Source organism: Panthera tigris, chromosome D1, assembly GCF_018350195.1.
Source record: "Panthera tigris isolate Pti1 chromosome D1, P.tigris_Pti1_mat1.1, whole genome shotgun sequence".
NCBI classification, from domain to species: domain Eukaryota; kingdom Metazoa; phylum Chordata; class Mammalia; order Carnivora; family Felidae; genus Panthera; species Panthera tigris.
In genome coordinates, this window is record NC_056669.1 from 21,461,948 (window position 1) to 21,532,584 (window position 70,637).

The following is a 70,637-nucleotide window of genomic DNA, read 5'->3' on the forward strand; positions in this document are numbered from 1 at the left end:
ATTTATTTCTGAGAGACAGAGACAGAACACAAGTGAGGGAGGGCAGAGAGAGAATGAGACACATAATCCAAAGCAGGCTCCACGCTCTGAGCTGTCAGAACCAAGCCCGATGTGGAGCTCATACTCACAAACTGTGAGATCATGACCTGAGCCGAAGTCAGACACTTAACCGACTCAGCCACCCAGGCACCCCAAGGCATTCAATTATAATTTTAAAGCAATTATGTAAGATGTGAACAAAATATCTTCCATTAATTTGCATTTGTAATGCAGAGCTTTTTATATATATATACTATTTCCAGTCATATATCCCCCTTCTCAAAGTGCTTTTTCCCCACTTGTAAAGGAAATAGAGTTGTCTAGGTAATTCTCAGTGTTGTCATTAGCAACAAGTCTGCGCTTCTGATAAAACTGGTCACCTGATAAAACTACTGGTAAGATTTTAACATCAAGAAATTTGTGGATCATGTATATGTTAGCTAGAAGATAACAGGAATAAAACTTAGATTTTTGTTGCCCACAGTTTTCTATATAATTGAAAAGGTGTTCTCCTCAAGAGACAAAAACAAACACTGCCTCATAGCAACATTCTGTTTTATACCCAACTTCGATTCCTGGTATTGAAATATTTAAAGTGGATTTTCTGTTTCTTATCATTTTAGGAGAGTCATATTCAATGGATGGGGATATGTTAGATAGCTTTTAAATCTGTTGTCATTATCTAAGTGAAATTTATCTCTTTTTAAAAAATTAAAACACAGTTCAAAATTCTTGCTGTTATTAGTGACGAAAAAGTTATCTCACTGCCAGTAATTTAAAATATAAGGTTTATGATAATGCAGACTTCCTTATCTTCAATATCACAACAAGCACAATATTATTACTATTGCTGATCAAGTGAGTTAAAGTCTTTTAATGTTCTATGAGAAAACAGGTTATAAAACAACATATACTCTACTTGCTAGAAGGGATGCTACCTGATTCATGAATCATTTAATAAAGCCAATTAGATCTTTTAAAAAATGTATGGTATGCTAACTTTGAGTTTAAAAATGCATGTATATTTATACCTATGTATATAAATGCATACATGCATAAAAAAGATCTGGTAGAATACACATTACAATTTTAGATTCTTGGTAGTTGGAATATAATTATTTTTGCCTGTCTGTATGTTTACTTTCTTACAATGCAAATATATTTTGTAATTTAAAAAGAGATTCTGGTAATATAGCAATAATACCCCTTCTTGGCCTTAATGTATTAAATTAAGTTTACTTAAATATAAAAGTAAAGTGAAGTGCCACAGAAAGACAGCATGGCATGGTGGAGGACAACAGACAGATGGTCACAAATCCTGGGTTCTAGGCCAGTTCTACTTTCTACCATTGTATAACCTTGGGTAAATTGTGCAACTTCTTGAGTATCAGTTTCCTAGAGGAGGGATTGGCAAACGTTTCCAGAAAGGACCAGATAGTGTAGATATTAGGCTGTGCAGTGCATAGGATCTCTGTTGCCACTGCTCTGCTGTGCCACTTGAACAGGAAGACAGCATCAACAAGGCATAGAGGAATGGGTGTGGCTTTGTTCCAATGAAACTTTCCAACAAATACAGTCAGTGGGCTGGATCTGGCTGAACTTGCGGACCCTTGTCCTGGCGAACAGATAATATAATGTAGCATCCCTCTTTTCTTTTCCTGTGTTCTCCTCATATTAAGAAATGAAGAGTGAACCCCAATACTGTGAGGCCAAAATATTGCCTAGAGCCATAGCTTCACAGACCTATAAGACGACAAAGCAGAGGAGAAGGAAAAGCACAGATTTAGAGAGAGCAGAATGCATTTTTAATTTCAAGTCGCCACTAGTAAGTTCTGTGAACTTTGAGGAAGTCTTAAAATCTCAGCCCTTCAGTTCCCTATTACTAAAGTGGGAATAATAATTCCTGTTCTAAATACATTCCCAATCCTCCTAAGGATTTTTAGGAATAGTATCTGAGACTAGTCTCTGAAAGAAATGTGTACACAATAAAAGGTTTACAAAAATGTCAGTAACTATTTGAGAAGGAAATTAAATTAGCAAGGATATAATTTTTTTTCAGCTTAGAAATGCATGTCAGAGATAAAATGTCTATAAATATCATACCCTAGATACATTCTGGGTCATGCCTCTTGGATAGCACGTTCATTATTTGTGTATTTCATCTTTATGAAGACAATAGGGCCATGGTTTGATATTATAATCTGATGCTTTAATGAATACTAAGAGATATTAACCACCTATTATAGGCAATGCTACAATGCTAGGGACTGTGCACTGTGAGGCACATATTATTATTATTCCCAGTCTACAGACAAGAATGCTTACAAGTAACACGGTCACATAACTTGCTTAAGATCACATGGTCAAAGTCAGAGTTGGTATTTAACCCAGTCCTGTCTGACTTCTGAGTCTACACCTTTAACTACCACATGAAATGTCAAATATAACATTTTAACATTCAGGGCACCTGGGTGGCTCAGTCTGTTGAGCGTAAGACTCTTGATTTCGGGCTCTGGTCATGACCCCAGGGTCGTGGGATGGAGCCCCACGTTGAGCCCCGCCTCAGGCTCTGTGCAGAGCATGGAGCCTGCTTGAGATTCTCTATCTCTTTCTCTCTCTCTCTCTCTCTCCCCCATCTCTCTTCCCCCCCCAACATGCTCTCTCTCTTTCTCTCCCTCTCTACCCCTCTCCACCATTCACGCTTTCTCTTTCTCTCAAAATAATATATATATGAACACAGTTGTGCTTCTTGACATAAAAATATGATCTGTATTAAGACCACCAATAAAAAATATGTAAGAGAACACAGTACTTTAATCAGTTTTTATCTTTAAAAATAATGCACGCATATAGTTTAAAATCCAAAAGCTACTCAAAGGTTAATAATAAAAACTAACACTTATTGCCCCAAGCATCCCTGAGCCCAGCTCTGCTGTCCAGAGGAAACAGTTTTCAAATCTTGTATCTGTTTCCTTGGGTATTTACTTGTGTGTTTGTTTATTATGCTTGCAGTGCTCTTTGAGGATTTCATGATATTTTAGACATTATTAATAGTCTATAATAGGACCTAACTCAATAGTTATTGATAAGTATTTGTTGAATGCATAACTTCTATTTAGATGCAGATTTGTCTTACGCTCCCCCACCCCAATTCCTTTCCATATTCTCCCAGTTATAATACAATTATTTATTCTCAGTGCTTAATGTCAACAGTATTAGAACTCTGGCAGTGCAGACTTTATTATCATGCAGAATGAACCATCACTGCAGAACCAAATATTGTACTTTTCATTGTTCCTTTATTTGTACTACTTGTAATTTTTTCCGGAATTGTAATCATTGACCAATTCTAGGTATCTCTCCTTTGTATTTTCAGATGCTCCAGGGGCACCTGGGTGGCTCAGTCAGTTAAGTGTCCGACTTCAGCTCAGGTCATGATCTCAAGGTTCGTGAGTTCAAGCCCTACGTCGGGCTGTGTGCTGACAGCTCAGAGGCTGGAGCCTGCTTCAGCTTCTGTGTCTCCCTCTCTCTCTGCCCCTCCCCCACTCATGCTCTGCCTTGCTCTCTTCAAAAATAAATAAACATTTAAAAAAATGTATATTTTCAGATGCTCCGTAGTATCTGTCAAGTACTCCTTAATATAATTTTCCAAATGTCCAAATATTTGAGACAGTCTACCAATTTCATTTCTCCCCTGGAGGCCTTTATCCTCTGTCCTTTCTGGACTCACTCCCCAGACCTGACGTATGGCTGTCAACCTAGAGTTTCCTTTGCTTCTCTCCTGTGTCTGGTCCCCTGTATCTTAGAGACAGTACTATCTTATCTTCTAGTATTTTCACTGAGAGTCCAATAATAGTATCCTCATCTAATTTCTGCTCCTTTATAGGCTGTGTGATTCCATCTCTCTGTCTCTTGCCTATTTTCAAAGACCAGCTTTAGTTTCACTGATTTCTTTTTACTGTTTATCCGTTTCCTTATTGCATTGAATTCCATGCTTATCTACATGATTTTCTTCATTCTGAATCATTTTAGTAGTTTATTAAGGTGGGAGCATAGATTACTGATGTTAGAATTCCCTTTTGTTCTAAAATAATCATTTAATGCCAAGTTTCCTTATTAACATTTTTTTGGCAGAATTTAAAAATTTTGATTACTGTGTCTTCATGTTCATTCAGTTCACATGTAACTTAGTGTGTGACTTCTTTTTGGCTTGTGTGTTATTTAGAAGTGGGCTTTTTAATTTTTAAATATTCAAAGATTTTCCAGATATCTTACTGTAGATTATTTATAGTTTGTATTTGTTGTGGTGAAGGGTACATACTCATTATGATTTCAACCTTTTAAAGGTATGATGGTTTGTTTTATTCCCCAGAATAGTTTTTATCTCAAAATATGCACCTAAAAGATTAGATATTCTGCTACTTCTTGGTGGAGTGTTCTAAAAATGTCAATTTGTGGATATTTCCTATGTCCTTATTAATTTTTCTACTACTTTTATCAATTAATGAAAGAGGAATATTGCAGTCTCCAACTAATAGTGGACTTGTCTATTTTTCCTTTCAGTTCTGTCAGTTTTGGTTCATGTATTTTGAAACTATTAATACACGAATTTATTTAGGATTATTATGAATTGATTCCTTTATCATTGTGAAATGTTCCTCCTTATTTTTACTAACAATCCTTCCTTTGAAATCTACTTTGCTTAATGCTGATATAGTCACTCCAACTTCCTTTTGATCGATGTTTTCACAGTACATCTTTTCCCATCCTTCTAGTTTTAGCTGTTTTTGTCTTTATATTTTAAGTGGATTTCTTGGGAAAGCATACAATTGAGTAATGCCTTTTATCCAATCTGACAATCTCTGCATTTTAATTGGTATATTTAAACCATTAACATTTAATGCAATTATCAATCACTAGGTTAGGTTTTTTTTCTTATGTTTTATTTATTTTTGAGACAGAGAGAGACAGAGCATGAGCAGGGGAGGGGCACAGAGAGAGCAAGACACAGAATCTGAAGCAGGCTTCAGACTCTGAGCTGTCAGCACAGAGCCCAATGCGAGGCTCAAACTCACGAACCGTGAGATCATGACCTGAGCCGAAGTCGGATGGATGTTCAACCGACTGAGCCACCCAGGCGCCCCTCACTAGGTTGAGTTTAAATCTTTCATCCTTGCTATACGTTTTCTACTTCTTTCAGTTGTCATTTATTCCATTTGTTTTTCTTCTTGCCTTCTTTTGGAATAATTGAAGTTTTGTTGATGATTTGATTTTATCTCCACTATTGGCTTATTAGCTATAGCTCTTTTTTTATTATTTAGTTTTTGTCCTAGATTTTACAATATTTGGGCACTCTGGTGGCTCAGTTGGTTAAGCGTCCAACTCTTAATTTTGACTCAGGTCATGATCTCACAGTTGTGAGATCAAGCCCCACATCAGACTCTGTGCTGAGCATGGAGCCTGATGGAGATTCTCCCTCTCCCTTTGCCCCCGCCCCCCCACATTCAATGTCTTACTATCTCACTCGAAAGAAAGAAAGAAAGAAAGAAAGAAAGAAAGAAAGAAAGAAAGAAAGAAAGAAAGAGAGAGAAACATTTTCAAAATACAATATTTATCCTTTCTGGATTTTCCCCACCTGGAGAATAGAATGGAAAATTCCTACAGGAGATAAGCTGGTACAATCATTGGCTCATGCTGTTTATTTCCCTCCTTTCAGGAATCAATTTAGTGCTCCCTGTTGTCAGCTATCTGGAAAATATGGTTTCATATCCCTTGTCTGGTTTTCTAATTGTTTATGGTGAAACACAAAGTAGAAGTTCTTCCTTCATGTATGGAAATACAAGTCCACTTGCTAACTTTTAACTATTCGTTATGACCATGTTGTGAAATTCTTCAGATTTAAAACATAGATAAATAGACAGATATACAAATAGATATCTTCTTCAATCACATAGAACTTTTTTTTTACTCACCCATAAGTTGAAATCATAAAAACTAAGGATTAGAGTTGTTTTAAGATCATTTCATCTATTGATCAATCTTGTTTAGAACTTGGGAAATTTTAGCCAGTGTGAGGCAAGTGATTTTCCAGGGGCTTACACTTACCACTTGATAATTACTCAACAGAGCCAACCAAATTACTTCTGGCAAACAAGTTATCAGAAGAAGAATACTATCTTCTCTTATAAATTATGTTTTCCTCTGCTTTTTCTTATTGGATATAAAGGAGAAATGAAGAAAACTCATCACAAGATGATGCAACACCCCATGACAGGAGTTGCTTCTCCAGACCAGCTTTAAACTGCCATTTTGACTTGGAAGGAATACCAAGATTCCTTCCAAGAAACCTCTTGGGCATCTACATATAATTACCATCAGCTAAAAATTTTCTCAGCATTAATCATAGGTTGACTCTAAAAACAAACAATAAGTAGTAATTTGGAAATCAACAACATAGAAATAGAAACATGGTGAAGCAATAAGACACATTATTTTAGAGGATACACGAAGTGGCCAAGGATGGGCTGACCACCAAGGATAAAGGATTTAGGGCTATGCAAAACGGGGGAGAAGGGAAAGTGTCTGTCTTACACACAAATTGTTTTGCTCTCTACCGTTAAGAGTCCCAAATTATTCTAGTTCCAATAAACACAAAACTTTAAAAAAAACTTTTTTTTTTACTTTCTTTAGTTGAACTTTGCTGCCTTCCCAGAAACGTAGAGCTCAATGATAAAAAATGCATTCTGATCAATAAATCAGAACTAGTATAGGTAGGAACCTGACATCATTATTTTTTAAAGCTCCCAAAGTGATTATTGTGTGTAACCAGAACTAAGTACCCTAAGACCTCAAGTTCAATGACAAATTAGGACAAATTCCAGCTGCTTAACAAAAATCTACACTTATACAGCAACTAAATATTTGGAAAATATTTCCACATGTATTCTATTATTTTTTAAACTACAGGAATTGATAAAATAACTCCATTTATTTCTCAAATGTGGAGATTGAATTTCATCACTCAGTAATTGGTAGAGCTTTATCATCTCATATTACCTGGATTTGAGATAAATTAGCAACATGTTTTCATTTTATGGGTAATATTTTGTGATCTCATCAATGACAAGCAAAATTCTCTTTCTGGGGCAAAACTCACCTCAAAACCCATAAATAAAACATACTTGTAATTATTACCACGGTACTTGAGGAACATAAAAGTGGTAAAATCTCTAGGGGTAACCCCTTTTTTGCCATTTTCGTGTCCTCTAAACCATGGCAAAATCGTTTGAATCCTAGAAAACATTGAGTAAGGAGACAACCCAGAAAGCGTTAAGACTCAGGATGGATGCTGGTGACTAGCCTCATCAGAAAAACTCATGTATAGCCTTTCATGGGCTCTTCTCTCCCATCCCCACAGGGCTCCCAATCACAGGGGAATGGCTGCCGCAAATCACTCTACAGTGACCGAGTTTATTCTCAGGGGATTGACAAATCGGCCAGAGCTCCAGCTCCCCCTCTTCCTCCTCTTCCTTGGGATCTACTTGGTCACCATCATAGGGAACCTGGGCATGTTCACGCTGATTTGTCTGAATGCTCAGCTTCACACCCCCATGTACTACTTCCTCAGCAATCTGTCCCTTGTGGATCTCTGCTACTCCTCTGTCATTACCCCGAAAATGCTGGTGAACTTTGTGTCAGAGAAGAACATCATCTCCTACGCGGGGTGCATGTCACAGCTCTACTTCTTCCTTGTGTTTGTCATTGGTGAGTGTTACATGTTGACAGTGATGGCCTATGACCGCTATGTCGCCATCTGCAGCCCGTTGCTCTACCATGTCATCATGTCTCCTCAAGTGTGTTCCCTGCTGGTGTCTGTGGTCTATGCCACGGGATTTATTGGTGCAACAATAGAGACTGGCCTGATGTTAAAACTGTCCTACTGTGAGCTCCTCATCAGCCATTACTTCTGTGACATCCTCCCTCTCATAAAGCTCTCCTGCTCTAGCACCTATCATATTGAGATGACAGTGTTCTTTCTGGCTGGATTCAACATCATAGTCACCAGCTTAACAGTCCTTGTTTCCTACGTCTTCATCCTCTCCAGCATCCTCCACATCAGCACCACACAGGGGAGGTCCAAAGCCTTCAGCACTTGCAGCTCTCACCTTGCAGCTGTGGGAATGTTCTATGGATCTACAGCGTTCATGTACTTAAAACCCTCCACGGCCAGTTCTGTGGCCAAGGAGAATGTGGCCTCCGTGTTCTACACCACGGTGATCCCCATGCTGAACCCCCTGATCTACAGCTTGAGGAATAAGGAGGTAAAGGCTGCCGTGCAGAAAACGCTGAGGAGAAACTTCTTCAGATGCAAATGTCATCATTCTTCCTCAGGTTGAAAATTGGGAGAAGTGTAGGGGAGAAGCCCTCCAAAAATGTAAACACATGTGAAGGGAGAACCACCACTTCTCAACATGATTCATTGGATTTATTCACTGATTTTTTTCCTCCTTCCTTTCTCCCTCTCACATCTCTCATATCCTACTCTGCTTGAATATGATTTCAAGTTCATATTTTCTTCCATTTGGGATCATTTAAAAAAATTTTGTTTATCCTTCACCCTCTGGTAAACCTGTTCTTTATCTTGATTACAATATAACATAAATTTAAAACTTTCAGCAATGAATTTAAGAGAGAGCTGTTCATTGATTTATCACCTTCTATAGAAAAAAATATTACCCAAACTAATAGTAATTTGCACTTGGAAGCACATAAGACAAATGGAGATGAATTTGAAAGTCATCAAGAAATAGCAAATAACCTCTTTTTGACCAGATTGTTCCCTCTATTCTCTCTCTCATTATGTGGGTTACCACTTACTTATTCCTGCCAAGATTGCTTACATGGTCCCTTCACTCAGTTACTGCCATCATCATATCGTCATCACATCTAACATTTATGGAATGCTAGCCAATCTACTAAGTGTTTTACTTAATTATCACATTTTCTCAGATGAAGAAACTGATGTAAAGAGGTTAAGTAACTCTCTCCAGATCACAGACCTGATACAATTAACACTGAGATTCAAACCCACGACTCATTATCCCCTCTCTCTTGGCTGACAGTCTCCTTACACAATGTTTTGATATTAGCATAATTAAAACCTTTCCATTTCAAAATTCTGGAAAATAACTTCCCCTCCTTCAAGTATCATCACACAGCTCCCAAGTAGCCAAGGAATATTATACATTCCTGTAGTCCTTTCTCCTCCAGAAATACCTGACATTTCACATCACCTGCCAATTTCACTCAGTAAATCCTGTTGCCATGGAGCAAAATGTCTTCCCCCATTTTTTAAATAAATTGTTGAGAGAGAAACAGAGCGCAAGCGGGGGAGGGGCAGGGAGAGAAAGAGACATAGAATCCAAAGCAGGCTCCAGGCTCTAAGCTGTCAGCACAGAGCCCTACATGGGGCTCGAACCCATGAATGGTAAGATCATGACCTGAGCCAAAGTTGGACGTTGAATCTACTGAGCCACCGAGGCGCCCCATCTTCCCCCACTTCATTGAAGTTATCAGTGATTCATGTTAAAGAATTGGTAACATTAAGCAATTAGTTTGACATGGCAAAAGATTTATGGACATTCTGTTTTTAAATTTTTTTTATTGAAGTATAAATAACGTTCAATGTTAAATTTCAGGTGCACAACATACTGATTCAACAATTCTATACATTACTCAGTGATCACCATGATTGTCTTTATAATTATTTTAGGCAAAAATTATACCAGTCTTTTGTCATTTTTAATTATTTTTGTGCAAGACCTCATCTATCCTTCAGACATAGAAAAATGTAAAATTCTAAGTTTCTCAAACAGAAAGGGATCTTAATACAAGAAAGTAAATGCTCACAGGTTTTTTTCCCTATTTTTAATAGACTTTATTTTTTAGAGCAGTTTTAGGTGCACAGCAGAGCTGAGCAGATGGTACAGAAATTTTCCATATACTGTCTGCTCCACACACATACATAGCCTCCTTCCTTAACAACATCCCCTATGAAAGTGATACATTTTTTACAACTGATGAACCTACATTGACACATCATTACCACCCAAAGTCCCTAGTTTACATTATGGTTCACTCTAGGTGTTGTCATTTTATGAGTTTGGACAAATGTATAATGACATGTATCCATTATATGTATGACCATTACAGTCTTATACAGAGCAGATTCTCTGCCCTAAAACCCTCTGTGTTCCACTTGTCCATCCCTCCTTCTCCTAGAAGCCCTGAAACCATTAATCTACTCTCTCCATAGTTCTGTCTCTTCCAGATTGTCATAGGGTTGGCTTCTTTCAACTATTAATATGCATTTAAAGTTCTTTCATGCTTTTTTTTTTAAGTAGGCTTCATGCCCAGTGCAGAGCCCAATGCGGGGTCTGAACCCATGACTCTGAGATAAGAGCTGAGCTGAGTCAAGAGTTGGATGCTTAACTGACTGAGCCACCCAGGTGCCCTTCTTCCATGTCTTTTCATGATTTGATAGCTCATTTCTTTTAGCACTGAATAATAATCCACTGTGCGGATGTACCATAGCTTATTCATCCATTCACACACTGAAGGACATTTTAGTTGCTTCCATGTGTTGGAAGTTATGAACATAACTCCTTTGGGGAAGTACCAAGGAGCACAGTTGCTGGATTGTATGATAGGAATACGTTTACTTTTGTAAGAAACCACCACACTGTGGCTGAACCATTTTCCATTCTTACCAACAATGAATTAAGATTTCCTATTCTTCACCAGCACATGCTGTTTGTTGTCACTGTTTATTATTTTGGTTATAGGTGTGTAGTTGTATCTCATTGTTGTTTTAGTAGCATTTCCCTGATGACATATGATGTATGATATATATTTTATATGCTTATTTGCCATTCGTATATCTTCTTTGGTGAAGTGTCTGGTAAGGTCTTTGGTCCATTTTCTAATCAGATGATTTCTTTCCTTTTTTTTGTTTTTTGTTTTTTGTTTTTCCTTTTTTCTTTTTTTTCCTTTTTTAATAAAAAACATATTTGACATGTAACTTTGAGTAAACTTAAGGTGTATAACATGTTATTTTGATACATCGATGTATTATAATATGTACTATGATTGCCACTGTAGGGATAATTAGCACCACCATCATGTTACATAATTATCATTTCTGTTTAACTTCTGAAATCATTGAGTTCTAGTCTCTTGGCATTTTGATGGTTGTAATACAATGTGGATGTCAGTATCCACTAGACCTAGTGCACAGGTCTCTAGGGCTTATTTACTTCACATCACAAGTTTGTACCCTTAACATCTGTCCTATCATCCCACTCCCATCCCTCAGTAATCACATTTTACTATCTGTAGTTTGGAGTCTTTCTTAGATTCCATCTATAAATTAGATCATATGGTATTTATCTTTCTAATTTATCTTACTATGGATAATGCCCTCAAGGTCCATCCAAAGTTTGTATATTTTGGATAACAGTCCTTTATGAGATACATCTTTTGCAAATATTTTCTTATAGACTGGGGCTTGTCTTTTCACTCTCTTGACAGTGTCTTTCTACAGAGTAGAAAATTTAAATTTACTTAAATTTACTTATTTAAACTTAATTTTAATGAATTCCAGCTTTATCTATTCTTTCTTTCATACATTGTTCTTTTGATATTATACCTAAAAAGTTATTGCCACACCTAAGATCATGTATTTATTTTCCTATGTTATCCTTTAGGAGTTTTATAGTTTTGCATTTTACATTTAGGTTTCTGATCCATTTTGAGTTATTTTTGCATGCAATGTAAGTTCTACTTCATTTTTTGGCAGGTTGATGTCCAGCATCACTTTTTGATAAGACTATCTTTGCTCAAGGATTTGTGTGTGTGTGTGTGTGTGTGTGTGTGTGTGTGTGTGCGTGTGTGTGTGTGTGGTTTTTTTTACCACTTTATCAAAGATCAGTTGACTACAATTATCTGGGTTTATTTCTGGGATCTCTATTGTGTTCCATTGATTTGTCTATTTTTCTGCCAGGATCATACTGTATTAATTACTATAGCTTTATACTAAGTCACAACATGATCAGTTCTCAACTTTCAAGTCAGGCCTACTTCCTCTGTTCTGAGTAGGTCTTTTGCCTCTCCATATAAATTTTAGAATTAGTTTATCAGTAAAATAATATTGTTTGCACAAAATAACCTGCTGCAATTTTGATTGGGATTGCATTGGATCTGTAGATCAAGTCCAGAAAAACAGAAATCTTGACAATATTGAGTCTTCTTGTCCATGAACATGGATTATCTCTTCATTTATTTAGTTCTGCTTTGATTAATTTAATCAGAGTTTTGTATATTCCTCGTATAGATCTCACTTTTAGAAGTGCAAAAGTAAATATCATTGTGTTTTTCATCTCAAATTCTACTTGGTCTATGCTCATATAGAGGAAAGCAATTAACTTTTAAATGTTAACCTTATATCCTTCCACCTTGCCATAATTACTTAGTTCCAGGAGTTTTTTGGTTGATTCTTTCAGATTTTCTGTGTAGGCAATTATGTCATCTATGATTAAAGACACTTTTGTTTCTTCCTTCTCAAACTGCATAACTTTTTTTTATGTTTTACTGCATTAGCTAGGACTACCATTACTACCCTGAAAAGCACTCATAACGGGGACATCCTTGCCTTGTTTCTTATGTTAGTAGCAGAGATTTGACTTTCTTACCATCAAGTATGATAATACCTGTGGGTTTTGTGTACATGTTCTTTTTCAAGTACAGGAAGTTTTTTTTCTAGGGGAATAGAGAATAAATCTACTCTCAGTTTACTGAGCGGTTTTTTGTTTATTTTTTGGGAATGGGTGTTGGATCTTGTCAAGTGCTTTTTCTGCACCTGTTGATAGGATCAAGTGATTCTTATTCTTCAGTCTGCTTATGGATGAAATACTTTAACTGACTTTTGAACGTTGACATCTTTGCATAACTGGGATAAATCCCACCTAGTCATAGTGTATAATTCTTTACATATATTGTTGGATTCTATGGTTAATATTTCATTGAAACTTTTTTGTATCTATGTTCATGAGAGATATTGGTCTGTAGTACTGTTTTGTTTTGTTTTCTTGCACAGTCTTTGTCTGGTTTTAGTATTGGAGTAATGATGGCCTCACAAAATGCCGCTATCTTATAAAATAAATTGTAGAGATTTGGTATAATTTTTCCTTAAATATTTCATTGAGTTCATAGGTTGTCCAGAGTGGGCTGGAGTTGGGTATTTCCACTTCTCCACAGGAAGCTGGTGCCAGCTAGCGCTTTCCCCCGTGAGGACTGCCAAAAAAAGCCTAATAATTGCCTATGGTCAGGCTTGAAAGATCACACATAGACTTTGGCCTGGAGCAAGTTTCCTCAACTTCCAGAACCTGGGTCCATCCTTCCAACAGCAGACCACACTGTTGGTATGTTCACTTCCAGGGGTGGTCAGGCCGGAGCTGTATGCAAGGGATGTGGATGACCATTGGGCATGTGAAATATAGGTGTTTATACCTGCGCATGTGTAGGTGCCTCACATTGTATAGTAAGTGAGAATGAGAGGGAGAGGGGGTAAGCTGTGGTCCATGGGCAGACACCTGGGAAACCAGGGTGGCCCTCCCTGTGCTACCACCTTTTGGCATGGAACCTTATAGATTCTCAGGATTCTAAACTTGAATCTGGCCTTCCAGTGTTATGAAAGGTAAGTTTGTCAAGGTAAGAGGTAGAAACGTGTTTTATTTAACACTTTATTAGGGCTAAATTTGTTTACTTTTTATTGTGGCAAAAAGCATGTAACAAAAAATTTACCATCTTAACTGTTTTTAAGTGTTTAACTATTTCAGGAGTGTTAAGTATATTTGCATTGTGAAACAGATTTCTGGACTTTTTCAACTTGCAGATCTGAAACTCTATATCCATTAAATAACAATTCCACTTTTCTTCTTCCTTGCAACCCCTGGTAACTATGATTTTACTTTATGTTTCTATGAATTTGACTACTTTAGATTTTTATTTAAGTGGAATCATACATTATTTGTCTTTTTGCAACAGACTTCTTTCACTTAGCATAATATCCTCAAGGTTCATCCATTTTGTAGCATGTGATAGTATATCTTTGCTTTTTAGGGAGGAATAATATTCCTATGTATGTACATACCACATTTTGTTTCCTCATGCATTGTCAATGGACATTTGGCTTGCGTCCATCTCTTGGCTATAGTGAATTAGTGCTGCAAATATCTCTTTAAGATCCTACTTTCAACTCTTTTAGAATAGAAATCCCAAATGGGATTGCTAGCTCATATGGTAGCTCTATTTTTAATTTTTTGAAGAACCTCCATACTATTTTCCGTAGCAGTCTCACCATTTTACTAACTCACCAATAATGCACAACGGTTGCCATTTTCAATATCCTTACCAACACTTGTTTTCTGTTTTCTTTCATAGTTGCCATCCTAATGGGTATGAAGTGATAGTTCATCATGGTTTTGACTTGCATTTCTGATAATTAGTGATATTGAGCATCTTTTCATTTGCTTGCAGGCCACTTATATATCATCTTTGGAGAAATATCTATTCAAGTCTTTCTTAGTCCATTTGAGCGCCTATCACACAATACCACGGATTGGGTGTCTTATAAACAACAGAAATTTATTTCTTACAATACTGGAGGCTGGAAAATCCAAGATGAAATCACTAGGAGATTTGGTGTCTGGTGGGAGCCTGCTTCCTTGTTTACAGATAGCCAACATCTCACTATAACCTCACATAGTGGAAGGGGCAAAGGAGCTCTCTGGGGTCTCTGGAGTCTCTAAGAGCAGTAATCCCATTTATGAGAGTTTCCTCATGACCTAATCACTCCCCCAAAGCTCCACCTCCAAAGATAATCACACTGGATTAGGTTTTAACACATGAATTTGGGGGACACACAAACATTCAGTCCACAGAAAAGTCTTTTGCCCATTTTTTAATCAGGTTATTTGTTTTTATTGTTGTTGAGTTGTAGGCATTCTGCATATATTCTGAGACACTGCCTGCTTATCAGATATCTAATTTGCAAATATTTTCTCCCATTCTATAGTTTGTTTTTTGACTCTATTGATTGTGTCCTTTGATTCAAACAATTTGCAAGTTTGACATAGTCCCATTTGTCTATTTTTTGCTTTCATGGCCTCTTTACTCCCACATCCAGAGATATTGATTGTGTCGCCTAGGTGAAATGCATAACAATGCCTGTGTCATAAATGGATGCTGGATAATGGGCATTTCTATTCCCTATCCACCTCCCTTTGTTTCTCTCAAGAAACCCAAGCCACACAAACATAAATAAACATAAATTGATGATAGATGAGGATGATGATAGATAGATAGATATCATTTATCTATATTTTTTATATTTAAGATAGATATTTTAGATTGTAACTTAGAAATTACACAACCCATGTTAAAAAGAACATGGGTCATGTGGAAATTGAGATTTTTTTATTCTCTTTCCTGTCTGTCCTGTTTGTTACTACACTTCCCAAGGATGATTCTTAATCTACCCACTGCCTCTTTCTTCAACCACAAATGGGGAGAAGTTTTACTTCTCTGTCCCTTTCTGGACGATGACAGTGGAAAATCAGAAGCTCTCCTTCAAGACCCACTCCCTTCCTGCCACATCATTCCTCTGGCCCATCTCTGTTTCAGAAATTCAGGCAGAAACCCGTCTAAAAGTGTCAGCTGTCCTAGAAAGGAGGCCATACACACTCACTGATGCCAAAATGCAAGGGCAGCAGAGACAGCCCACTGTTAGTCTGCCTGGGAGTCCAGGGGAACCTTTGAGAGGAAGGAGTTTTTCCCTTAATGTTTAGTTGTTAAATTTGAGAGAGAGCACAAACACGAGTGCAGGAAAGGGGACAGAGAGAGAGAGAGAATCCCGAGCAGGATCCATGTTATCAGCGAGAGCACAAGTGGGGCGCATTCCCATCAACATGAGATCATGACCTGAGCCGAAATCAAGAATCAGATGCTTAACTGACTGAACCACCCAAATGCCCCAGTAAGGAGCTTTTAGACCAGGAAACAGAACTGGAACATTTAGCTGACCTAGGGCAAACAGCAAAGTGCTAGCTCCTGTCATGCTCTGTACAATTATGGCCCAGCAGTTTCCAACCATGAAAGCAGATTTGTGAGAGAAGGACAGATGAAAAACTCAGGAAAGTAGATAAAGAGATAAAGAAATGGCTTCTAAAGACTTCAAGATAAATGCTCCTCAAGCTTTTCCTACTCTCTGTTCTAATTCATGACTACCTGAACACTATATTCCTGTCTCAGCACCTGTTTCTCCAAATCCCATGCCCAGAAGGCTGTTTCCTGTAGGAACTCCTTGCCCACTGTAATTACCATGAGTATGGCTACAAACATGGCACCTCTTTGGCTTCTCCATTAGAGCTGACATAGGCTACTTCACTGAACAAACTGAGAGGGCAACTGCCACATAACAGCCTGTTTCCCAATGATTTTTTCTCTGTTTTTTTTTTTTTTTTTTTTTTTGTATATACAATCAACCCTCAAGTAGCAAGTGATCTTTAGTTGTCCTCATGTATTTAAGAAACAGTAACAAGTGGACTGAACAATCATCGGACCAGACTTGTCAACTAGTGGACTTCACTTTAGAGAAAGGGCAAACTGTGTGGGCCACTTTATTTGGTGCCAGCCATTCAACAGGATTCATAATTCATTATTCTTAGGTTCATTTCATCAGACAAGAGCCCAACAGTCCCCTAATCTCAGGGGGTCAAGTTGGACGTCCATAATAAGGCTGGCTGGAAACATTCTTAGACTCCAGCAATAGAAACAGTCTGTAGATCCCACCATTGAGTACATAGTCCTAAACGTCATCCTCCTTTTTTCAGTACAGAGCCATGCCCACCCTATCCTGAAGGTCTTGTTGGCCCCACTCCAGATTTCTCTGGTTCAAACTCTCTAAAGTCAACCCCTTTTCTTCTGACGGGTTGATTAGGGGAAGAAGAATTGCAAAATTTCAATATCTAAACAGAATGGTGAAAGGAATCAGTTAAGCTTTAAAGAAATTTTTCCACATTTATTATAAATTGAAACCTACTTAATACCTTAATATCTAATTGAGCCTCAGTTATCTCAGTTGTTAATAATATTCCTTACTTTGGCCTTGAGGGATTGAGAAATTCATGAAATGGGTTCTTTTCTGTACTTAATATGGGTAAAATAAAAAATCAGTACCATGGCACATGAGATAATTTTCTTATATAATCGAGGCAAAAATGAAAAGGAGAAATAACAATAATCTTGTAGCCTAGCTCTATGTTTCAAGATTGCAATGTATTATGCAAATTATATTTGTAAAGGCATATGAGGCAGGTATTGTTTGCATTGTGCAAATAAATACACAGAAGTTTACAAAGATGAACATACTTTGACCAAACCTGCATGGTTAGTAGCAGGTAGGAAAGTGATGCACACACATATTTAAACTGACTCAAAAAATCATGTTCTCTTTAATGTTAAATTATAACAATGACTAGAAATTTGTGGTCACAAATCTAGATGAGGTCCAGGTTAAAATGAAAATTGACTGTCAGAGAAATACAAATCTTGCAGCAGCAGCATGCAGTGAAAACCATATAGGCTCTGTAATCAGGCTGACTTTCATCCAAACTCTGATGTTTTCATTTACTGCAAAAACAAGGAGACGCTCCACTGGGTTCTTCTGAGAGTGAAAGACTTGCCAGTGCGAATCACCGCAGGGATAAATGGATCCTAAAAAACAGCCTGTAAGAAGAGGGATATACATGGGGAAAAGGAGAGCATCTGGCTTTTCTTTCTCAGTCTAACCTTTGAGAGGTAGACAAGCCCAAATGTGATCTTGGACAGTGAGGGTAAAGGATGGCATTTTAAATGGAGGTTTTATTAATATTTATTAATATTTAGGTTAGCCAACAGGTCAGGGAATGACTGACTTTGAAAAGATAACTTGTGAGAAAATATTTGTAAAAGATAAATCTGATAAAGGACTGTTATCCAAACACAAACTCTTAAAGCTACACAGTAAGAAAAAGAACTACCTTATTTAAAAATGGGCCGAAGACCTGAACAGACACCTCACCAAAGAAGATATAGAGATTGCAAATAAGCATATGAAAAGATGCCCCACATCATATGTCATCAGGGAAATGCAAGTTAAAACACTGAGATACTACTACATACCTATTAGAGTGACCTAAATCAAGAACACTGACAATAGCACATGGTGGGTTAGATGTAGAGTAAAAGGAACTCTTATTCATTGCTAGTGGGAATGGAAAATGGTGTAGACACTTTGGAAGAAGTTTAGCAGTTTCTCACAAAACTAAACATACGTTTACCATACAATCCAGCGATTGTGCTCCTTGGTGCTTAACCAAAGGAGCTGAAAAACCTACAGATGGATGTTCATTGCAGCTGTATTCATAATTGCCAAAACTTAGAGGCAACCAAGATGTCCTTCAGTTTGTGAATGGATGAATACGCTGTGGTACATCCAGACAGTGGAATATTTCAGTGCTAAAAAGTAATGAGCTATCAAATCATGAAAAGACATGGAACATGGGGCACCTGGGTGGCTCAGTCAGTTAAGCGTCTGACTAGCTCAGGTCATGATCTCACAGTTCGTGAGTTCAAGCCCTGCATCGGGCTCTTTACTGCCAGCGTGGATCCTCTGTCTCACTATCTTCCCCTCACCCGCTCATTCTCTGTCTCTCTGTCTCTCTCTCTCCTCTCAAAATTAAATAAACTTTAGGGGCTCCTGGGTGGCTCAGTCGGTTAAGCATCAGACTTCAGCTCAGGTCATGATCTCATGGCTCATTAGTTCAAGCTGCATTTGGACTCTGTGCACACAACCCAGAGCCTGGAGCCTGCTTCAGATTCTGTGTCTCTCTCTCTCTCTGCCCTCCCCTGATTGCTCTCTCTCTCTCTCTCTCTCTCTCTCAAAAATAAGTAAACATTTAAAAAATGTTTTCAAATAAATAAACTTTAAAAAAAAGACTTGGAAGAAACTAAATGCATAATACTAAGTAAAAGAAGCCAACTCTATGACAACCTGGAAAAGGCAAAACTATACATACAGTAGAGAGATTAATGGTTGTCAGAGCCTCTGGTGGAGAGAGGGATTGACAAGTGAAACACAGGATTTTTAGGGCAGAGAAACTATTCTGTGTGACACTATAATGGTTATACATGTAACAGATACATGTCATTATACATTTGTCCAAACCCATCAAATGACAACTCTCTTGTAACCTATGGACTTCGGGTGATGATGATGTATAACTGTATGTTCATCAATTATATCAAATGTACAACTCTAATGGAGAATGCTGTTAATGGGAGAGGCTGTACATGTGGGAAGTTAAGAGACATGTGGGAAATCTCTGTACTTCTGCTCAATTTGCTGTGAGCCTAAAACTGCTCTAAAGAAAACTGTCTTTTAAAAAAAAAGGCAGTGTTTTATATTCATCATTCCCAAGAGAAGGGAGCATGCCACATACCATTGGGGCCACACAGGAAAGCACCAGGATTGGTCATGAAGCAGAAAGACTGGGGGAAATTAGACAAAAGATTTTCTATTTTCTACAAGAAGGAATGGGCAAGGCAGAGAAAGCAGGTTTAGGGTTGGCTAGTTTAAATAATTTCAGCTGATTCTGGGGCATAGGAGCTCTGGGATGGATACAGTAGATGGGTAGTATCCCAGAGTTTTGTAGCTTGATAAAGGCAGTTACAGAAGTATGGGTCCTGAATTGGGCCACACTTATGAGCTGAGGGAGTTAATCACCACCCAATGTACCTTCAAGAAATATTAAAAGTTTTTCAAGCTTATGAAAGGACACAAATTGATAACATGAAAATATACGAGGTATTTGTAAAGGTAAGCTGTAATCAAATTCAGAGTACTATAATCTGGTGGTATCTTAACCACTTAATTACAGTATAAAGTACAAAAGGATTAAAATAGCTATACCTACAATAATTTGTTAATGGATACACAATATATAAAAAGGTAAATTATGACATCAGAATATAAAAGGGGAAGAATAAAATGGTAGAGTTTCTGTATGCAATTAACGTTATATTGCTATCAGTGGAAAATAGACTGCTATCTCTATAAGTTGTTTTATGTACCAAGTTCAGTAAGTTTTTAACCGCCTAAGCTCTTAAAAAAAAGTAATATTAAAGACAATAAAGTATCAGAGAAAATGTTCAGAGACAACCATAAAACAATGAATAATATGGCAACAAATACATATCTATCAATAATTACTTTGAATGTAAATGGACTAAATGCTCCAATCAAAAAATGTAGGGTAATAGAATGGATTAAAAAAAGAAAAAAAAAAAAAACAAGACTCATCTATATGCTGTCTACAAAAGACACATTTTAAACCTAAAGACACCTGCAGATTGAAAGTCAGAGGATGGAGAAACATTTATCATGCAAATAGATGTCAAAAGAAAGCTAGAGTAGCAATATATTGGGCAAAACAGACTTGAAAACAAAGACTGTAGCAAGAAACAAAGAAGGACACTACATAATAATAATAATAATAATACGGGGAACAATCTAACAAAATATATAACAATTGTAAATATTCATGTACCCAACACAGAAGTACCTAAATACATAAAATGGTTAGTAATAATCATAAAGGAACTAACTGATAATAATACAATAACAATAGGGGACTTTAACACCATACTTGCATCAGTGGACAGATCAACTAAACAGACATCAAACAAGGAAGCAATGCCTTTGCATGACACACTGGACCAGATGGATTTAACACATATATTCAAAACATTCCATCCTAAAACAGCAGAATACACATTCTGTTCAAGTGAACATGGGACATTCTCCAGAGTAGATCACATATTAGTCCACAAAACAAGCTTCAACAATTCAAGAAGATTGAAATTGTATCATGCACCTTTTCTGACAACAACACTATGAAACTAGAAGTTCGCCAGAAGAAGAAACCTAGAAAGACCACAAATACATGAAGGTTAAATAACAAGCTACTAAACAATGAATGGTTCAACCAGGAAATCTAAGAAGAAATTAAAAAGTACATAGAAACAAGTAAAAATGAGAACACGATGGTTCAAAACTTCTGGGAAGCAAGAAAAAGCTCAAATAAACAACCTAACCTTGCACCTAAAGGAGGTAAAAAAAAAAAAAAAAAAAAGGAAACAAAACCTAAAACCAGCAGAAAGAAGGAAATAATAAAGAATAGAGCAGAAATAAATGACACAGATACTAAAAAATATAATAGAATAGATCAATGAAACCAGGAGCTGTTTCTTTGAAAAGATCAACAAAATTGATAAACAATTGATAAACCTCTAGCCAGGCTTATCAAGAAAAAAAGAGAAAGGATTCAAGTAAATAAAACCACAAACTAGAGGGGAGAGGTAACACGAGAAATGCAAACCATCATAAGAGAATGTAATGAAAAACTGCATGCTAACAGATTGGACAAGCTAGAAAACATGGATAAATTCCTAGAAATGTATCTACCAAAGCTCAAACAATAGGAAATAGAAAATTTGAACTGACCCATAACCAGCAAAGAAATTGAATCAATAATCAAAAACCTCCCAAAAAACAAGTCCAGGACCAGATGGCTTCACAGGAGAATTCTACCAAACATTTAAAGAAGAGTTAAGGCGGCGTAGGAGGACGCTGGGCTCACCACGTCCTGCTGATCGCTTAGATTTCACCCACATCTGCCTAAATAACCCAGAAAACTGCCAGAAGACTAGCAGAATAGACTCTCTGGAACCAAGCGTAAACAAGAGGCCCACGGAAGAGGGTAGGAAAGGGGGAGAGGCAGTGCATGCTACACGGACTGGTGGGAGGGAGCCAGGGCAGTGGAGGGACGGTCCGCCTGGCAAGGCAGGGCCCCTGAGTCTGGCTTGCAAAAGCGGAGGGGCTGGACTGTGTGAGTTCTGACAGCCAGTGGGACTTAACATCTGGAATGTTATAAGTCAACAGCTCTCCTCTCGGAGAGTGGGGAGGGCAAGAGGACACTGGGAGGGAGAGTTGTTGAACTCCAGAAGACAGAGCTCAGCTCAGCAGGGAACAAAGCCACTGGCAAACACCATTTCCTCTCCCATCCCCCAGCCAAAATTCCAAAGGGAACCAGTTCCTCTCACCGAACTTGCTTGCACCGTGCAAACACCCAATGCTGTGCTTCTGTGGATCTATCCCTCCGATGGGTCTGCCTCCCTCCCGGTGCTGCAGAACCCCTCCCACAGGGGCCACCTATGGCAAAGTGAGCTAAGCCCAGCCCTCCTGCCCTGTGCACCTTGCAGATCCACCCCAGCTAATATGCCAGATCCCATCAAAGCAGCACCACAAGCCTGGCAGTGTGCAAGTAGCCCAGACAGGGGCAACACCACTCCACAGTGAGTTCTGCCCCTGGGAGAGGAGAAGATAAGGTACACACCAGTCTGACTGTGGCCCTAGCGGTGGGCTAGGGGCAGACATAGGGTCTGACTGCAGCCCTGCCCACCAACACAAGTTACTCAGGACAGTACAGGAGAAGTGCCCTGCAGTTGGGAGCTACCGCAGGGACTACCCAAAATGATGAAACGGAAGAATTCTCCTCAAGGGAAACTCCAGGAAATAGCGACAGCTAACAAATTAATCAAAAACGATTTAAGCAATATAACTGAACAAGAATTTACACTTGATCTTAGCCAAAAGGCCGAGAAGCGATTATAACTGAACAAGAATTTAGAATAATAGTCATAAAATTAATCACTGAGCTTGAAAAAAGTATAGGGGACAGCAGAGAATCTATTGCTACACAGATCAAGGGACTAAGAAATAGTCATGAGGACCTTAAAAAAATGCTATAAATGAGGTACGAAATAAAATAGAGGCGAGCACAGCTCAGATTGAAGAGGCAGGAGAGAATAGGTGAATTAGAAGATAAAATTATGGAAAAAGAGGAAGCTGAGAAAAAGGGAGATAAAAAAAAGCCAGGAGTATGAGGGGAGAATTAGAAAACTAAGTGATGCAATCAAACGGAACAATATCCATATAATAGGAATTCCAGAAGAGGAAAAGAGAGAGAAAGGGGCTGAAGGTGTACTTGAACAAATCATAGCTGAGAACTTCCCTGATCTGGGGGAGGAAAAAGGCATTGAAATCCAAGAGGCACAGAGAACTCCCTTCAGACATAACTTGAATTGATCTTCTGCACAACATATCATAGTGAAACTGGCAAAATACAAGGATAAAGAGAAAATTCTGAAAGCAGCTAGGGATAAACACTCTCTAACATATAAAGGAAGACCAGTAAGACTTGTGACAGACCTATCTACTGAAATTTGGCAGGCCAGAAAGGAATGGGAGGAAATCTTCAATGTGATGAACAGAAAAAATATGCAGCCGAGAATCCTTTATCCAGCAAGTCTGTCAGTCAGAATAGAAGGAGAGATAAAGGTCTTCCCAAACAAACAAAAACTGAAGGAATTCATCACCACTAAACCAGCCCTACAAGGATCCTAAGGGGACTCTGTAAGTGAAATGTTGCAAGAACCACAAAATACCAGAGACATCACTACAAGCATGAAACCTACAGACATCACAATGACTCTAACCCCATATCTTTCTATAATAACACTGAATGTAAATGGACTAAATGCTCCAAACAAAAGACATAGGGTATAAGAATGGATAAAAAAAAAAAAAAACAAGACCCATCTATTTGCAGTCTACAAGAGATTCATTTTAGACCTGAGGACACCTTCAGATTGAAAGTGAGGGGATGGAGAACTATCTATCATGCTACAGGAAGTCAAAAGAAAGCTGGAGTTGCCCTACTTATATCAGACAAACTGGACTTTAAATCAAAGGCTGTAACAAGAGATGAAGAAGGGCATTATATAATAATTACAGGGTCTATCCATCAGGAAGAGCTAACAATTATAAATATCTATGCACTGAATATTGGACCCCAAATATATAAAACAATTAATAACAAACATAAGCAACTTTATTGATAAGAATGTGGTAATTGCAGGGGACTTTAATACTCCACTTACAACAATGGATAGATAATCTAGACACAGGATCAATAAAGAAACAAGGGCCCTGAATGATACATTGGATCAGATAGACTTGACAGATATATTTAGAACTCTGCATCGCAAAGCAACAGAATATACTTTATTCTCGAGTGCACATGGAACATTCTCCAAGATAGATCACATACTGGGTCACAAAACACTATACAAGAATTGTATACAATTTCATAAGTATACAAGAATTGAGATCACACCATGCACACTTTCAGACCACAATGCTATGAAACTTGAAATCAACCACAGGAAAAAGTCTGGAAAATCTCCAAAAACATGGAGGTTAAAAACATGAGTGGGTCAACCAGGTATTAGAGAAGAAATTAAAAAATATATGGAAACAAATGAAAATGAAAATACAACACTCCAAACACTTTGGGATGCAGCAAAGGCAGTCCTGAGAGGAAAATACGTTGCGATCCAGGCCTATCTCAAGAAACAAGAAAAATCCCAAATACAAAATCTAACAGCACACCTAAAGGAAATAGAAGCAAAACAGTAAAGACACCCCAAACCCAGCAGAAGAAGAGAAATAATAAAGATCAGAGCGGAAATAAACAATATAGAATCTAAAAAAAACCCAAAACTGTAGGGCAGATCAATGAAACGAAGAGTTGGTTTTTTGAAAAAATAAACAAAATTGATAAACCTCTAGCCAGGCTTCTCAAAAAGAAAAGGGGGATGACACAAATAGATAAAATCATGAATGAAAATGGAATTATTATCACCTCACTGGAATACAATGGTCTTAACTCCAAAGCGAGATGAATGTAGACAAGACAACCCCTAAAGCCCACAGAGGAAAAGTTCTCTTATCTCACCTCCACCTAGCAGACCACCTGGAATGCTGATATCTCAACATTCCCGATGGCTGATCCCCGGGGCATACTGTTTCCTTACCAGGCTGGATGCTGTGAGGTGATGGATGACAACTTCCTTTCTGAGAGTCATTAGAGTTTAATCAAGCTCATTGTGCTTATTACAGAAACAATGTACTTTATTTCATTTTATATAAATATTCAAAGAGGGTGATGAAACGAAAGAAAATGGTTGTTTCTAGGAGAATGACCTATATAAAGGTGATTTCACAAAGGAGAGTCACTATAAATTTTGATGTTGAGGACTATAAAACATTAAGGCAAAAAAGTAAAATTCTAGATGGATTCTGCCCTCAAATTATATCAGAGACCTCTTGAAATATGTACCTCTCCTGAAATAAACTAAAATTTGGACAATGAAAAAAAAATGGAATTATTACAACCAATCCCTCAGAAATACAAGCAATTATCAGGTAATACTACCTAAAATTATATGCCAAAAAACTGGACAACCTGGAAGAAATGGACAAATTCCTAAGCACCCACACACTTCCAAAACTCAAACAGGAAGAAATAGAAAACTTGAACAGACCCATAACCAGAAAAGAAATTGAATCAGTTATCAAAAATCTCCCAACAAATAAGAGTCCAGGACCAGATGGCTTCCCTGAGGAATTCTACCAGATATTTAGAGCAGAGATAATACCTATCCTTCTCAAGCTGTTCCAAAAAATAGAAAGGGAAGGAAAACTTCCAGACTCATTCTATGAAGCCAGCATTACTTTGATTCCTAAACCAGACAGAGACACAGCAAAAAACGAGAACTGCAGGCCAATATCCCTGATGAATATGGATGCAAAAATTCTCAATAAGATACTAGCAAATCAGATTCAACAGCATATAAAAAGAATTATTCGTTATGATCAAGTGGGATTCATTCCTGGGCTGCAGGGCTGGTTCAACATTTGCAAATCAATCAATGTGATACATCACATTAATAAAAGAAAAGAAAGAACCATATGATCCTGTCAATCGATGCAGAAAAAGCATTTGACAAAATTCAGCATCCATTCTTAATAAAAACCCTCAAGAAAGTCGGGATAGAAGGAACATACTTAAAGATCATAAGAGCCATTTATGAAAAGCCCACAGCTAACATCATCCTCAATGGGGAAAAACTGAGAGCTTTCTCCCTGAGATCAGGAACACGAAAGGGATGTCCATTCTCACCGCTGTTGTTTAACAGCATGTTGGAAGTGCTAACATCAGCAATCAGACAACAAAAGGAAATCAAAGGCATCAGAATCAGCAAAGATGAAGTCAAACTTTCACTTTCTGCAGATGACATGATATTATACATGGAAAACCTGAAAGACTCCACCAAAAGTCTGCTAGAACTGACACATGAATTCAGCAAAGTTGCAGGATATAAATCAATGTACAGAAATCAGTTGCATTCTTATACACTAATAATGGAGAAACAGAAAGACAAATAAAGAAACTGATCCCATTGACAACTGCACCAAGAAGCATAAAATACCTAGGAATAAACCTAACCAAAGATGTAAAAGATCTGTGTGCTGAAAACTATAGAAAGCTTATGAAGGAAATTGATGAAGATATAAAGAAATGGAAAAACATACCATGCCCATGGATTGGAAGAATAAATATTGTTAAAATGTCAATACTACCCAAAGCTATCTACACATTCAATGCAATCCCAATCAAAATTGCACCAGGATTCTTCTCAAAGCTAGAACAAACAATCCTAAAATTTGTATGGAACCACAAAAGACCCCAAATAGCCAAAGTAATATTGAAGAAGACGACCAAAGCGGGAGGCATCACAATCCCAGACTTTAGCCTCTACAGACAGCATGGTATTGGCACAAAAACAGACACATGGACCCATGGAATAGAATAGAGACTCCAGAATTAGACCACAAAAGTATGGCCAACTAATCTTTGATAAAGCAGGAAAGAATATCCAATGGAAAAAAAGACAGTCTCTTTAACAACTGGTGCTGGGAGAACTGGACAGCAACATGCAGAAGAATGAAACTAGACCACTTTCTTACACCATTCACAAAAATAAACTCAAAATGGATAAAGGACCTGAATATGAGACAGGAAAACATCAAAACCCTAGAGGAGAAAGCAGGGAAAAACCTCTCTGACCTCAGCCACAGCAGTTTCTTACTTGACACATCTCCAAAGGCAAGGGAATTAAAAGCAAAAATGAACTATTGGGATCTCATGAAGACAAAAAGCTTCTGCACAGCAAAGGAAACAATCAACAAAACTAAAAGGCAACCAACAGAATGGAAAAAGATATTTGGCATATCGGACAAAGGGCTACTATCCAAAATCTATAAAGAAGTCACCAAACTCCACACCCCAAAAACAAGTAATCCAGTGAAGAAATGGGCAGAAAACATGAATAGACACTTCTCTAAAGAAGACATCCAGATGGCCAACAGGCACATGAAGAGTTGCTCAACGTTGCTCCTCCTCAGGGAAATACAAATCAAAGCCACACTCAGATACCACCTCACGCCAGTCAGAGTGGCTCAAATGAACAAATCAGGAGACTATAGATGCTGCAAGGATGTGGAGAAACAGGAACCCTCTTGCACTGTTGGTGGGAATGCCAACTGGTGCAGCCGCTCTGGAAAACAGTGTGGAGGTTCCTCAAAAAATTAAAACTAGATCTACTCTATGACCCAGCAATAGCACTGCTAGGAATTTACCCAAGGGATACAGGAGTGCTGGTGCATAGGGGCACTTTTACCCCAATGTTTATAGCAGCACTCTCGACAATAGCCAAATTATGGAAAGAGCCTACATGTCCATCAACTGATGAATGGATAAAGAAATTGTGGTTTATATACACAATGGAATACTATGTGGCAATGAGAAAGAATGAAATATGGCCTTTTGTAGCAACGTGGATGGAACTGGAGAGTGTGATGCTAAGTGAAATAAGTCATACAGAGAAAGAGAGATACCATATGTTTTCACTCTTATGTGGATCCTGAGAAACTTAACAGAAGACCATGGGTGAGGGGAAGGAGAAAAAAAAGTTAGAGAGGGAGAGAGCCAAAGCATAAGAAACTTTTAAAAACTGAGAACAATCTTAGGGTTGGTGGGGGTATGAGGGTGGGGAAGGTGGGTGATGGGTATTGAGGAGGGCACCTGTTGGGATGACCACTGGGTGATGTATGGAAACCAATTTGACAATAAATTTCATATTAAAAAAATAAAATAAAATAAAAAATAATAAAAAAATAAAAAATAAAGAAGAGTTAATACCTATTTTGTTAAACTATTCCAAAAAATAGGAGAGTAAGGGAAACTTCCAAATTCCTGATTCAATGAGGCCAACATACTCTCATACCAACAACAGATAAAGATACCACTAAAAAAGAGAGTTACAGGCCAATATCCCTGATAAACATAGATGCAAAAACTCTCAATAAAATAATAGCAAACCAAATTCAATCATACATTTTAAAAAATTCACCATGATCAAGTGGGATTTATCCCTATGTTGCAAAGGTGGTTTACTATTCACAAATCAATCAGTGTGATACATCACATCAAAAGAGAAAGAGTAAGAACCATAAGATCATTATAGTAGATGCAAAAAAACAAAAAAACATTTGACAAAGTTCAACATCCATTCCTGACAAAACCTTCAACCAAATGGGTTTATGGTGTATGAACATACCTCAACATAATAAAGGCCATCTATGTAAATGGCCCACAGCTAATATCATCTTTAATGGAGGAAAACTGAAATCTTTACTCCTAAAGTCAGAAACAAAACAGAGATGTCCACTGACACCATTTTTATTCAACTTACTACTGAAAGGCCTAGCCACAGCAATCAGACAACAAAAAGAAATAAAAGGACTCCAAATTGTTAAGGAAAAAGTAAAACTTCCACTATTTGCAGATGACATAATACAGTATGTAGAAAACACCTAAGCCTCCTCCAAAGAAGACTGCTAGCACTGATAAATTCAGTACAGTCGCATGATACAACATCAAAGTAATGAAATCTGTTGCATTTCTATACACCAATAACCAAGCAGCAGAAAGAGAAATCAAGGAATTGACCCCATTTATAAGTGCACCAAAAAACACAAGATACCTAGGAATAAGTCTAACCAAAGAGGTAAAAGATCTGTACTCTGAAAACTATAGAACACTTGTGAAAGAAATCCAAGACAACACAAAGAAATGGAAAGACATTCCATACTCATGGATTGAGGAAAAAATATTGTTAAAATGTCTGTATTACCCACAGCAATCTACACCTTTAATGCAATCTCCATCAAAATTCAAACAGCATTTTTCACAGAACTAAAAGAAACAATCTTAAAATATGTATGGAACCACAAAAGATCCTGAATAGCCAAAGCAATATTGAAAAAGAAAAGTGAACCTGGAGGCATCACAATTCTGGACTTCAAGTTATATTACAAAACTATAGTAAACAAAACAGTATGGTACTGGCACAAAAGTAGACATATATGTCAATGGAACAGGATAGAAAATCCAGAAATAAACCCACAATTATAAGGTCAATTCATCATTGGCAAAGTAGTAACGAATATCCAATGAGAATGAGACAGTCTTTTCAACCAATGATATGGGGAAAACTGGATGGCAACATTCACTGAAATAGACTAAAATAAAATGATGGAAGTAAAATAGAATTTGAAAAAAATTTACACAAAAGTAAAAAATATAGTAAAAAAATTAAAAATATTTTAATAAAAATTGAAAATAAAAATGATTTTTTTCCTCTTTCTGCTGAATTCTGTGGTTCAGGTTGTGCAGATTGTTGTACTAATCTTCGGATGAGTTTTCTAGGTGTGCAAGATGGTTTAGTGTTGGTCTGGCTGTATTTCATTGATGCGAGACACACAAAAAACTTCCATGCTCTTCCGCCATCTTGGCTCCCTCTTCACAACATGCCATTGTTTTTAAAATTGCTGTTCTTGCACTCTCAATAATAGCCAAATTGTGGAAAAAGCCTAAATTTCCATCAACTGATGAATGGGTAAAGAAATTGTGGTTTATATACACAATGGAGTGCTACGTGGCAATGAGAAAGAATGAAATATGGCCCTTTGTAGCAATGTGGATGGAACTGGAGAGTGTGATGCTAAGTGAAATAAGCCATACAGAGAAAGACAGATACCATATGTTTTCATTCTTATGTGGATCCTGAGAAACTTAACATAAACCCATGGGGGAGGAGAAGGAAAAAAAAATGAAGTTAGAGTGGGAGAGAGCCAAAGCATAAGAGACTCTTAAAAACTGAGAACAAACTGAGGGTTGATGGGGGGGGGTGGGAGGGAGGGAAGGGTAGATGATGGGCATTGAAGAGGGCATCTTTTGCGATGAGCACTGGGTGTTGTATGGAAACCAATTTGACAATAAATTTCATATATTAAAAATAATAAAATAAATAAAATAATAAAATAAAATAATAAAATAAAATAAATAAAATATAAAATAAAATAAAATAAAAAAATAGCTGTTCTTGGGGCGCCTGGGTGGCTCAGTTGGTCAAGCCTCCGACTTCAGCTCAGGTCATGATCTCGCAGTTTTTGAGTTCAAGCCCTGCATTGGGCTCTGTGCTGATAGCTCAGAGCCTGGAGCCTGCTTCAGATTCTGTATCTCCCTCTCCCTCTGCCCCTCCCCTTCTCATGTTCTGGTTCTCTCTGTCTTTCAATAATGAATAAAACGTTAAAAAAAATTGCTGTTCTTGATGTGACGGTGTCCTTTTCTTCTCGAGGCTGAAAATAAAATTAACCTTTCTGGAGGAAGGGAAATGCTCGCAGTAAGATCTGGATGGCAACATTCAAAAGAATGAAACTAGAACACTTTCTTACACCATAAAAAGAGAGAGAGAGAGAGAGAAAGAATTCAAAATGTATGAAAGAACTAAATGTGAGATCTAAAACCACCAAAATCCTAGAAGAGAACACAGACAGTAACTTCTTTGACATTGACAGTAGCAACTTCTTTTTAGATATGTCTCCTGAGGCAAGGGAAACAAAAGCAAAAATAAACTATTGGTACTACATCAAAATAAAGAGCTTCTGCACAGGAAAGGAAACAACCAGCAAAACTAAAAGGCAACCTATGAAATGGGAGAAGACACTTGCAAATGACATCTAATAATGGAGTCGTAACCAAAATATATAAAGAGAGGCATCTGGGTGGCTCAGTTGGTTAAGTCTGACTCTTGATTTCAGCTCAGGTCATGATCTCACGGTTCATGAGATCGATCCCCACTTCTGGCTGTGTTGACAGCACAGAGCCTGCTTGGAATTCTCTCTCACTGGCCTTCCCCTGCTCACACTTTATCTCTCTCTCTACATAAATAATTTATCAAATTCAACACCCAAAAAACAAATAATTCAACTACAAAATGGACAGAAGACATGAACAGACAGTTCTCCAAAGAGGACATACAGATGGCCAGCAGACACAAAAATGCTCATCATCACTTCTCATTAGGGAAATGCAATGAGAGCGGTGCCTGAGTGGCTCAGTCGCTTGAGTGTCTGACTCTTGATTTTGGCTCAGGTCATGATCTTGTGAGATTGAACACCACATCGGACACTGCACTGAGAGTGCAGAACCTGCTTGGGATTTTCTCTCTGCCCCTCCCCCTCTGCCCCTCTGTATCCTCTCTCTTTCTCTTTCAAAATAAACTTTAAAAAATACAGTGAGATATCACCTCACACCTTTCAGAATGGTTAAAATCAACAACACAACAAACAACAGGTGTTGGCAAGGATGCAGAGAAAGGGGAACACTCTTAGGCTATTGGTGGAAATGCAAACTGGTGCAGCCACTCTGGGAAACAGTATGGCTGTTTGAGGTCCCTCAAAAAGTCAAAAATAGAACTACCTTATGATACAGCAATTGCACTACTAGGTATTTATCCAAAGAATACAAGAACACTAATTCAAAGGGATACATGTATCCTAAGTGTTTATAGCAGCATTGTTTGCATTAGGCCAAGTGTCCATCAATTGATGAATGGATAAAGAAGATGTGGTATACACACACACACACACACACACACACACACACACACAAGGGAATACTATTTAGCCATAAAAAGAATGAAATGTTGCCATTTGCCATGACAATGATGGAGCTAGAGAGTATAATGCTAAGTGAAATAAGTCAGTCAGAAAAAGACAAATACCATATGATTTCACTCATATGTGGAATTTAAGAAACAAAACAAACAAGCAAAGGGGAAAAATAAGAGAAAGAGTGACAAGGCAAGAGACAGACTCTTAACTGTAGAGAACAAAGTGATGGTTACCCGGGGGGGGGGGGGGGGGGGGGGTTGAGTTAAATAGGTGATGGGGATTAAGGAGTACACTTGCCATAATGAACACAGGGTGATGTATGAACTGTTGAATGACTATATTGTACACTGGAAACTAATATAACACTGTGTGTTAATTAAGTGGAATTAAAATAATAACTTTTAAAAAAGGAAAATATGGAATATCAACAAGTTATTTCTAAAACATTATTTATTGAGAAGTTACATTAAATTACTATATAGAATCAGTTTATACTATGCTAAAATATCATACTTTCAAAATGAAATCTGTAAGACAAGCAATAAAGAAAAAAAAAAAAACATGGCAGAAAGGAAAGGAAAACAAAGTAGATTCGAATTCAAGAGCCTGGATTCCAGTCCCACTTATGGGAACCACTTAGTTGTATGGCCTTGGAAAACATATATAAAATGTCTAAGTCTCCAATGCCTGTTAAATAAGCTCAGAAAAAATGGTTTATAAGCCCCATTTCAGATTAAATGATTTATGATTGTAGAAAAAATGCTTAAAAGAATCGTGGAATAGTCGAGATGGGTCACGGGATACAGAAAATAGATATGTAGTAAACATCCATGAAACGTAAAGACTTAAAATTCTCTTTTTTACAGAAGAGAAAAAACTAGAACTTGGATCTCTCTTGGAAAACACACACACCAATAAACAAAGCATTGTATCTTCTTCAAATGCTACTTTTTCAAGAAGATATTTTTCTTTCCAAGGTTTTCCTCAGGGAAACTTTGACATCCTTGTTCCTCAAACTGTAGATCAGTGGGTTTAACATGGGCACCACAATGGTATAGAACAGAGAGGACACTTTCCCTTGGTCAAGGGGCAAAATAGAAGGTGGTTTGAGATACATGAAAGCCCCGGAACCAAAGAAAAGAGAAACCACAATTATATGAGAGCTACATGTACTGAAAGCTTTGGACCTGCCCTCAGTGGAGTGAATGTGCAGAATGCTGGACAGAATCAGAGCATAAGAGATGAAGATGGTGATAATGGGCATTCCAATGTCAATGGCCACAAGGAGGAAGACCACCAGTTCATTTACATAAGTGCTGTTGCAGGACAGCTCGAGGAGAGGAAGGATGTCACACATGAAATGATTGAGAAGGTTGTCAGCACAGAAGGTCAGACTTGCTATGCTTCCCATATGGACCATCGCCCCTGAAAGCCCCATCACGTAGACACCCAACAAAAGGAATAGACAGACCTGAGGAGACATGGTGACCATGTACACCAATGGTTTACAGATGGCCACATAGCGGTCATATGCCATCACTGACAGGAGGAAGGACTCAGAAATGACAAAGAAGCAGAAGAAAAAGAGTTGAGTCATACACTCTGCATGCAAGATGATGTTCTTCTTTGAGACAAAACTCTTCAGCATTTTGGGGGTGATGGTAGTGGAGTAGCAGAAATCTATTAAGGAGAGGTTGAAGAGGAAAAAGTACATGGGGGTGTGTAGGCAAGAATTCAACCAAATCAGGGCTATCAAGGCCAGGTTTCCCAGCACAGTGACCAGGTAGAAACCTAGAAACAGGAAGAAGAGAGGGATATGGAGTTCCAGCTGGTCTGTTAAACCTGTAAGGATAAACTCTGTCACAGAAGAGTTCTTAGCTGCCATTTTCCTCTTGGGGATGAGTGGAGCAAGGACAATCTGGAGAAAAGAAAAGAGAACCAGTTAGACAGAAAGAAATACCACCACTCACCCAGGATCCATCCCCCATTCTGAAGAACGGAATCCACAGAGAGATTTGAACGTTAAGACAGATGGTAGGAAGGCTTTTACTGTTTGTTATGGATCTGTCCTACAGCCCAAGTGACTTTATCTTCCAGAGAGAACAGTTAGAGTCTAAACTTTGCCTCCAGACAGAAAACAGTAATTTATTCATATCCCAATTCATTAAAAAATAAGACAGATGTCTTTTAGATCTTTAAGTTAGTCCATTTTCTATGTCCTTCTATCTCCTGCCTGTGCTTCCTTTGCTAAACCCTGGGCCTCTTCCCTGAAGACAGTCCTGTCAAAAGACACTGCGACCCCTCGAACCCCCACCACTGGGTCACTGCTGTCAAATCAAGAAGGTGAGGCCACATTTTTACAATCTCTCCTAGCTCAAGTGGGTTTAGGTTTCATGATAATTTTTTAAAGCTAGCACCTACTTAAGTGGTTCCTATGAGGTGCTAGACACTAAGAGCTGTATGACAATATTATTATCACTATTTTGCAGATGAGACAACAAAGTCCTCAAAATACTGGGGTTTGGCCAGAGGGTGGACTTTAGCAGTCTGACTCTCAGGTGTACCCTCATAACCACTATGTTACATGACTGACAGGGTTAGGAAGTCACTCACCTTCCTTCAGTTTAGAGCTGTAATGCTATACTCTACTGTTTCTTGTCCACAATTGTCCTGCGATAGAAAATTACCATAATGAATAGACAATGGTAGGTTGAGCTAAGAGCCCTCCCCTTCCAATCTGATCTAAAGGATCAGAAACCCTAAGTTATCTTGTAGCCATTTCTACACTGAAGAACATGATTTCCAATTGTTAATTTGGAAGCTATAACTATAAGGAAGGAGATGTGCCTTTTCCAGACCAGAGAATAACAGGAAATAAGTTTTATTCGGATTACAGATCTCAGTGGCCTAATTATTAAGACAAAGACTCCCTCAAAACCATTTCCTCAGAGATTATTTTCCCAAAGGAATAAGAAGTGTTTATTTATACCCTTAATATTGGTTGATTTGGCTTTTAGAGACAATTATTTCCACAGACATTTATCCAGTACTATTAAAAGAAAATTCATTGTGGAAAAAAGTTATCATCATTACTATTTTTAATGCCCAGTAATATACCTGACACTGAACCCTTCTACTGACTTCTGGCTGCCAATGTCCAATACAAATACGGAATCCAGGCACCTATTTTGTAACCAGTAGCCTAAACTTCCTCCTGACGAGAGCTACTGAAATCCATGAAGCTAAGGTCCTCATTTTCTTGGATCTGGCAAACTCTTGGAAAGAAACAAGTAAATATGCTACGACTTTAATAAAAAGAAGTGCTTAGAATTTGGAAAGATTAACACAAAAGGCTATCATAAATTAGGGTAGAACATTCAGTCATTTCTTCATATTCTGATTCATTCTAGGAATGAATTGCAGTATGTCTAGCTCAAACAGGAAGGTAGATTTCTCTGATCCCCTTACTCTGTCTTCCCATGGAATATAAGATTAATTGTAACAAAATAATTTCTATCAGGTAAATGCTCCTAACCTCTGCCAAGAACAGCCTTTTCCTAAGTTACTAACTGGTCAAAAGTGCCTTTGATTCTCCCTGCCTTCCACCCACTTTTCTTGAAGCGCTATTGGCTTTCTAGCTTCTTGGTACTCTCAAATTGAATCCTACAGGCTAAGATTCTCAACATAGGCAAACATGCAAATTGTTCTTCCTCTTTAGTTTGCTTTTGTCTTTTTCTGTCTTCTACTCTCCACACAAGCTTCTACCTTGACAAAAGTTGTCTATCATTTGACTTGATCTCTCAGAGCTCTAAGTACCATTCTTTAATAGCAAGCATACACACTAACAGGATTTTAGACCTGAAGACACTTGGGAAATTATCAATTCAGTATTTCCCGAATGTGGATGAACACCACAATTACCTGGGGTGTTTATTAGAAAGAAATTCTGGGCTCGCCACCCAGACCTTCTGAATCAGAATCTGTATGGGTGTGAGTATAGTAATTATATGTTTTAATCTTTCCAGGTTATTACAAATCAGCAATTTATGGATGGACAAAGCCAATATTTACCCCCATCTTATATACAGTGACACTAAGGAGATCCCGAGAAGTAAAGCCATTTGCCCAAGGTCACAGATCTAATTTAACTCTCCAGGTTTCCAGTCTCTCCTGGTCCTTGGGGTCTATATGACCTCCTGCTGGGCTGGAATGCAGAAAACAAGTCCTTTAAAAGTAAGCTATCAGACTTCAGATTTTACAAGTAAAGTAGTAGCTAATATCACACTACCACCCTCTAACCATAAACAAGTATATGACTGGAAAAAATGTATAAAGCATCTATTTGAAAGCTTTGAGAAGCAGACAGCTCAGGGAGGAAATTCTTAAGAAAAGGCAAGAAAATGAACTACCGTTTTCACCCTTTCTCTCTAAGGGCAGTTTCCAAATCAAACCTAGTGAAATGGAGCCCAAGCAAACAGCAGCAGCCTCTACTAGTGGAATAAAGATCAGTGTTCAGGGATGCTAGGACAGCTGGAATCTGTGGGGCAAGACATGAAGAGGAAAAAGCCAAAGAAAAGGACCCTCAGGCATATGCATAGAGGACTCCCTTGAGTTCTTAGCTGAATTCTAAATTTTGTATGTTCATGGCAAGACTCTATATGTCTAGGACACAGCAGCTCTTGGAAGACTAGGACCTGAAGAGATGTCACAGAGGATCCACAGCACTGGGGAGCTGTTACGATTCTGGCCTAGTGAGAGTGGAGATGCTTTGATGAACAAAGCAGACGTTAAGATGACAGCTCTGAAATCCATACCCTAAGAATAAGGACTAGACCATCAGGTTAAGGGCAAAGCTGAACTAGACCTATCATAACAAAGGCTAAATCCAAGTCTCAGCAGGATCAGGGTGATCTACTAGGAACTGCATCCCAGAACAAAAGGCAACAATCTATAGAGAAGAGTAACATAATCCCCTGTCTCTATAATATATTCATAATTCCAGCATAATAAAACAAAAAAAAAATCACTAGAAATACAAAGAAGCAAGAAAATATGACCCAACACCATTTGTTGAAAAGACTTGTCTTTTTTTTCCATTGGATATTCTCTCCTGGTTTGTCGAAGATGAGTTGACCATATAGTTGTGGGTCCATTTCTGGGTTTTCTACTCTGTTCTATTGATCTATGTGTGTGTTTTTGTGCCAGTACCATACTGTCTTAATGACTATAGCTTTGTAACATAGCTTGAAGTCTGGAATCTTGATGCCTCCAACTTTGCTTTTCTTTTTCAGGATTGCTTTGGCTATTTAAGGTATTTTGTGATTGCACACAAATTTTAGAATTATTTGTTCTAGCTCTGTGAAAAATGCTGATGTTGTTGTTGTTGTTGTTGTTTGACGTTTATTTATTTTTGAGACAGAGAGAGACAGAGCATGAAGGGGGGAGGGGCAGAGAGAGAAGGAGACACAGAATGGGAAGCAGGCTCCAGGCTCTGAGCCATCAGCCCAGAGCCTGACGTGGGGCTCGAACTCACGGACCGCGAGATCGTGACCTGAGCTGAATCGGACACTTAACCGACTGCGCCACCCAGGCGCCCCGATGTTGTTTTGATAGTGATTGCATTGAATGTGTAGATTGCTTTGGGTAGTATACACGTTTTAACAATGTTTATTCTTCCAATCCATGAGCATAGGAATGTTTTCTTTTTCTCCATTTCTTTGTGTCCTCTTCAATTTCTTTCATAAGTGTTCTATAGTTTTCAGAATACAGATCTTTTACCTCTTTGGTTAGGCTTATTCCTAGGAATCTTATGGGTTTGGGTGCAATATTAAATGGGATTGATTCCTTGATTTCTCTTCCTGCTGCTTCATTATCAGTGTATAGAAATGCAACAGATTACTGTACATTAATTTTACATCCTGAGACTTTGCTGGATTCATGTATTAGTTCTAGCACGGTGAAGTCTTTCAGGTTTTTTACATAGCGTTTCATGTCGTCTGCAAATAGTGAAAGCTTAACTTCCTCATTGCTGATTTGGATGCCTTTTATTTCTTTTTGTTCTCTGATTGCTGAGGCTAAGACTTCCAGTTCTATGTCAAATAGTAATGGTGAGAGTGGACATCCCTGTCTTCTTCCTGAACATAGAGGAAAACCTCTCAGTTTTTCTCCATTGAGGATGGTATTAGGTATGGGTCTTTAGTATATGGCCTTTATGATGTTGAGCTACGTTCCATCTATCCCTACCTTGCTGAGCTCTTTTATGGAGAATGGATGCTGTATTTTGTCAAATGCCTTTTCTGATCTATTGAGTGTATCATATGGTTCTTATCCTTTCTTTTATTAATGTGGTGTATCATGTTGATTGGTGAATATTGTAGCACTGCTGCAGCCCAGGAATAAATAAATCCCACTTGATCGTGGTAAATAATTCTTTTAATGTACTGTTGGATTCAATTTGCTAGTATTTTGTGGAGAATTGACTTTTTAAAATAAAAGATGAAATAATCATATTGTTTTTATCCTTTCTTTTGTTGATGTGATGTACCACATTGTTTGATTTACAAATATTGGACCACCCCTTGCATCCCTGAAATAAATCCCATTTGATTGTGGTGAGTGGTTTTTTAATGTACTGTTGGATTTGGTTTGCTAATATTTTGTTTAGGATTTTTGGATCCATGTTCATCAGAGATACTTGCCTGTATCTAGTATGTAGATACTACATACAGAAAACTGTATATAGTTTTCTTCTCCTTCTCCTTCCCCTTCCCTTTCCCCTTTCCTCCTCCTCCTCCTCCTCCTCCTCCTCCTCCTCCTCCTCCTCCTCCTTCTTCTTCTTCTTCTTCTTCTTCTTCTTCTTCTTCTTCTTTCTGTAGTATCTCTGTCTGGGTTTGGTATCAGGGTAATGCTGACCTCATAGACTCAATTTGGAAGTCTTCTTTAGTCTTCTACTTTTTTGGCATAGTTTAAGAAGAATAGGTATTAATTCTTAATTGAATGTTTGGTAGAATTCACCTGTGGAGCCATCTGGCCCTGCACTTTTATTTGTTGGAAGGTTTTGATTACTGATTCAATTTTATTGCTACTAATCAGCCTGTTCAAATTTTCTATTTCCTCCTGATTCAGTTTTGGAAGGTTGTATGTTTCTAGAAATTTTCTTCTAAGTTGTCCCACTTGTTGGCGTATACCTTTTCATAATTACCTCTTATAGTCTTTTGTATGTCTGTGGCATCAATTGTTTTTTCTTTTCCCTCATTTCTGATTTTATTTGTGTCCTCTTTCTCTTTCTTGATGAATCTGGTTAAAGAGTTATCAATTTTTTGTTGATCTTTTCAAAGAACCTGCTCCTGGTTTCATTTATCTTTTCTGTTTTTTTTGTTGTTGTTGTTGTTTTTGGTCTGTAGTGGTAATTTATTTCTACTCTAATGTTTATTATTTCCTTCTTTCTCCTAGCTTTGGGCTTTGTTCCTCTTTTCCTAACTCCTTTAGGTCTAAGTTGGGTTGTGTATTTGAGATTTTTCTTGTGCCTTGGGTAGGCCTATATTACTATAGATGCCCCTCTTAGAACCACTTTTGCTACATCCCAAAGATTTTGGAATGTTGTGTTTTCATTTTCCTTTTTCTTCATGTGTTTTTTTATTTCCTTTTCAGTTTCTTGGTTGACCCATTCATTGGTCGGTAGCATGGTGTTCAGCCTTCATGTATTTGTGTTCTTTCTAGATTTTTTCTTGTGATCAATTTCTAGTTTCACATTGTTTTGGTTGGAAAAGGTGCATGATATGATTTCAATCTTTTTTAATTTACTGAAACTTGTTTTCTGCCCTAACATGTGATATATCCTGAAGGATGTTCCAGGTGTCCTTGAAAAGAATGTGTATTCTGCTGTTTAGGGATGGAATGTTCTGTATTGTTCTATTAGGTCCATCTAGTCTAATGTGTCATTCAAAGCCAATATTCCTTTGTTGATTTTCTGTGGATGATCTATCCACTGGTGGAAGTGAGGTGCTAAAGTTACCTACTGTAATTATATTACTTTAAAAAATTATTTAATATATTTTGTCTAGTTTTTTTTAATTGCTTTTGGTAATATGGCCAATCCAATATAAGTTATCTGTCATAGCCAAAACCAGAATTTGTAATTGTTTACCTTCACTTGACTGGCTTTTCATGATTTCCAAAGCCTAAAAGGAAGAGAGAGGGAAAGACCAAGAGAAACAAAAGAAGAATATATTCATAAGAATATATGCCTGGGATATAATAAGCACTCAGTAAATACTATGTACTAATATTTTTAATGCTCTGTGTTCAAGAATACTTTAAGCATATGGAGGTTCCTCAAAAAATTAAAAATAGATCTACCCTATGACCCAGCAATAGCACTGCTGGGAATTTACCCAAGGCATACAGGAGTGCTGATGCATAGAGGCACTTGTACCCCCAATGTTTATAGCAGCACTTTCAACAATAGCCAAATTATGAAAAGGGCCTAAATGTCCATCAACTGACAAATGGATAAAGATATGGTTTATATATATGATGGAATACTACTTGGCAATGAGAAAGATTGAAATCTGGCCATTTGTAGCAACATGGATGGAACTGGAGAGTGTTTTGCCAAGTGAAATAAGTCAGGCAGAGAAAGACAGATACCATATGTTTTCACTCATATGTGGATCCTGAGAAACTTAACAAAAGACCAGGGGGGAGGGGAAGGGGAGGAACGTTACAGAGAGGAAAGGAGGCAAACCATAAGAAACACTTAAATACTGAGAACAAACTGAGGGTGTGGGGGAGACGGGAAAGTGGGTGATGGGCATTGAGGAGGGCACCTGTTGGGATGAGCACTGGGTGTTGTATGGAAACCAATTTGACAATAAATTACATATATGTGTGTGTGTGTGTGTGTGTGTGTGTGTGTGTGTATAATACTTGCAGAATATTCAGAACATTAAAGAATGTACTTTTATGAATGTTCCTATTGAGTATGTCATCTTTGACATATACCAAGAATATATTTTTCTCATAGATATATTCAATGAATATACCCTATTTATGTAGTAAATATTCTTCAAGTGATTAGTCTTCTTAATATAAATAATGAAAAAACATGTGAAGAATCTTAGAGAATTTGAGGAAGACTGTGTCATGTTTTTTTTAGTATTCCTGGATACCCCCATAAAAAAACAGCACAACTAAACAGCAAAGCTTAGTTCCATTAACAACATCTATGACAAAAATAAGTGATATGTTATCCCCTTTACCTCCAAACACAAGCAGATGGGCACAAACCACCAAGAGGTTAAAATCTGCTTAGTATCAGCATCTGTGCAGGAAGAAACAGAAGGAAGAAACAGGACATCTGACAAACCTGAAACTCCAAAACAACTAATCAGTATTCCAAATAACTCTCAAAAGGCCAGTTTGAAAATAACATGTAAAACTGGAAGGGATTTTTATTCTCCAGTAGTGGATGAATTTTAATTACTCTATAGTAAGATCTGAAGGGGCTTCCACAGTCTGTGCACTATGAACTCTCAAAATAAAGCAACCAAAGCTCCCTGCAGGAATAGGAGTAAAACCCAAATTAAACAGAACAAGGTAAATAAAGACAAAAGAAAGATCTAGATAAAGGTAGAAAGGGGACAGAGCCAGGAGATTTCAGACAGTAAGTCATCATATTTTTTAACACTTCACAAAAGCAACAGAAGAAGGAGTTCTACAGGCATTAAGTTAGAAAAAAAACTAATTTAATATAAAGATGAACAGTAGAAAAGAATCAAGATGAAACTCCATATAAAATTATAAGTAAAAAGAATAATTTTTTTGACAGAAAATGTGGAGCAAACCAGAAAGACTTACTGTATTAGTCTGCTTGGGAAACCATAACAAAATACCACAGAATGGGTCATTTAAGCAATGGAAGTATTTTTTCCCACAGTCTGGAATTCAGGAAGCCTACAAACATGATCTCTGATGAGGACTCTCTTCCTGTATTAGACTGCCCCCTTTCAGTGGGTCCTCACACGGAAGAAAGAATGGGCTCTGGTGCCTCTTCCTTATCTTATGAATGGCACCAGCCCTATCAGATTAGGACCTTTTGGCCTCATGTATTACCCCTACTTTTAGGGCCTTTCTCAGAATACAGTCACATTGAGGGTTAAGGCTTCAACATATGAATGGGCGGGGGGGGGGGGGGGTTGGTAAGGGAACACAGTCCATTGCCCATTACTCTAAGTAAATGAACACTATTACATTATTTCAAAATGAACTAAAACACATACAGGTATGAAAGAACAACAAAAGGCAGAATTAGAAAAGCTTATAAATTAGGCAATTGAACTTGGGAAATTATTAGAAATAAAGGAAAAATAATTTAAGAAATATGACTGATTAGAAGTAACTGAAGAGCAAATGAACACAACAGATAATACCTTAGGAGAAATAGAAGGTGAAAAAGTTGGTGGCAAAAAAAGAGACAGAGAGAAAAGAAATTAAGAGGATTTATGGGAAAGCAACAAATACAGGCACCAGCCAAAGAAGATCAAATCTACATAGAGTAGGAGCTCCAAAGGAGAAAACCAAACTGTGGGACAGAACAGAAAATAAAGACTACAATTCATGGGCCTTTTCCTAGTGTCAGGAAAAAGAAGAAGAAGAAGAAGAAAAGGAAGGAGAGGTAGGAGAAGAAGAAGAAGAGGAAGGAGGAGGAGGAGGAGGAGAAGGGGAAGAAGGAGAAGGAGGAGGAGGAGGAGGAGGAGGAGGAGGAGGAGGAGGAGAAAAGATTTGAAGTGACCTATTGAAAAGAATCATCGCACTTAAGGAAATTCCCAAAAATATTAATATCAAAACATATCCCACTGAAATTATTGGCCATTTTTAAAAATGTCCTACTTCTTTCTGAAAAGACCTAGAAACAATTATCAACCCAGAAGCAATGAGCCTCTCTAGCATCTAATTACTCGTCTTGAAATACATTTTCACCACTAAAAGAAAGCACATTTCCTGGAGAGATGGTTGATTCCTGGACTGAAGAATGAAATGTATGAGTTCAGAACATCTTGTCATATCTGATAATTCTTTTGTTGTATTCAATTTCTTTCATAAGTGTTCTACAGTTTTCAGAGTACAGAACTTCCACCTGTTTGGTTAGGCTTATTCCTAGGAATCTTATTGTTTGTAAATGGGATCAATTCCTTGATTTCTCTTTCTGCTGGTTCATTATCGGCATATAGAAATGCAACAGATTTCTGTACCTTGATTTTATATCATGAGACTTTGTTGAATTCATGCATCAGTTTTATCAGTTTTTTTGGTGGAGTCTTTTGGGTGTTCCACATAGAGTATCATATCATCAGGAAAGAGCAAACGTTTGACTTCTTCCTTGACGATTTGCATGCCTTTTATTTCTTTTTGTTGTCCATTTGCTGAGGCTATAACTTCCAGTACAATGTTGAACAACAGTGGTAAGAGTGGACATCACTGTCCTGTTCCTGATCTTAGAGGAAAAGCTCTCAGTTTTTTTTTCTCCCATTGAGAATGTTATTAGCAATGATTCTTTTGTATATGGACTATTATGGTGTTGAGGTATGTTCTTTCTATCCCTACTGTCTTGAGGGCTTTTATCAAGAAAGGATGCTGTATTTTGTCAAATGTTTTTTCTGTGTTTTTTGAGACAATCATATGGTTCTTATCCTTTCTTTTATTAATGTGGTGTAACACGTAGATTGATTTGCAGATATTGAACCAGCCCTGCAGCCCGGGAATAAATCCCGCTTGATCATAGTGAATAATTCTTTTAATGTACTGTTGAATTAAATTTCCTAGTATCTTGTTGAGAATTTTTGCATCAATGTTCATCAGGGATATTGGTCTATAATTCTCCTTTTTTCTTGGGATTTTTGTCTGGTTTTGGAATCAAGCTAATGCTGGACTCATAGAATGAGTTTTGAAGTCTTCCATCCCTTTCTATTTTTTGGAACAGTTTAATCCTTCTTTAATGTTTGATAGAATTCCCCTGGGAAGCCATCCAGCCCTGGACTCTTGTTTGTTCAGGGATTTTTGATTACTGAGTCAATTTCTATAGGTTATGGGTCTGCTCAAATTTTCTTTTTCTTCAGGTCATCATCTCATGGTTGTGGAATGGAGCCCAACATTGGGCTCCACCCTGAGCATGGAGCCTTCTTGGGATTCTCTCTCTCCCTCTTTCTCTGCCCCTCCCCTAATCATTCTCTCTCTCTCTCTCCAAAAATGAGTAAATAAAATAAACATTTTAAGCCGCATTGAGTATGCCTAATGAAGAATAATGATGAGTAGTAGCCATAATGGTAGTAACTGAGGATGTTGATGGTAATGAGTGACATGGTGGTGGTGGAGGTGGTGGTAGTGATTATGGGGTGTTTAGCCATACAAATTTGAATGCTTAGACTCCAAGTTTCCCAAGCTGAAAATGACTCCAAATAAAAGGAAAATTAACACACCTGGGAGACAAACCATGATTCCCAGCACAGGCATAAGCCGGACTCTAATTGCTCCTTCAGCAAAGACTCCAGGGCCTGAAATGACTGCATCCCAGGAGGTTCTGCCCATGTGTTGTATAAACAGACCCTCAGTGACCCATTTTTCATAACCCTGCTGTCCTCTTGGACTACATTTAGGAATAGATACAAATCTGGACAGCTCCCTCATTTCTTGATGTTTAGTTCCTAACTATTGGAACCAAGGCATCCCCTAAAATTTCCAGGAGACTGTGTTGTCTTTTTCTCAACACAGGTATTTAATTACAAATTTAAAACAATTATATGAAAAAAATATTTCTTCAGTGAGTTCCTGTTTCTAATTCAGGCTTTATTTCTAAGCATTTGTTTACCTTCATCTCTAAGCGTTTTCTTCTTTATGTGCTGAGTTCTCATAGGCTGCAAGCCCAAGCCTCTTATGGTCCGGTAGAACTAGAGGTAATCATTGTAGTAACTGATATCAAATATATGGATCTTGTTTGCCTATTTCATATCATTAGATGATTATGGGAGTAAAAAATTAAATTTAAATCAGTTCTATCTAGGATTTTCCAGTCCACACCACACTGAGTGGTATTTACTCTACACTGCTTTGTAGAACACATTGATTTCTGGTAATGGTGTATTCAAGGTGGATTTTCTATGTTTCTTATTGTTTTAAGAGGTGAAAATTGTGTACAAGGGGAAAAGATAAGATTTTTTAAATCTATTGTTGTTATCTAGAAGAAATTTGTTTTCTCCTTCGTAATAAATGGAAAAAACTTAGCTACTTCTCAGACTAGTTATTGTGAAGTTAAATGCCATACCACCAATAACATAACATGTGAAGTTTACAATGCAAATCTGATTTTTGTGTCTTCACATCCTAAGGATTTAAAGACTCTTATATCTAAGAAAAGGAAATACGGTTAGTGCCAGAGTTATTATTATTATAAGAATCAAATGACACAATGCATTATAAAGTACATTTAATAAGGCAGTTACAAAATGGTTTTTTAATACATTTAAGGGTGCCTGGGTGGCTCAGTCCATTAAGCATCCAACTCTTGATTTCAGTTCAGATCATGATCTCAAGGTTCATGAGTGCAAGCCCTGCATCGGGCTCCACACCATCAGCAAGGAGCCTGCTTGGGATTCTCTCTCTCCACTCCTCCTACCCTCTCTCTCTCTTTGCCCCTTCTCTGTATCTCTGTATGCACAGGTGTACTCTCTTTCACAGTCTCTCAAAATAAATAACCTTATGTGTGTGTGTGTGTGTGTGTGTGTGTGTGTGTGTATACCCAATGTAAATATATATATGCATAGAAAAATCTAGAAAGATAGTCACTGCCAGTATTAGTCTCTAAATAGTGGGGGAATATGATGTTTATACTTTTCCTTACTTGTATTTCTGATTTTCTACAATGTATATGTATTGCCTTTGTAATTTTTTAAGTGCACCTGAAATTACCAATGAAATCCATCCTGCATCTCCAAAGATTCAATAAATTAAGTTTACTAAATAATAATAAAGTGCTACCTAAAGATAAGCTACAGAAATCAGAAGACGGTTTAGTGGAAACAAAACAGATGGTAGTCAGAAGTCCTGGGTTTTAGGCCCAGTTCTGTATCTACTAACTGTATGATTTGAGGTAACATTTACAGTTTGAATTTAAGAGAGAATGAAAAAATAATATAACGTTCCTCTTTTTTCATCGGCTATGCACAAGCTAAGCCATCAAGTGTAAAGCACTTTCAACCACAACATTGCTTAGAACTGTAGGTGTGTGGATGTAAAAGCCTGCACATCTGGGCTAAAGGAAATGAGCTCATGATCAGGAGAGAAGAGTTTGAGTTCTAAGTCACTGATAATTTTTAGTAAGCTTCAAGAAACTCACTGAGTGTCTGGCACTTCTGTTTTCTCAGTAGGAAAATAGAAACAAAAATCCTACTCGAAACACATTTCTCCTCATACCCCAAATTTGAGGAGTTAATGAGATTGACCTTCAAAGAGCATTATACAAAAGTTAGTAATTATATGAGGAAGTAATAAAAAGAATGAAAATGTAAGGTTTTTAGCCTAAGAGATGTATCTTAGAGATGGGATGGCTATAAGTGTCATATCCAGCAATGATGATCCATGCTTCTTAGGGAAGTGTTGACAATTTGAGTACCTTGCCACTAGGGAAATAATGGGGCCTGGTTTGATATTACAATCTGAACATCATCATCATAATAGCTACTGAGCACTTACTCTGTCCTATATTATGTGCCAATGCCCACCCTGCACCGCAGATCAATTAAATCTGAACATCTGGGGGTGGAGCCCAAGAATCAATACTTTGTAAATACTCCAAGGGATTACAGAACACAGTCAATGTTGAGAACCACTGTCTTACAGCCTCACGTCCAGTGAAAACCTAAGAACAAATTCCAGACACCTAATGACAACTCACTTTTATGGGAACCGAGTGCTTGAAAAAATTTTCTAAATATGCATTATCCCATGTTATTTTTACAACCGACTTGGAAATTGATTTCTTTTTTTTTTTTTTTTTTGGTTTTTTTAATGTGTATTTATTTTTTAGAGACAGAATGTTAGTGGGGGAGGGGCAGAAAGAGAGGGAGACACAGAATCCAAAGCAGGCTCCAGGCTCCAAGCTGTCAGCACAGAGCCCAAGGCAGGGCTCGAACCCATGAGTGGGAGATCATGACCTGAGCTGAAGTCCGACACTTAACCTATTGAACCACCCAAGCACCCTGGAAATTGATTTCTTTGTCAACAAAAAGCATCCTGCAAGGATTTCATCAGAAAACAAGCTTCATTGCTGTGCAGTTTGCAAACCGAAGAGACACAGCATTGGGCTACAAACCAAAGTAGCTCCGTCAGGGAAGGATCAGACTTGGGGTTAAATAGGCAAAAAACGGCAAGTTCTGTGTCCTCTACAGAGATTGATCAGACTGAGGTCCCAAATTGCAAGTTTTAGGAGCAAAGTGACAAGCAGGATACAGCTCACTATTTCTGATAGTTTCACAATATGACAGCTGCTGGAGAGCATGGCAGGATATGTTGTGAGGATTTCTTGGGGGAATTTGGGGAGTGTGGGGGTTTTTTTTGCAAATTTTGCAGAATTTTCTGCAAGCTTGTCTTCCCAGGCTGAGACATGGTCATTCTGCCTGATTAAAATTTTAGTTTTTCTTCCTTGACATGAGGGAACTCATCTTGCCTGGCAGCAGTTGCTAATTATTGGGGTCTTTTGTTCTCATTTTCATCTTTCAGATACAGAAATTGACTTGTCACTCAATGATATGGCTGTAACTACCATACTACCCTGACACTGTGTCAATTTGAGAAGGATATCATGCATTCACATTCAGAAACTATCTGGGAATTGCACAGATGACAAGGAAATTTTATTTCTGAAGCATGTCCAAGCACAAAATATGGAGTATGCTGCTTGTTACCTATAGGACAGAGGTTCTCAGACCTGAGCAGGCATCAGCATCATCTGGAGAGAGTGTTCAACCCAGACTGCTAGCCCCAATCCCAGAGTTTCTGATTTGGTAGGTCCCGGGTGGAGGCTGAGAGTTTGCATCTCTAACATGGTGCTGATGCTGCTGGTCCAACAAATGTACCCTAAGAACCATTACTGTAGGATATTTGAGAAACATAAAAGTGGTAAAAGCCCCAGATCTTGTCCCCTTTTTCCTCCCAACCTCATGGTCTTTGAAATACCCAGAGCCTGGTCTTTCTCCCAGACAACAGCCAAAGGAAGGGAGGATTCATCGGGAAAGAGCCCAGGATCGCCCAACTGAACCCAAGTGCTCAAAACCAGCTTTGCCAAGAAGTTTAAATGTAGGCTCTCATGGGCTCTTCTCTCCCATCCCCACAGGGCTCCCAAGCACAGGAGAATGGCTGCCGCAAATCACTCTACAGTGACCGAGTTTATTCTCAGGGGATTGACAAATCGGCCAGAGCTCCAGCTCCCCCTCTTCCTCCTCTTCCTTGGGATCTACTTGGTCACCATCATAGGGAACCTGGGCATGTTCACGCTGATTTGTCTGAATGCTCAGCTTCACACCCCCATGTACTACTTCCTCAGCAATCTGTCCCTTGTGGATCTCTGCTACTCCTCTGTCATTACCCCGAAAATGCTGGTGAACTTTGTGTCAGAGAAGAACATCATCTCCTATGCGGGGTGCATGTCACAGCTCTACTTCTTCGTTGTGTTTGTCGTTGCAGAGTGTTACATGCTGACAGTGATGGCCTATGACCGCTATGTCGCCATCTATACCCCTTTGCTCTACAATGTCATCATGTCTCCTCAAGTGTGTTCCCTGCTGATGGCTGCGGCCTATGCCATGGCTTTCATTGGTGCAACAATAGACACTGGCCTGATGTTAAAACTGTCCTACTGTGAGTTCCTCATCAGTCATTACTTCTGTGACATCGTGCCCCTCATGAAGCTCTCCTGCTCTAGCACCTATCATATTGAGATGACAGTGTTCTTTTTGGCTGGATTCAACATCATAGTCACCAGCTTAACAGTCCTTGTTTCCTACGTCTTCATCCTCTCCAGCATCCTCCACATCAGCACCACACAGGGAAGGTCCAAAGCCTTCAGCACCTGCAGCTCTCACCTTGCAGCTGTGGGAATGTTCTATGGATCTACAGCGTTCATGTACTTAAAACCCTCCACGGCCAGTTCTGTGGCCAAGGAGAACGTGGCCTCCGTGTTCTACACCACGGTGATCCCCATGCTGAACCCCCTGATCTACAGCTTGAGGAATAAGGAGGTAAAGGCTGCCGTGCAGAAAACACTGAGGAGAAACTTCTTCAGATGCAAATGTCACCATTCTTCCTCAGGTTGAAAATTGGGAGAAGTGTAGGGGAGAAGCCCTCCAAAAATGTAAACACATGTGAAGGGAGAACCACCACTTCTCAGCATGACTCATTGTATATATTCACTGATGTTTTCATCCTTCCTTTCTCCTTCTCACATCTCTCATGTCCTACTCTGCTTGAATATAATTTCAAGTTCATATTGAACTTAGCGGTACATAAGACAAATGGAGACAAATTTGAAAGTCATCAAGAAATAACAAATACCCTCTTTCCCACCCAGATTGCTCCCTCTGTTCTCTCTCTCATTATGTGGTTACCACTTCCTTATTCCCGCCAGGATTGCTTACGTGGTCCCTTCACTCAGTTACTGACATCATCATATCATCATCACATCTAACATTTATGGAATGCTAGCCAATCTACTAAGTGTTTTACTTAATTATCTCATGTTCTCAGATGAAGAAACTGATGTAAAGAGGTTAAGTAACTTTCCCCAGATCACAGACCTGCTAACAATTAACACCGAGATTCAAACCCACAACTCATTATCCCCTCTCTCGGCTGACAGTCTCCCTACACAATGTTTTGATATTAGCATAATTATAACCTTTCCATTTCAAAATTCTGGAAAATAACTTCCCCTCCTTCAAGTATCATCACACAGCTCCCAAATAGGCAAGGAATATTATACATTCCTGTAGTCCTTTAACCTCCAGAAAGACTTGACATTTCACATCACCTGCCAATTTCACTCAGTAAATCCTATTGCCATGGAGCAAAATGTCTTCCCCTATTTTTAAAAAATATTTATTTATTTTTGAGAGAGAGACAGAGCACAAGTGGGGGAAGGGCAGGGAGAGAAGGAAACTCAGAATCCAAAGCAGGCTTCAGGCTCCAAGCTGTCAGCACAGAGCAAGCAGGCAACAGACTCAGAGCTGTCAGCACAAAGCCCTATGCAGGCTTTGTATTTTCCTTGTATAGATCTCATTTTTAGGAGTGCTAATGTAAATGTCATTGTGTTCTTAATTTCAAATTCTACTTGGTCTTTGCTCCCATAGAGGAAAGCAATTGACTTTTTTATATGTTAACCTTGTATCCTTCCACCTTGCCATGATTACTTAGTTCCAGGAGTTTTTTGGTTGATTCTTTCGGATTTTCTGCATAGGCAATTATGTCATCTGTGAATAAAGACAGATTTATTTCTTCCTTCTCAATCTGTACAACTTTTTTTTTTCATGTTTTACTGTGTTAGCTAGGACTACCATTACTACACTGAAAAACAGTCATGAGGGGGACATCCTTACCTTGTTTCTGATTTTAGTAAGAAAGATTTGATGTTCTTACCATTAAGTATGATGTTAGGTGTAGGTTTTGTGTAGGTTTTCTTTCTCAAGTAGAGGAAGTTCTTGTTCTAGAGGAATAGAGAATAAACCTACTCTCAGTTTACTGAGTTGTTTCTCTCTTTTTTTTTTCGGGAATGGGTGTTGGATTTTGTCAAATGCTTTTTCTGCACCTATTGATAGGATGATGTGATTTTTATTCTTCAGTCTGCTTATGGATGAAATACTTTAACTGACTTTTGAATGTTGAATCATCCTTACATAACTGGGATAAATCCCACCTAGTCATAGTGTATAATTCTTTACATATATTGTTGGATTCTATTTGTTAATATTTCATTGAAACTTTTTTGTATCTATGTTCATGAGAGATATTGGTCTGTAGTACTGTTTTGTTTTGTTTTCTTGCACAGTCTTTGTCTGGTTTTAGTATTGGAGTAATGATGGCCTCACAAAATGCCACTATCTTATAAAATAAATTGTAGAGATTTGGTATAATTTTTCCTCAAATATTTCATTGAATTCATAGGTTGTCCAGAGTGGGCTGGAGTTGGGTATTTCCTTTTCTCCACAGGAAGCTGGTGCCAGCTAGCGCTTTCCCCCGTGAGGACTGCCAAGAAAAGCCTAATAATTGCCTATGGTCAGGCTTGAAAGATCACACATAGACTTTGGCCTGGAGCAAGTTTCCTCAGCTTCCAGGACCTGGGTCCATCCTTCCAACAGCAGACCACACTGTTGGTATGTTCATTCCCAGGGATGGTCAGGCAGGAGCTGTATGCAAGGGATGTGGATGACCATTGGGCATGTGAACTATAGGTGTTTATACCTGCGCATGTGTAGGTGCCTCACATTGTATAGTAAGTGAGAATGAGAGGGAGAGGGGGTAAGCTGTGGTCCATGGGCAGGCACCTGGGAAACCAGGGTGGCCCTCCCTGTGCTACCACCTTTTGGCATGGAACCTTATAGATTCTCAGGATTCTAAACTTGAATCTGGCCTTCCAGTGTTATGAAAGTAGTTTGTCAAGGTAAGAGGTAGAAACGTGTTTTATTTAACACTTTATTAGGGCTAAATTTGTTTACTTTTTATTGTGGCAAAAAGCATGTAACAAAAAATTTGCCATCTTAACTGTTTTTAAGTGTTTAACTATTTCAGGAGTGTTAAGTATATTTGCATTGTGAAACAGATTTCTGGACTTTTTCAACTTGCAGATCTGAAACTCTATATCCATTAAATAACAATTCCACTTTTCTTCTTCCTTGCAACCCCTGGTAACTATGATTTTACTTTATGTTTCTATGAATTTGACTACTTTAGATTTTTATTTAAGTGGAATCATACATTATTTGTCTTTTTGCAACGGACTTCTTTCACTTAGCATAATATCCTCAAGGTTCATCCATTTTGTAGCATGTGATAGTATATCTTTGCTTTTTAGGGAGGAATAATATTCCTATGTATGTACATACCACATTTTGTTTCCTCATGCATTGTCAGTGGACATTTGGCTTGCGTCCATTTCTTGGCTATAGTGAATTAGTGCTGCAAATATCTCTTTAAGATCCTACTTTTAACTCTTTTAGAATAGAAATCCCAAAGGGGATTGCTAGCTCATATGGTAGCTCTATTTTTAATTTTTTGAAGAACCTCCATACTATTTTCCGTAGCAGTCTCACCATTTTACTAACTCACCAATAATGCACAACGGTTGCCATTTTCAATATCCTTACCAACACTTGTTTTCTGTTTTCTTTCATAGGTGCCATCCTAATGGGTATGAGGTGATAGTTCATCATGGTTTTGACTTGCATTTCTGATAATTAGTGATATTGAGCATCTTTTCATTTGCTTGCAGGCCATTTATATATCATCTTTGGAGAAATATCTATTCAAGTCTTTCTTAGTCCATTTGAGCGCCTATCACACAATACCACGGATTGGGTGTCTTATAAACAACAGAAATTTATTTCTTACAATACTGGAGGCTGGAAAATCCAAGATGAAATCACTAGGAGATTTGGTGTCTGGTGGGAGCCTGCTTCCTTGTTTACAGATAGCCAACATCTCACTATAACCTCACATAGTGGAAGGGGCAAAGGAGCTCTCTGGGGTCTCTGGAGTCTCTAAGAGCAGTAATCCCATTTATGAGAGTTTCCTCATGACCTAATCACTCCCCCAAAGCTCCACCTCCAAAGATAATCACACTGGATTAGGTTTTAACACATGAATTTGGGGGACACACAAACACTCAGTCCACAGAAAAGTCTTTTGCCCATTTTTTAATCAGGTTATTTGTTTTTATTGTTGTTGAGTTGTAGGCATTCTGCATATATTCTGAGACACTACCTGTTTGTCAGGTATCTAATTTGCAAATATTTTCTCCCATTCTATAGTTTGTTTTTTGGCTCTATTGATTGTGTCCTTTCATTCACAACAATTTGCAAGTTTGACATAGTCCCATTTGTCTATTTTTTGCTTTCATGGCCTCTTTACTCCCACATCCAGAGATATTGATTGTGTCGCCTAGGTGAAATGCATAACAATGCCTGTGTCATAAATGGATGCTGGATAATGGGCATTTCTATTCCCTATCCACCTCCCTTTGTTTCTCTCAAGAAACCCAAGCCACACAAACATAAATAAACATAAATTGATGATAGATGAGGATGATGATAGATAGATAGATATCATTTATCTATATTTTTTATATTTAAGATAGATATTTTAGATTGTAACTTAGAAATTACACAACCCATATTAAAAAGAACATGGGTCATGTGGAAATTGAGGTTTTTTTATTCTCTTCCCTGTCTGTCCTGTTTGTTACTACACTTCCCAAGGATGGTTCTTAATCTACCCACTGCCTCTTTCTTCAACCACAAATGGGGAGAAGTTTTGCTTCTCTGTCCCTTTCTGGACGATGACAGTGGAAAATCGGAAGCTCTCCTTCACGACCCACTCCCTTCCTGCCACATCATTCCTCTGGCCCATCTCTGTTTCAGAAATTCAGGCAGAAACCCGTCTAAAAGTGTCAGCTGTCCTAGAAAGGAGGCCATACACACTCACTGATGCCAAAATGCAAGGGCAGCAGAGACAGCCCACTGTTAGTCTGCCTGGGAGTCCAGGGGAACCTTTGAGAGGAAGGAGATTTTCCCTTAATGTTTACTTATTTATTGTGAGAAAGAGAGCACACGCACGAGTGGAGTGAGGAATGGGGGGAAGGAGGTGAGAGAGAGAGAGAGAGAGAGAGAGAGAGAGAGGGAATCCCAAGCAGGCTCCAGGTTATCAGCACAGAGCCCAAAGTGGAGCTCATTCCCATGAACATGAGATCATGACCTGAGCCGAAACTAAGAGTCAGATGCTTACCTGACTGAACCACCCAAATGCCCCAGGAAGGAGCTTTTAGACCAAGAAACGGCTGGAATATTTAGCTGACCTAGGGCAAACAGCAAAGTGCTAGCTCCTGTCATGTTCTGTACGATTATGGCCCAGCAGTTTCCAACCATGAAAGCAGATTCGTGAGAGAGGTACAGATGAAAAACTCAGGAAAGTAGATAAAGAGATAAAGAAATGGCTTCTAGAGACTTCTGGCTTCTCCATTGGAGCTGACATAGGCTACTTCACTAGGCAAACTGAGAGGGCAACTGCCACATAATATCCTGTTTCCCAGTGATTTTCTCTCCCTCTCTTTTTTTTTTATATACAATCACCCTCAAATAGCAAGTGATCCTTAGCTGTCCTCATGTATTTAAGAAACAGTAACAAGTGGACTGAACAATCATCAGACCAGACTTGTCAACTAGTGGACTTCACTTTAGAGAAAGGGCAAACTGTGTGGGCCACTTTATTTGGGGCCAGCCATTCAACAGGATTCATAGTTCATTATTCTTAGGTTCATTTCATGAGCCAAGAGCCCAACAGTCCCCTAATCTCAGGGGGTCAAGTTGGACGTCCATAATAAAGCTGGCTGGAAACATTCTTAGACTCCAGCAATAGAAACAGTCTGTAGATCCCACCATTGAGTACATAGTCCTAAACGTCATCCTCCTTTTTTCAGTACAGAGCCATGCCCACCCTATTCTGAAGGTCTTGTTGACCCCACTCCAGATTTCTCTGGTTCAAACTCTCTAAAGTCAACCCCTTTTCTTCTGACGGGTTGATTAGGGGAAGAAGAATTGCAAAATTTCAATATCTAAACAGAATGGTGGGGGCGCCTGGGTGGCTCAGTTGGTTAAGCGTCCGACTTCGGCTCAGGTCATGATCTCACGGTTCCTGAGTTCAAGCCCCGCGTCAGGCTCTGTGCTGACAGCTCAGAGCCTGGAACCAGCTTCGGATTCTGTGTCTCCCTCTCTCTCTGCCCTCCCCCACTCGTGCGCTGTCTCTCAAAAATAAATAAATGCTAAAAATTTTTTTAACAGAATGGTGAACAGAATCAGTTAAGATTTAAATAAAATTTTCCACATTACCATAAATTGAAACCTACTTAATATCTCTGAGCCTCAGTTACCTTAATTGTTAATAATATTCCCTACTTCAGCCTTGAGGGATTGAGAAACTCATGAAATGGGTTCTTTTCTGTACTTATTATGGGTAAACTCGAAAATTAGTGTCATGGCACATGACATATTTTTCTTAAATAATCAGGGAAACATGAAAAATAAATAACAATAATCTTATAGCCTAGCTCTGTGTTTCAAGATTGCAATGTATTATGCAAATTATATTTGTAAAGGCATATGAGGCAGGTATTGTTTGCATTGTACAAATTAATACACAGAAGTTTACAAAGATGAACATACTTTGACCAAACCCGCATGGCTAGTAGCAGGTAGAAAAGTGATGCACACACATATTTAAACTGATTCAAAAAATCACGTTCTCTTTAACAAATTATAACAATGACTAGAAATTTGTGGTCACAAATCTAGATGAGGTCCAGGTTAAAATGAAAATTGACTGTCAGAGAAATACAAATCTTGCAGCAGCAGCATGCAGTGAGAACCATATAGGCTCTGTAATCAGACTGACTTTCATCCAAACTCTGATGTTTTCATTTACTGCAAAAACAAGGAGATGCTCCACTGGGTTCTTCTGAGAGTGAAAGACTTGCTAGTGCGAATCACCACAGGGATAAATGGATCCTGAAAAACAGCCTGTAAGAAGAGGGATATACATGGGGAGAAGGAGAGGATCTGGCTTTTCTTTCTCAGTCTAACCTTTGAGAGGTAGACAAGCCCAAATGTGATCTTGGACAGTGAGGGTAAAGGATGGCGTTTTAAATGGAGGTTTTATTAATATTTAGGTATGGCAAAGCCAACAGGTCAGGGAATGACTGACTTTGAAAAGATAACTTGTGAGAAAATATTTGTAAAAGATAAATCTGATAAAGGACTGTTATCCAAACACAAACTCTTAAAGCTACACAGTAAGAAAAAGAACTACCTTATTTAAAAATGGGCCGAAGACCTGAACAGACACCTCACCAAAGAAGATATAGGGATGGCAAATAAGCATATGAAAAGATGCCCCACATCATATGTCATCAGGGAAACACAAATCAAAACAATGAGATACTACTACATACCTATTAGAGTGACGTAAATCAAGAACACTGACAATAGCACATGGTGGGGTAGATGTAGAGCAAAGGGAACTCTTATTCATTGCTAGTGGGAACGGAAAATGGTGTAGACACTTTGGAAGAAGTTTAGCCGTTTCTCACAAAACTAAACATACGTTTACCATACAATCCAGCGATTGTGCTCCTTGGTGCTTAACCAAAGGAGCTGAAAAACCTACAGATGGATGTTCATTGCAGCTGTATTCATAATTGCCAAAACTTAGAGGCAACCAAGATGTCCTTCAGTTTGTGAATGGATGAATAAGCTGTGGTTCATCCAGACAGTGGAATATGATTCCGTGCTAAAAAGTAATGAGCTATCAAATCATGAAAAGACATGGAAGATGGGGCACCTGGGTGGCTCAGTCAGTTAAGCATCCGACTTCCGCTCAGGTCATGATCTCACAGCTCATGAGTTCGAGCCCCACGTCAGGCTCCGTGCAGACACTCCAAGCCTGGAGCCTGCTTCAGATTCTGTGTCTCCCTTTCTCTGCCCTCCCCTGCTTGTACTCTGTCTCTCTCTCTCTCTCTCTCTCTCTCTCTCTCACAAATAAATGAACACTTAAAAATATTTTTTTAAAGATAAATAACTTTAAAAAAAGACATGGAAGAAACTTAAATACATATTACTAAGTAAAGGAAGCCAACTCTATGACAACCTCGAAAAGGCAAAACTATGCAGACAGTAGAGAAGTTAATGGTTGTCAGAGCCTCTGGGGGAGAGAGGGATTGACAAGTGAAACACAGGGCTTTTAGGGCAGAGAAACTACTCTGTGTGACACTGTAATGGTTATACATATAACAGATACATGTCATCATACGTTTGTCCAAACCCATCAAATGGCAACACCAAGACAGGTGTAATGTAATTACACTAATGTAACCTATGGACTTCGGGTCATGATGATGTATAACTGTATGTTCGTCAATTATATCAAATGTACAACTCTAATGGAGAATGTTGATAATGGAAGAGGCTGTGCATGTGGGAAGGCAAGAGACATGTGGGAAATCTCTGTACTTCTGCTCAATTTGCTGTGAGCCTAAAACTGCTCTAAAGAAAATATAAAACTCATACAAGATATGCACTAAACATATTAATGAAAAACTAAAGGATGTGAAGAGTGTAATACGTAACAATACAAAGAGCCTCTCCCCCACTCATGCTCTCTCTCTCTCTCTCAAAAAGAAAATATTTAATAATAATAGTGCCAAACTTTCTCACACTTTTTTTTAAATTTTTTTATAATGTTTATTGTTGAAAGAGACAGAGTGTGAGTGGGGAAGAGTCAGAGAGAGAGAGGGAGACACAGAATCCGAAGTAGGCTCCAGGCTCTGAGCTGTCAGCACAGAGCCCCATGTGGGGGCTCGAACCCACAAGCTGTGAGATCATGACCTGAGCTGAAGTCAGATGCTTAACCAACAGAGCCACCTAGGCGCACCTCTCACACTCTAAAAAACTGAAGAGGAGGGAACACTCCCAAACTCGCTTACGAGGCCAGGATTACCCTGATACAAAATCTGATGAGGACACCACTAAAAAGGACAACTACAAGCCAATATCCCTTATGTAAATAAATGCAAGATTACCAACTTCAGCAAACTGAATTCAACAGCACATTTAGGGAATTATATGCCATGATTACGTAGGTTTTATCACTGGGGTAGAAGGATGGTTTCACAGACACAAATCAATAAATGTGACACAGCACATCAATAGAACGAAAGATTAAAATTGTATGATCATCTCAATTAGATGGAGAAAAGCAGGCAACAAAATACTACATCCTTTCATGATAAAAACAAAACTGTCAAACATAGTTCTAAACATGTTTATGTGTTTTAACAAATGAGGCACATGGTTTTTCTTTTTCTGATTCTTGAAGAAGCAACTCATCCTGGCATTTTAAGCTATCAAAGATTTGGCTCTTCCTTCGCTGCGTCCTCCGCCCGGCCATGGTGCAGGCCTCGTACGTGGACAAGTCGGCAGACGACCCGAGGCTGCCCCACCGCAGCGAGCCCTGCAGCCTGGTCCGCCTGGAGCACCTGCGCCTGCTAGGGGTTATTTACTGGAAGCTTGATGCTGACAAATACGAGAATGATCGGGAGTTAGAAAAGATCCGAAAACAGGGAAACCATTCCTGGGTGGACACAACAACCATATGCAAGGATAAACTACCAAATTATGAAGAAAAGGTCAAGATGTTCTAGGAGAAGCACCTGCACCTGGACGACGAGATCCGCTACATCTTGGCACCGGCTACTTTGATGTCACAGACAGAGAGGACAAGTGGACCCGCATCTTCATGGAAAAAGGAGACATGATCACCCTTCCCGCGGGGATCTATCACGGTTCACTCTGGATGAAAACAACTACATGAAAGCCTTGCGGCTGTTTGTGAGAGAACGGGTGTGGACGGCCGTACAATGGGCCGGCCGACCATTTCTAGGCTCCGGGGCAGTACATGGAATTTTTGGCACAGACAGGGTAGCGGCGCCCTGGGGCCTCGCTCACCCTTCGCCCTTGGGAATGTCCTGAACGTGATCCCGGCAGAGAACTTGTCGTAGACGGGGGGCCACGAGAGCTTTCCTCTGCCAGGTTATTTGATCCAAAGGTGTTCTGATGAAAAGAGCTTTTAAAACAAGTGATTTTTATGTTAGCAGCTCTGGGAATGTGGACAGATCACATTTTACCTAATTCGAGATCCGTGGCCAGCAGCCATGCGTCAGCGCGCACGTTCGATTTTAACGCAAACGAGAGCATCTGCCAAACGTGCCTGCGGAGCTGCTCAGCCCAGACCTGGTGCTTGGACGGTGAGCAGCTGTCGGCGGATGCCACGCCTGCCTTGTAAGCAGGTGTCACAGTGGATGACACACTGGCCAGCTAGAGGACGTTTTTCTCCCAGAACTGGGTGGAGACCGGTCGGGGGTCAAGCTCTCACATTAGTGGGGGACACTCGGGATTCCTTGTGTACTTTCTTGTTGGAAACAAAGTAGTTGCCTTAACTGTGTACTCTGGGCTTGGAGTCCTTATTCAGGAACATATTGGTCAGTAAAACCACCGTTCAGATACAAAAAGAAAAAAAAAAAAGCTATCAAGGGTTCTAACCTCATCACAGCATCAACCAGAGACAAAGGTGATGCAATAATGGAGTGAGGACAGGATCAGGGGACAAAGTGTTATTACTCTAGATGCAGGGCTTTGACCCATAGTGTCTCATCCAGGGCCAGAGATGCCTCTGCCCTCACTCTCCGCAGCCATACCTTTTCCCATCCCTCTTTGCGATTGGCTCCCTTCTTTTAACCCTTGGAATGTTCTCTGCCCCATCCTATTCTAAGCTGTTTCCATTGAACAAATAATAATTCTTAAAAACCCTTTATACTACTTTAAAAGGAGCACTACATATATTTATAGATATAAAGATGTATGTGTTTGAATATGTGAGGATTCATAAGGAATTAGTGACAATTGTTACTTCCAACATGGAGAATTCAGGGACAGAACGGAAGGGAGGAAGACATATTTTCACTGCATAACCTCCACTTACATTGTTCAATTTTTTACCATGTGCAAGTATTATTTAGTCATAATATATTTTAATAATACTTAATTACTGCTTTTTAATTTTTTTTACTTTTATTTATTATTGAGAGACAGAGAGAGACAGAGCATGAGCATGGGAGTTACACAGAGAGAGAAAGACACAGAATCGGAAGCAGGCTCCAGGCTCTGAGCTGTCAGCACAGAGCCCGACATGGGGCTCGAACTCACGAACTGTGAGATCATGACCTGAGCCGAAATCAGACGCTTAACCGACTGAGCCACCCAGGCGCCCCAGGAACTAAGATTTATTAAGTGCCTGGCCTTCGATTCTCTCAAAATCCCCACAAAGTCAAGGTCATTGTCGCACTTTTAAATTAAAATAGAGAAACTAATATTTAGAGACACTAAGTAATTTGCTCATTGTCACACAACTAGTAAGCACTGAGCAAAAATACAAAACCAGCCCCACTACATACCTCACAAATTGCTATTTCCTCCATTAACCACGGAATGTGGCCTCTTCACCTCAGCTGCCTGACACACATCCCTCAGGTCTCCTGAACTCAATTTTCTTTCCCTATTCCATACTGACTAAAGCACAATCGTTCCAACACTCTCGATTTCATAACTTCATCCCCTCCGATCTGGGACATACTAAACAAAACTAAACTCACAAACAAACGAAGCAAACAGAACTACTCACCCTTGGGGCGCCTGGGTGGCTCAGTCGGTTAAGCATCCGACTTTGGCTCAGGTCATGAGCTCAAGGCTGGTGGGTTCCAGCCCAACATCGGATTCTGTGCTGATAGCTCAGAGCCTGGAACCTGCTTCGGATTCTGTATCTCCCTCTCTCTCTCTGTCCCTTCCTCACTCACGCTCTGTCTCTCCATCTCTTAAGAAATAAATAAACATTAGGAAAAGAAAGAAAGACAAGAACTACTTATCCAAACTTACCTTTTTCCCAAAAGAACCCTCCTGAATGAAGGTCATAAGACAAAGTGTCTTCCCAACATTTAACATGTTAGTACTTTTCCAATGAACCTTCCTTTATTACTAATAAGTCATTGAGATCAAAGGTTCTTATGTATTCTATACCTCTTTTTACTCAATGTTGTGGATTTATACCCCAGTCTTGAGGTGAATTATCACTTTCTCTCATAAACCTATATGAAAAAATTCATGCAATCTGTAATGCCTTAAAAATTCGATGAAAATTGCCTCTTCTGATAAGCTGCTTATGCTGTCTTGATAACTAACTAGATGCCCCAAATTATCTATTCTTCCTTTAGAACTTACAGACCCTTAGTTGATTATCCTAAGCCACAGATTTCTCCATCATAGTTAAAACACCCAAGCTAATCCTTTTTTTTTTTTAACATTTATTTATTGTTGACAGAGTGTGAGCAGGGGAGAGGCAGAGAGAAAGGGAGACAAAGAACCTGAAGCAGGCTCCAGGCTCTGAGCTGTTGGCACAGAGCCTGACATGGGGCTCCAACCCTACGAACTTTGAGATCATTACCTGAGCCAAAGTTGGACACTCAACCGACCGAGCCACCCAGCACCCCTCCTTTTTGTAAAAAGTTCCAAATTCTGACTCTTAGTCTTGTATAAAACTTTCCACCAGCGTTTTTATAACCCTTATAACTACAGAAGTCCCAGTCACTAGGCTGGGCCCCTAGGTTTCCACTAATAATCTCAGGAATCACCATGCTTTACATGCTTTCTGGGACCTACATACTTACCACCCACACACCACAGTCTTAACATGCTTCTCTTGTCATTTGGCCAATAACAACTTCAGTAAGTTTTTCACCTCCTAAGCTTTAATATTAAAGATAAGAAAGTATCAGAGAAAATCTTCAGAGACAACCACAAAACAAGGAATAATATGGCAATAAATACATACCTATCAATAATTACTTTGAATGTAAGTGGACTAAATGCTCCAATCAAAAAACATAGGGTAACAGAATGGATAAAAAAAAAAAAAAGACTCACTATATACTGTCTACAAAAGACCCATTTTAAACCTAAAGACACCTGCAGATTGAAAGTCAGAGGATGGAGAAACATTTGTCATGCAAATGAATGTCAAAAGAAAGCTAGAGTAGCAACAAGTACATTGGACAAAATAGACTTTAAAATAAAGACTGTAGCAAGAGACAAAGAAAAACACTATATAATAATAATAAAAGGAGCAACCCAACAAAACATATACAATTGTAAATATTTGTGCACCCAACACAGGAGTACCTAAATACATAAGATGGTTAATAACAATCATAAAGGGACTAACTGATAATAATACAATAATAGTAGGGGACACTTACATCAAAGTTCAGATTAACTAAACAGAACACCAACAAGGAAGCAATGCCTTTGCATGACATACTGGACCAGATAGGTTTAACACATATATTCAAAACATTCCATCCTAAAACAGCAGAATACACATTCTGTTCAAGTGTACATGGGACATTCTCCAGAATAGATCACATATTAGCCCACAAAACAAACTTGAACAAATCAAGAAGATTTGAAATCATATCATTCACCTTTTGGGACCACAACACTATGAAACTAGAAGTTCACCACAAGAAAAAACCTAGAAAGACCACAAATACATGTAAGTTAAATAACATGCTGCTAAACAATGAATGGTTCAAACAGGAAAGCTAAGAAGAAATTAAAAAGTACATAGAAACAAGTGAAAATGAGAACACCATGGTTAAAAATTCTGGGAAGCAAGTAAAAGCTCAAATAAACAACATAACCTTGCATCTAAAGCAGCTAGAAAAAGAAAAAAACCCTGAAACCATCAGAAAGAAGGAAATAATAAAGAATAGAGCAGAAATAAATGACAGAGACACTAAGAAATATAATAGAACAGATCAATGAAGCCAGGAGCTGATTCTTTGAAAAGAACCAAAAAATTGATAAACCTCTAGCCAGCCTTATCAAGAAAAAAAGAGAAAGGATTCATATAAATAAAACCACAAAGGAGAGAGGAGAAATAACAAACACCACAGAAATACAAACAATCATAAGAGAATGTTATGAACAACTGCATGCAAACAAATTGGGCAACCTAGAAAACATGGATAAATTCCTAGAAACATATCTACCAAAGCTCAAACAAGAGGAAATAGAAAACTTGAACTGACCCATAACCAGCAAAGAAATTGAATCAGTAATCAAAAAACTCCCAACAAACAAGTCCAGGACCAGTTGGCTTCACAGGAGAATTCTACCAAACATGTAAAGAAGAATTAATACCTATTCTTCTTAAACTGTTCCAAAAAATAGGAAAGTAAGGGAAATTTCCAAATTCCTGATTCTATGAGGCCAACATTACCCTGACACCAACACCAGATAAAGACACCACTAAAAAAGAGAACTACAGGCCAATGTCCCTGATAAACATAGATGCAAAAACTCTCAATAAAATAGTAGCAAACCAAATTCAATGATCCATTTTTTTTTAATTCACCACGATCAAATAGGATTTATTCCTGTGTTGCAAAGGTGGTTCAACATTTGCAAATCAATCAGTGTGATACATCACATCAATAAGAGAATAGGTAAGGACCATACAATCATCCCATCAAATGCAGAAAAAGCATTTGACAAAGTTCAACATCCATTCCTGATAAAAACCTTCAACAAAATGGGATTAGAGGGAACATACCTCAACATAATAAAAGCCATCTGTGTAAAACCCAGAGCTTACATCATTTTTAATGGAGGAAAACTGAGATTTTTACTCCTAAAGCCAGAAACACGACATGGATGTCCACTCTCACCATTTTTATTCAACTTAGTACTGAAGGTCCTAGCCACAGCAATCAGACAACAGAAAGAAATAAAAGGACTCCAAATTGTGAAGGAAAAAGTAAAACTTTCACTATTTGCAGATGACTTAATACTGTATGTAGAAAACCCTAAAGACTCCACCAAAGAAGACTGCTAGCACTGATAAATTCAGTACAGTCGCATGATACAAAATTAATGTAAAGAAATCTGTTGCGTTTCTATACACCAATAATCAATCAGCAGAAAGAGAAATCAAGGAATTGATCCCATTTACACTTGCACCAAAAACCATAAGATACCTAGGAATAAGCCTAACCAAAGAGGTAAAAGATCTGTACTCTGAAAACTATAGAACACTTATGAAAGAAATTCAAGACAACACAAAGAAATGGAAAGACATTCCCTGCTCATGGATTGAAGAACAAATATCGTTAAAATGTCTATATTTTATTTATAGCAATTTATACCTTTAATGCAATCTCCATCAAAATTCAAACAGCATTTTTCACAGAAGTAGAACAAACAATCTTAAAATTTGTATGAAACTACAAAAGACCCCTAATAGCCAAAGCAATCTTGAAACGAAAAGCAAAGGTGGAGGCATCACAATTCTGGACTTTGAATTATATTACAAAGCTATAGTAATCAAAACAGTATGGTACTGGCACAAAAATAGACACATAGATCAATGGAACAGGATGGAATTTCCAGAAATAAACTGACAATTATATGGTCAATTAATCTTTGACAAAACAGTAAAGGATATCCAATGGGAAAAAGACAATGTTTTCAACAAATGGTATTGGGAAAACTGGATGGCAATGTTCAAAAGAATGAAATGGCCTACTTTCCTACACCATAAACAAAAAGAAATTCAAAATGGGTGAAAGACCTAAATGTGAGACCTGAAACCATCAAAATCCTAGAAGAGAACAGAAAGTAACTTCTTTGACATTGACAGTAGCAACTTCTTTTTAGATATATCTCCTGAGACAAGGGAGACAAAAGGAAAAATAAACTATTGGGACTACATCAAAATAAAAAGATTCTGCACAGCAAAGGAAACTAGCAAAACTAAAAGGCAACCTATGAAATGGGAGAAGACACTTGCAAATGACATATCTGGTAAGGGATTAGTATCCAAAATATATAAAGAGGTGCGTCTGGGTGGCTCAGTTGGTTAAGTGTCTGACTCTTGATTTTGGCTCAGGTCATGATCTCATGGTTCATGAGATTGAGTCCTGCATCAGGCTGTGTGTTGATAGCATGGAGCTTGCTTGGGATTCTCTCTTTATGTCCCTCTCCTGCTCTTGCTTTCTCTTTCTATCTCCCCCTCAAAATAAATAAATAAACCTAAAAATGTGTATGTAAAGAATTTATCAAGCTCAATACCCAAAAAAACAAAAATTCAATTAAAAAATGACATGACAGAAGACATGAGCAGACATTTCTCCAAAGAAAACATACAGATGGCCAAGGACACAAAGATGCTCATCATCACTTCTCATCAGGGAAATGCAAATCAAAACTACAACAAGAGGGGAGCCTGGGTGGCTCAGTTGGTTAAGTGTCTCACTCTTGATTTTGGCTCAGGTCATGTGAGATCAAGTCCCACATCAGCCCTGCACTGAGAGTGCAGAGCCTGCTTGGGATTCTCTCTGTCCCTCTCTCTCTCTTTCTCTCTTTTTCAAAATAAATAAACTTTTAAAAATACAATGACCTCACACCTTTCAGAATGGTTAAAATCAACAACACAACAAACAACAGGTGTTGGCAAGGATGCAGAGAAAGGGGAACACTCTTAGACTATTGGTGGAAATGCAAACTGGTGCCAACATTCTGGGAAACAGTATGGAGGTTCCTCAAAATGTTAAAAATAGAACTACTTATGATACAGCAATTGCACTACTAGGTATTTATCCAAAGAATACAAGAACACTAATTCAAAGGGATACATGTATCCAACACTAATTCAAAGGGATACACTAATTCAAAGGGATGCAGCATTGTTTGCATTAGGCCAAGTGTCCATCAATTGATGAATGGATAAAGAAGATGTGGTATATATATATATATATATATATATATATATACACACACACACACACACACACACACACAAGGGAATACTATTCAACCATAAAAAGAATGAAATCTTGTCATTTGCCATGACAATGATGGAGCTAGAGAGTATAATGCTAAGTGAAATAAGTCAGAAAAAGACAAATGCCATATGATTTCATTCATGTGGAATTTATGAAACAAAATGAAGAAGCAAAGGAGAAAAAATAAGAGAGAGAGAGACAAAGCAAGAAATAGACTCTTAACTATAGAGAACAAACTAATGGTTACCAGAGGGGAGCTGGTGGGGGATGGGTTAAATAGGTGATAGGGATTAAGGAGTACACATGCCATAATGAACACAGGGTGATGTATGAACTGTTGAATGACTGTATTGTACACTGGAAACTAATATAACACTGTATGTTAATTAAGTAGAATTAAAATAATAACTTTTTAAAAAGGAAAATATGAAATATTGACAAGTTATTTCTAAAAAGTTAGTTATTGAGAAGTTACATTAAATTACTATAAATAGAATCAATTTATAATAAGCTAAAATATCATACTTTCAAAATGAAATCTGTAAGACAAGCAATAAAGAAAAAAAAAACATGGCAGAAAGGAAAGGAAAACAAAGTAAATTAGAATTCAAGAGCCTGGATTCCAGTCCCACTTATGGGAACCACTTAGTTGTATGACCTTGAAAACATATATAAAATGTCTAAGTCTCCAATGCCTGTTAAATAAGCTCAGAAAAAATGGTTTATAAGCCCCATTTCAGATTAAATGATTTATGATTGTAGAAAAAATGCATGAAAGAATCGTGGAATAGTCGAGGTGGGTCACGGGATACAGAAAATAGATATGTAGTAAACATCCATGAAACATAAAGACTTAAAATTCTCTTTTTTACAGAAGAGAAAAAAACTAGAACTTGGATCTCTCTTGGAAAACACACACCAATAAACAAACCATTGTATCTTCTTCAAATGCTACTTTTTCAAGAAGATATTTTTCTTTCCAAGGTGTTCCTCAGGGAAACTTTGACATCCTTGTTCCTCAAACTGTAGATCAGTGGGTTTAACATGGGCACCACAATGGTATAGAACAGAGAGGACTGTTCTATTAATTTCCTCAGAGATTAATTCTCCCAAGGGAATAAGAAATGTTTGTTTATACCCTTGATATTGGTTGGTTTGGCTTTTAGAGACAATTATTTCAACAAACATTTATCCAGTATTATTAAAAGAAAATTCAATGAAAATAAAGGAAAATTTCAAAAAAATTTGAAATCTGAAAAATATAATATTGGAAATAAAGTATCCATTGGGTTGGTTTAGTAGCAGACTGGGTGCAGCCAAAGAAAGGATCATTGAAAGCAAAACAGATCAACAGGAATAGTCCATACTAAAATGCAGATAGAAAAAAATAATAAATAATAACAATACTATAAATAATGATAAAATAATAATCTTTAAGACAATGCTAAATAGTCCAACATATGTGTAATTACAGTTTCAAAAGGTGAGTTGAGTGAGAATTGGGGGAAAGAAATTTTTTTTCTTTTCAAATTTTCATTTAAATTATAGTTAGTTAACATATAGTTCAATATTGGTTTCAGGAGCAGAATTCAGAATTCATCACTTATATACAATAGCCAGTGATGATCATAGCAAGTACCTTCCTTAATACTCATCACCCATTTGGCCCATCCCACACCCACCTCCCTCCATCAACCAGCAGTTTGTTCTCTATCGCTAAGAGTCTCTTATGTTTTGTTTCCCTCTCTCTTTTCCCCCATCCCATATGTTCATCTTTTTTGTATCTTAAATTCCACATATGGGTGAAATAATATGTAATTTGTCTTTGACTGATTTATTTCACTTAGCATAATACACTCTAGTTCCATCCATGTTGTTGCAAATGGCAAGATTTCATTCTTTTGATGACTAATATTCCATTTTCTATCTATCTATCTATCTATCTATCTATCTATCTATCCAACTATATATAATATGCCATATCTTTTTATTTTTTAATTTTTTTATGTTTATTTTTGAGAGAGAGAAAAAGCATGAGTGGGGGAGGGGCAGAGAGAGAGGGATACACAGAAGGAGGCTCCAGGCTCTAAGCTGCCAGCACAGAGCTCAACGCAGGGCTTGAACCCACAAACTGTGAGATCACAACCTGAGCCAAAGTCGGATGCTTAACCATCTGAGCCACCCAGGCACCCCTATGCCATATCTTTTTTATCCATTTATCAGCCAATGGACATTTGGGCTCTTTCTATATTTGGCTATTGCTGATAAGGCTGCAATAAACATCAAGGAGTATGTACCCCTTCAAATGAGGATTTTTGTATCCTTTGGGTGAATACCTAGCAGTGCAATTTCTGGGTCATAAGGTAGTCTATTTTTAGTTTCTTGAGGAACTACTGTTCTCCAGAGTGACTGCACTAGTTTGCATTACCACCACCAACAGTGCAAAAGTGTTCCCTTTTCTCCATATCCTCACCAACATCTATTGTTTCCTGTGTTGTTAATGTGAGTCATTCTGACAGCTGTGAAGTGCTATCTCATTATGGTTTTGATTTGTATTTCCCTCATGATGAGTGATGTTCAGCATCTTGTTATGTGTCTCTTAGCCATCTGGATGCCTTCTTTGAAAAGATGTCTCTTCATATGTTCTGCCCATTTCATTTTTTTAATTAATTAATTAACTAATTCTTTAATTTACATCCAAGTTAGTTAGCATATAGTGCAATAATGATTTCAGGAATAGATTCCAGTCTTTCATCCCCTATGTATAACACCCAGTGCTCCCAACAAGTATCATCCTTAATGCCCCTTACCCATTTAGCCCATCCCCCCTCCCACAACCCTTCCAGCAACCCTCTGTTCTCTATATTTAAGAGTCTCTTATGTTTTGTCCGCCTCAGGGTTTTTATATTCTTTTTGCTTTCCTTCCCTTATGTTCATCTGTTTTGTATCTTAAAGTCCTCATATGAGTGAAGTCATATGATATTTGTCTTTCTCTGACTCACTAATTTCACTTAGCTTAATACCCTCTAGTTCCATCCACATAGTAGCAAATGGCAAGATTTCATTCTTTTTGACTTCCAAGTAATACTCCATTGTATATATATCACATCTTCTTTATACATTCATCCATCAGTGGACATTTGGGCTCTTTCCATAATTTGGCTATTGTTGATAGCACTGCTATAAACATTAGGGTGCATGTGGCCCTTCAAAACAGCACACCTGTGTCCCTTGGATAAATACCTAGTAGTTCAATTGCTGGGTTGTAGGGTCGTTCTATTTTTAATTTTTTGAGGAACCTCCATGCTATTTTCCAGAGTGGCTGCACCAGTTTGCATTCCCACCAGCAATGCAAAAGAGATCCTCTTTCTCCGCATCCTCGCCAACATCTGTTGTTGCCTGAGTTGTTAATGTTAGCCATTCTGCCTGGTGTGAGGTGGTATCTCATTGTGGTTTTAATTTGTATTTCCCAGATGATGAGTGATGTGGAGCATTTTTTCATGTGTCTGTTAGCCATCTGGATGTCTTCTTTGGAGAAGTGTCTATTCATGTCTTTTGCCCATCTCTTCACTGGATTATTTATACTTTTGGGGGGTGTTGAGTTTGATAAGTTCTTTATAGATTTTGAATACTAACCCTTTATCTGATATGCCATTTGCAAATATCTTCTCCCATTCCATCGGTTGCCTTTTAGTTTTGCCAATGTTTCCTTCAATGTGCAGAAGCTTTTTATTTTGATGATGTCCCAGTAGTTCATTTTTGCTTTGGTTTCCCTTACCTCTGGAGATGTGTTGAGTAAGAAGTTGCTGCGGCCAAGGTCGAAGAGGTTTTCACCTGCTTCCTCTTAGAGGATTTTGATGGCTTCCTGTCTTACATTGAGGTCTTTCATCCATTTTGAGTTTCTTTTTGTGTATGGTGTAAGAAAGTGGTCCAGCTTCATTTTTATGCATGTCGCTGTCCAGTTTTCCCAGCACCATTTGCCGAAGAGACTGTCTTTATTCCATTGGATATCTTTTCTGCTTTGTCAAAGATTAGTTGGCCATACATTTGTGGGTCCGTTTCTGGGTTCTCTATTCTGTTCCATTGATCTGAGTGTCTGGTTTGTGCCAGTACCATTCTGTCTTGATGATTACAGCTTTGTTATATCCTGAAGCCCAAGATTTTGATGCCTTCAGCTTTGGTTTTCTTTGTCAGCATTGCTTTGGCTATTTGGGGTCTTTTCTGGTTCTACACAAATTTTAGAATCGTTTGTTCTAGCTCTGTGAAGAATGCTGGTGTTATTTTGATAGGAATTGCATTGAATATATAGATTTCTTTAGGTAGTATTGACATTTTAACAATATTTATTCTTCCAATCCAGGAACATGGAATATTTTTTCCATTTTTTTGTGTCTTCTTTAATTTCTTTCATAGACTTTCTATGGTTTTCAGTGTATAGATTTTTCACCTCTTTGGTTAGATTTATTCCTAGGTATTTTATGGATTTTGGTGCAGTTATAAATGGGATCAATTCCTTGATTTCTCTTCTGTTGCTTCATTATTGTTAGAGGAATGCAACCGATTTCTGTACATTGATTTTATATCCTGCGACTTTGCTGAATTCATGAATCAGTTCTAGTAGTTTTTTGGTGGAATCTTTGGGTTTTCCATGTAGAGTATCATGTCATCTGTGAAGAGTGAAAGGTTGACTTCTTCTTT

General features: G+C 38.2%; 3 protein-coding genes, 1 long non-coding RNA gene and 1 pseudogene across 4 annotated transcripts; 3 read left to right on the forward strand and 2 right to left on the reverse strand.

Annotated features, from left to right (window-relative positions):
• Window positions 1-7,475: 7,475 nt before the first annotated feature.
• LOC102955461 (olfactory receptor 151) lies at window positions 7,476-8,435 on the forward strand. Its single transcript, XM_007074085.3, has one exon. The coding sequence runs from the start codon at window positions 7,476-7,478 to the stop codon at window positions 8,433-8,435; it is 960 nt and encodes a 319-aa protein (XP_007074147.2).
• A 24,699-nt stretch (window positions 8,436-33,134) lies between these two features.
• On the reverse strand, window positions 33,135-34,822 carry LOC102955744 (olfactory receptor 8B12-like). Its single transcript, XM_007074086.2, has 2 exons — window positions 34,796-34,822; window positions 33,135-34,100 (listed from the first exon to the last, which is right to left on the reverse strand). Exon 2 carries the CDS (start codon window positions 34,065-34,067, stop codon window positions 33,135-33,137), a length of 933 nt encoding a protein of 310 aa, XP_007074148.1. The 5' UTR covers window positions 34,068-34,100; window positions 34,796-34,822.
• A 13,763-nt stretch (window positions 34,823-48,585) lies between these two features.
• LOC102956034 (olfactory receptor 151-like) lies at window positions 48,586-49,545 on the forward strand. Its single transcript, XM_015538968.2, has one exon. The coding sequence runs from the start codon at window positions 48,586-48,588 to the stop codon at window positions 49,543-49,545; it is 960 nt and encodes a 319-aa protein (XP_015394454.2).
• A 6,164-nt stretch (window positions 49,546-55,709) lies between these two features.
• Window positions 55,710-59,483, reverse strand: LOC122231330. Its single transcript, XR_006208519.1, has 2 exons — window positions 59,172-59,483; window positions 55,710-56,010 (listed from the first exon to the last, which is right to left on the reverse strand). It is a non-coding gene; the product is annotated as an uncharacterized LOC122231330 (long non-coding RNA).
• Window positions 58,434-59,084, forward strand: LOC102968125 (annotated as a pseudogene).
• Window positions 59,484-70,637: the final 11,154 nt, after the last annotated feature.

Coding starts and splice junctions, on each gene's coding strand:
- LOC102955461 (XM_007074085.3), top strand. CDS start 7,476: ATGGCTGCCGCAAATCACTCTACAGTGACCGAGTTTATTCTCAGGGGA.
- LOC102955744 (XM_007074086.2), bottom strand. CDS start 34,067: ATGGCAGCTAAGAACTCTTCTGTGACAGAGTTTATCCTTACAGGTTTA.
- LOC102956034 (XM_015538968.2), top strand. CDS start 48,586: ATGGCTGCCGCAAATCACTCTACAGTGACCGAGTTTATTCTCAGGGGA.